The following is a 72,089-nucleotide window of genomic DNA, read 5'->3' on the forward strand; positions in this document are numbered from 1 at the left end:
ACACATGTCCCTTATATATTTTTATTGATAATTCTTCCTGATTTAAAGATATAGATTAATAAAAGACCTTCTTATTTTATGGCTATGGGACCTTTTATCTGTGAGTTGTAATTTTTCTCCCTTCTATTACTTTTTTTTCACTGCTCTGATAAAAAGAAGTTCATTTTAATGTAGTCTAAATTATCAGGTGTTTACATATACATGTTTTATTTACAGGTGTTTACATACGCATGTGTTTGTGTATTGTTCAAGAAATGTTTGCTTACCCCAAGAAATGACTGTATTTCCTCTAACACCTTCTATAAGCTTTATTGGTTTAGCTTTCAAATTTACATATATATTGGATTGGGAATTGATTTGTGTGTGGTGTGGAGTGTCAAATGCCATTTGTTTTCCATATAACATTTATTGAAATTTATTAGATGACTAACGTTTCTTCAATACTATGCCACTTTTGTCAAAAATCCATTGTCTTATATATGGCTGTCTGTTTTTAAGCTCTTTATTCTTTGCCACTGATCTACTCTTCAGTTCTGGTACCCATAACACAGTAACTTAATATGGTTCCATAGTAAATCTTTACAATTGAGAAAGTAAACTCCCCTTGCCCCATTATTTATTTTCAAGATTGTTTTAGCTATTCTTTAAATCCCCAAATAAATTAAAAGAGCTTGCTAATAGCCAAACAAACAAGCAAATAAAAAACCCATGCACAAACAAAGAGGTTTTGTTTGGGATTATGCTCTTTTAATTTTTTTTTTTTTTAATAATGGTGTCTTTATAATATTGAGCTGATCAACCCATAAATTTGGTGCATCTTTACATTTATTAAGGCCATTAATATTGCTTAGTTGTACTTTATGTTTTTCTGAATACAGTTTTTCCTATGTAAATGATGCTTTTAGATGTCATTTTAAATGGTTGTATTTTCCTAATTTATTTCTATTTATTTTTAGAGTGCATAATATGCACATTTTTATATGTTGACGTTATACCTGGCAATCCTACTAAATTTACTAACATAACGATGCCAATAATTTATTTGTATTTCTAGATGTTCTGCTTTCGATGTTATGCCATTGGAGAACATTGTTTTATTTATTCTTTTCGCTTCCTAAAATATCTTTTTCCTTTACATGAATGGAACTTCAAGTACATCACTGAATAGAAGAGGTGATAAATAAGCCTTCTTATCTAATTTCCCATCATAAAATGTAAGTTCTGTCTGGCACATCACCATTAAGCATGTCATTTTCTGTATTTTTTGTTGTTGTTGTTGTTGACATCCATTATCAAATCAGACAAAGCCGTTTCTATTCCTAGCTTGATAAGTCTTTTTATAATGTTAGGAACAGTGGTTAAGTTTTATTCTTGCTTCATAGTACTCGTTTTACTGTCTCTGTCTTTTTCATTTATAGAAAGTGGTTAGTCAGATATAGAGTGTTAAAATGTAGTTGTTTTAACAGTACGCTTTTTGAATCCTAATTCAATGCTGAAAAATAACCACATCCATAATCTGGAGCAGAATTTTCAGATTGCATGAATGTAATTGTCATTTTTTTAACTTCTTTCCTTCCATAAATTACCACATTTCATTTTATTTACCAGATTGGCAACAATATAATAAGTATATGTATGAACATTATTACAGTGTTGTTGGTTTTACAATTTAAGAAGGAAGCAATGAGTTTAGTCGTCATCGTTAGCATCTGTTATTGTTTTATTTGTATAACTATATAATTTCTTGCAAAATAATATTTTATATTAAAAATTTATGCTTAGTTCAATTTTAGTATTTAATATTTTTCTTAAAAATAGCACTATAATGTAATAAAGTGGTATTATGAACTCCATTGCATATGACAATTATAAAAACTTCTAATATTTTTCATGATCCTGTTGCCTAGATACAATATGAAGCCATTTTTTTCTTTTATCTGTGTTTCCGAAAAGCCAGTATTTCTTCTATACTTCTTGCTTTATTTTACCCCTTTGCAATGATCGCTTTCTAATATACAGTATTTTTCTCAAGTATTTTATTTTTCTTCTTTCCCTCCTAAAATGTAAGTTCCATATGAGCATGTATGTTTGTCATTTTGTCACTGATATACCCTGGCACTGAAAACAAATAATTAGAATAGTGAGAAAGAATTTAAAGACAGTTTCAAATTTTCTAGCATGGGTATCATAGGATTACTAGAATAACTAATACTTTCGTGGGAAGATACATGAAAAATGTAACATTTGTTTTTGTTTTCTTTTTTCTTTTTTTTTTTTTTTTGTCAGTGGCAACAGTGGGATAAATTGGAGGTATTCAAGTTGTAGAGCTAACTGCTCACATGTTGTTTCAGACTGACACTATTATAGCAGTATGGCTGATAATTGTTATTGGGTTTTTAATAGTCTTTAATTTAGTTAACTGTAACATTACTCTGGTAGGCAAAGCAAGTGTTACTTTGTAATCTACTCCATTACTACTGTAATATATAGTATTATTCTTTCTATTTTAGCATGAGAAAACTAAAATTTAGAGAGATTAGGAAACAATCTCAAGTTGCATATTAGACAAACTAGGATTCAAATCCATATTACTATCATGGAACATCAATCCATCAATCCATACCATCCTGGTTTGTAAACATGGCTGATTTTTTAGACTTACTGCTAAATTTTCAAAATATATACTATAATCTACATGAAATGATTCCAATTTTAAGTGTCTGGAATGGAGTCCAAGTACCTATACTTTTTAGGAAGTTCCCCAGATGTACTAATAAGTAGCCTGATTGGGAAATCTGAGACATGCTTGATGGTTTTACTTTTCCCAACTCGGTTTAGGCCAAATAGAGAAAGTTATTTTAGTAGTACAACTAAATTAAGACAATGAAGAAGGCAAAAAGTAATTCTGATAGTATAAGAAGCTGTAAACAATAGAACTTAACAGAATTTTATATTTAATTACTGGGTCAGTCAGAGTTCAATTAGCAAAGCATGGATCACCACAGATATTATGGAATACGGATTTATACATTACAAAATTATGGAAGCGCTAGAAAGGTAAAGGTCTGGAAAGGGGGTTAGAAAGATTAGACAGAGGTCAGTGACTAGCCCTGGTATAGGTGATAAAATTGGGGTTTTCAGGGACACTAGAAGCTGTATTCTCTACCTGCTGGAAAAGAATTCTGACAGTAGCATGGTATTAAACTATGTGGTAGAATGTTCGCTCTTTGTGACTACTGCTTTCCTGAATTTGCAAATAGACGGGTCTTTGAGCTAATGGTGAATGTTATATCAGCAGGACGAGCACTTAGAAAAGAGCAGGTAGAAATGCAGGAAAGAGCAGAGGCAAAGTAGTTTCAACTAGGCCATCTTTATCAGCCTTTCATTTTCTCTAACTGACAAAAGTTTTAGAGAAAAATGATTGCTTCTTTACTGCTGCCTCCAAAATCTTGCATACTTTCACTTTTGACCAACTCTCTTCTAGAATGGGATTCTGGGAACATAGATTTTAATAACCTAATTGATATTAAAATAGTCCAATAAACGTAGTATTAGAAAGGTCAGAGATATGCATAGTCCTAAAAAACAATGAGATCATGTCCTTTGCAGCAACATGGATGCAGCTGGAGGCCATAATCTTAAGCAAAGCAATACAGGAATAGAAACCAAATACTACATGTTCTCACTTACACATAGGAGATAAGTATTGGGTATTCACAGACATAAAAATATCAACAATGGATGCTGGGGAGTACTAGAAGGGAAGGGAGAGGGACAAGGGTTGAAAAACTGTTGGGTACTATGCTCACTACCTGGGTGATGGGATCAGTCATACCCCAAACCTCAGCATCACGTAATACACCCATGTAACAAACCGGTCTCGTGTACATGTTGAATGTAAAATAAAAGTTGAAATTATGAAAAAAGAAAAAAGTCAAAGTTGGATAATGATGCCTAAGGTAAATTGCAAAATTTTAAGAACTAAGAATACTGAATTAAATAAAACAGGTCAGAACTGAGGTATGGGTTGGTAGTAAATTTAATGCATTCTTCTTTCTAATTCTCTATTTCCAATTTTACATCCTGGTTAGTATTTACTGAAGATATCTAATAGAAATAGAAATAATTGCAAAGCTAGAAAATAATAAAACATATTGAAGTTTTCTGGTATCTGTATATTCTTTCATAATATTGAGATAACAAAATTTCCCTCTATGACCTTTTGGTGTTACATAAATGAAAAAATGATTGTTTAGATTTTTTTCTATCTCTTACATGCTACAGCTTCTCTCCTGATACACAATTGAGCAGTTATCTGACTATGAGACATAACCTAATTTTGACTTTTATTGATATTTCTATTTATATTTTTTATCTATTACTCAAAATATCAATTGTGTATACATACATATATAACTGTATATTTTAGATATAATATATAAACATATATAAATATATATAAACACATGTAAACATATTTTTATATATGTTTATATATTATATATAAATATATATATATTGCACCTAGGCTTTTCATACAATTTTAAAGGGGTATTTTAAAATATTAGATGACTTTTAATTTGAAGACTATAAATTGTCTTTCACACATTTTCTTTTACATTTCCTTCTCATTGAGCTAAGCTGCTGGATATTGGTTTTTCTCATATAAATTTTAATTACAGTAGTAATTACATTTCTCAAAATCTGGTTTGATAACTTAATATTCCCAAGTAGTTATACATTCATTCTTACATATTTAACTATTCTTTTCTCACTTGACTCAAGAATATTACTTTTTTCTCTTTTAAATTTTTTTTTTAAGATTATATAATCTAAAAAAGACCTGAAAGTTCCAATGCAACAGCAGATACAGGAATCAGTCAATGAAAATTGGGATTGACAACAGGTATAAGTCTAAAAGAGGTGTACTTCAATTCAGATCTTAAGCCAGGACCAGAAATTAAAGTTAAACTGTATTTGTTGAGCAATTCTAAGACACATAAACCATAGGAATTAGGATGAAACCATTCAGAAAGACCACTAGTTAATTCAGTTAACTTTCTGTTAAGAGAAAATGCTAATTAATGATAAGAATTTATTTTTAAGATCAGGCTTCATAGTGAATATGTACTTACCCAAAATTTCACATTCTGTCCTACATTATCATATGTATTTGCTTTTCTCTTTTCAACAAAGCTCCTGTTCACAGAGTGCTCGTGTCATTTCTTTTGTTGAATCCTGTCACCTCTGCCAATAGTTTATCACAGGGATGTGATTAAACAATTTTAAAATAACTCAGCTGGGTGCGGTGGCTCATGCCTATAATCTCAGCACTTTGGGAGGCCAAGGTGGTCAGATCGCTGGAGCCCAGGAGTTCAAGACCAGCCTGGGCAACATGGTGAAACCCCACTCTACTAAAAATACAAAAATCAGCACATGTGGTGGTGTGTGCCTGTTGTCCTGGCTACTTGAGAGGCTGAGGCAGGAAAATTGCTTGAACCCAGGAGGCAGAGGTTGCAGTGAGCTGAGATTGTGCCACTGCACTCTAGCCTGGGCAAAAGAGCGGTACTCTGTCTCTGAAAAACAAAAATAAAATAAAAATAAATAATAACTCATTGTTAAGTAAACAAATATATAAAATAATACCCACAGGGTAATACATAAAATACCATGAGAAAAGCAAAACGAAGTTTAGAAATGTACCCGTAGATAAAAGTCAAACAATAGAATTTAAATTGTATGTTTCACAGTGAAAGCATTTACTAATGTTTCAAAGTTTTTATTTTAATTTTTTGGATATGGAGTCTCACTCTGTGGCCCAGGCTGGAGTGCAGTGGCACAATCTCGGCTCACTGCAAGCACGGCCTCTGGGATTCACGCCATTCTCCTGCCTCAGCCTCCCGAGTAGCTGGGACTACAGGCGCCCGCCACCACGCCTGGCTAATTTTGTTTTTGTATTTTTAGTAGAGACGGGATTTCACCGTGTTAGCCAGGATGGCCTCAATCTCCTGACCTCCTGATCCGCCTGCCTTGGCATCCCAAAGTTCTGGGACTACAGGTGTGAGCCACTGCGCCCAGCCTTTATTTTAATTTTAATCAAGTTTTCAATATGTTTTCATACACTTTTTTGGTTTCGTGATAATGCATCTATTTTCTCTGATGCTTTATTTCAAATGAATATGAAAATCAATTACTTGTGAATTAAAAATATTGAGTGCAGTTGAAATAGAATGTTCACATAAAGTTTGCAAACCAAAATATAATTCTAAGGGATGACTAAATTTAAAGTATATGGACTTTATGAAAAATTAAACTGAGACCTGATATTACTAAGTTGTTGATATAATGTTTTGTCTTCAGTGTATTCAATTGAAAATTTCTGTCACTAGTCTGACAATGTGTATCTGTGCTAAAAAAACAAAAAACAACAACAACAACAACAAAACTGCTGCTATTCTTTATAAATGGAAATATCTCAATACTACTAACAAATAACATAGGACACAGTTGTCAAGTATTAGATGAGGTCACAGAAGAAAGAGAAAAAGTCATTTGGACAAGCCTTCAGAGAAGGGATAAAACTTCAGTGAAGCACAGGAATATCCAAAACAAAACTTATGCTGTGGTGTTTTGTCATGAATATAACTTTTTTTGCTCATTTGCATTTTTTCATAAATATCATAATTTTTAAAGCTATTTCCTTTGAAAACATATAAAAGTAATAGTATTTAAATATTCTTGAGGGATTTTCTACATGTAACATTTTGTCTAGATTTATTTGCAATACCACTCAAACTATCAGTCTGTGAGCAAAAGTGAAATTATCTAGGAATATTTATATGTGATTTTTATAGTTTCTCATTTTTTCATTTATCTACAAACTCAAAGATACTAGCTTATGACCCTCTGTTGTAGGCCAGGTACTGTTCTAGGAACTGAGGATACAAGAAAAACCTGTTTTCATACATCCCAGACACTTATGAAAAGATAGAATATATGCAAAATAAAAATTAAATTATAAAGCAGAGTCTCTCAGCGTCAGCATTATTGATATTCAGAGCCAAATAATTATTTGATGTGATGGGATCATGTCCTAAGTACTATAGCATGTTAACAGAAACTCTGGATCAACCCAGTAGATGCTAGAATTCCCTTCCCTATGAAAGGGAGAAAACAAAAAGTGAAAACCAAAAACATTATTAAAGTCTCCTGGAGGGAAAGTTTATCCCATCTGAAAAGCATAAAGGCAATAAATAAGTAATAAAGGTAATAAATGGTTTGGATAACAATAAAAAAATAGATGTTTTTTTCTTGGTATGGTGATTTAGGATCACAGTTTTTTCCATTTGTGGCTCAATTCAGAGCTCACTTTCCACCAGAGAACCTAAAAAGAAACAAGAGTGCTGGGAAACATAATACAAAATTGAACAACTTGATCCTAAGAACAAATCCATACCAGAGAAAAGGAGGATAAATCTTCCATAAACTGTTGGCTATCACTTCCTTAGCTAGCAAGGGCAGAAACCACTTTGGAAGCTAATGCAATATCCAGAAAGTATGTAAACATTTTAATGTTATGCTATTCCAACTTCTCTCTGTATTTGCATTTTTCATAGTCTGCAACACTTTATTTTAGACATCCTTGGATATTTTTTCCTCATTTACTTACTAATAACTTTCAGAAAATGGCATCATCTTTGAATAATTGGGCTATTTGTCTACATTAATTTATCTCTTCCCTCTATTGATGTCTCTCAGAAATAAGGAGTTCATTCATAAGGCATATGGCCATGGCAAATGGTGTAATGTGTAATGAAACTAAAGCATACGAGAATCAAACTCAAAACCTTTCCTGTTAAACATGTTGCTTCTTGAAACTAAAATAATCGGCTTCAGATTGCCGTCTATGTAATCTAGAGGACAGTCATTCAAATATTAATGTTCATATCCCGGCAAGAGTATAAACTAAAATAAACAATAATATATACACATCTAATTATTTAAATACATATACTCATAAAATTTTTAAATGTAGGACTGAATTTTATATCAATAATTATTTAAGCTCTTATATGTATTATTTCCATCTTATCTCTAAAATAGATAATATTTTTGGAAATATTTAGACAATTTTTCTTCCATATTAAGGATTAATTGCCTGAACACGAAATCTCTAACTCAACAATGAATGACAAAAATCATGAAGTAGGGAATTGAAATGGTCAAGTTATCAGTAACAGGGGGAGATGAGTAATAAATTAGTTATTTTGTAATAGATTCCTCTCACTCTATTATAGGCAGCATGCTAAATTTTTTATGTTTTATTCAGTAGCAAAAAAGTATTTTGGTTAATTTTTTAATGAGCAATGCAAAATAGTTATAATTTAAGAAACAATATATGGGGAAAGTTATTCCACTCCATTCTCTAAAATTAACAATTTAATCCTTTAAAGCAGGAAATTTATATCTAGATCTTTTAATAATCTTTCTTTTATTTTTTCTGTCACCACAACTCCTTCAATGCACATACAAGGACCTCCAGCTATTGAATTGAACTAATCTGCGGGCATATGTTCCTCTCAAGTGGTGCTATCAAAAACAGACTTGCAAATCCTTGTGATATTATATGGAATATTGTTGAGGATAATGCTAATTATATTATATAATTTGATTTATATGATTACTCTTAAGTAAAATAAAGCCTAATATTGTCTCTCTAGAATAGCAAACCTTTTGATATTATAGGTATTAGATACTTTGCGGTCATCATCAATTTCCTCTTTACTAATAGAACTCATGGGATTGTAAAGACAAAATTTGTATTCTAATCATCACACGTATACAGTTGACCCTTGGCCAGCACAGGTTTGAACTGTGTGAGTCGACTTATATGTAGATATTTTTCAATAAATATGTTAGAAAATCTTTTGGAGATTTTCAACAATTTCACAAAACTAAGACAAACTCTTAGGCCTAGAAATAGTTAAAAAATTAAGACCATGTTAGGTATATCATGAATGCATAAAATATACAGGATCCTAGTATATTTTATCATTTACTACCATAAAATATACACAAATTTATTATAAAAAATTACCATTTATCCCAGCACTTTGGGAGGCCGAGATGGCAGATCACGAGGTCAGGAGATTGAGACCATCCTGGCTAATACGGTGAAATCCCATCTCTACTAAAAATACAAAAAAATTAGCCAGACGTAGTGGCGGGTGCCTGTAGTCCCAGCTACTGGGGAGGCTGAGGCAGGAGAGGTGTGAACCCGGGAGGCGGAGCTTGCAATGAGCCAAGATGGCGCGACCGCACTCTAGCCTGGGTGACTGAGCAAGACTCCATCTCAAAAAAAAAAAAAAAAAAATATTACCATTTATCAAAACGTACACAAACACAGAGCATACATGGTGCCCTTTGCAATAGAGAGAATGTAAACAATAAAATGAACAGTAATACATACTGTCTACTGTACTAATTTCATAGCCATCTTCTGTTGCTATTACAGTGAGCTCAGGCATTGGGAGTATCCACTAATATGCTGTGTTATGCTAATCATATCCACATGAGCGGTCAGCCATTCTAGTAAATTGCTATTGCAGTAAGATGTCCTCTCTTGCAGTTCTCAAGTATTTTCCATTGTTAGTGCAATACCGTAAAGCTTAAATAACACATAAGAGCCCTATAACATGCAGGTAATGATGCTGGTAATGTTCCTAAAAATCAGAGAAAAGTGCTGACATTCAAAGAAAAAACTGAATTGCTTGATATGTACCATAGATTCAGGTCTGCAGCTGTGGTTGCCCCCATTTCAGGCAGATGGTTTATCTTGTAAAGAGATGACATAAAATTATGATGCTGGTAAGTATTCTCTCTTCCTTATGATATTCTTCTTTTAATTTTTATTTTAATTTCAAGGGTACATGTGCAGGGTGGGCAAGTTTGTTTTATAGGTAAACTTGTGTCATGGGGGTTTGTTATACAGATTATTTCATAATTCAAACATTAAGCCTAGTATCTATTAGTTATTTTTTCCTGGTCCTCTCTCTCTTCCCACCTTCTACTCTGTAAGAGGCCCTAGTACGCATTTCTCACCTCTATGAATCCATCTGTTTTTCATCATTTCGTTTCCACTTATAAGTGAGAACATGCCATATTTGGTTTTCTGTTCCTGCGTTAGTTTGCTATGGATAAAGGCCTCCAGCACCACTCATGTCCCTACAGAGAACATAATCTTATTCTTCTTTATGGCTGCATAGTATTCCAGAGTGATGTATGTATGTGCTACATTTTCTTTATGCAGTCTATCACTGATGGGCATTTAGGTGGATTTCATGTCTTTGCTATTGTGAATAGTGCAGCAATGAGCATACATGTGCATGTGTCTATATAACAGAGTGATTTATATTCCTTTGGGCATATACTCAGTAATGGAATTACTGGGTTGAATCGCATTTCTGTCTTTAGGTCTTTGAGGAATCGCCACACTGTCTCCCACAATGGTTGAACTAATTTACACTCTGACCAACAGTGTATAAACATTCCTTTTACTCCACATCCTCACCAGCATCTGTTATTTTTTGACTTTTAAGTAATCATCATTCTGACTGGTGTGATATATTATCTTATTTTGGTTTTGATTTGCATTTCTCTAATGATCAGTGATATTGAGCTTTTTTTCACATGATTGTGGGCTGTATGTATGTCTTTTCTTGCTTTCTTCATTATAAGAATACAGTATATAATATGTATGACATACAAAATAATTGTTAGTTGACTGTTTTTGTTATAGATAAGGCTTCCAGGGAGCAGTGAGGTTATTAGTAGTTAAGGTTTTGGGAAGTCAAAAGTTATACGAGAATTTTTGAGTGTGCAAGGAGCTTGGTGCCTCTCACAACCACGTTATTCAAGGGTAAACTGTATGGGTTTTTGTTTTCTTGCAGTACCCTCACTTTTAGTGGTATTATAAGACCCTACCTTACTTTACTTAGTCTTTTCTAATTTCAATTTATATTATTATGTTATATGTCATATGTCTCTACTCAGCCTTAAGTATTCCCAAACCACCAATATACACAAGTAAGATAAAAAAGAGAGTAGATTGTTTGGATTATGTTCTAAAAACTCAAGTAACCATGTGTAAATTTATACAGATAAGAAATATTGTTGCCCCATGTATAGTGCTTAAGTCAATATTTACCTGTTAGTTGAAATATATGCTTTTTCTTTAAACTGTATACATCAAGAAAATTTAACTAAAACAACACAATCAACAAGAACAACAATAAGAACAACAACAAAGCTATTCCCTGTATTCCATAATTTCATCATGTGCCTCAACTTAGTAACACAGTAGTGGATCACTAGGACTCACAACTTTCTATCATAGCCACAACTTTTAGTGTACTGTTCTTCACTTTATTCCAGCATGTAGCTCAATTTTCACCTTACTAGACTGCATTCCACATACTCCTGCCTGATATTTCCTTTAAAGATGACTGCTTTTTAAATTATTATTAAAATAAAGCATATTCCAACCAAAACTCTATAAAATATAGATAAACACAAATAACTACTTTTTCAACATGTGTGTATGAAACTTTCCAAACTCTCCTATGAACATCTGTGCTACGAACAGATTAGGATACATACATTTCATAGAAACTGTAAACCCTACAGTTTGTAATTCCCTCCTTTCATTCACAATTTTTTTCCAATATCGTTAAGCACCCTCCCTCAGCTATTTAATGGCTACAAATCAGACTACTTAGATGACTTACTATAATGCATTTAGTAAATCTGCCATTATTCAGTGATTTAAATAATTCAGCAATAGAAGCAATGCTTTGACTGTTATCTAATAGCTTAAAATTTGAGCTGATTGTTTCTGAAAAATAAGTTGTTTGAAGTGGAATTACTGAAGCAAAAGTCATGCCAAATACCAAAATTTTCACATATCAAATTGCTTGAAAGGTTGTACCAATTTTAAGTACTTCTGTTCCAGATTGTTCTTGTTATACTGACATCTTTATCACATTGCTACCTAGCTCAAGAATCATTACTGATTATGTGAAGCCAATGCCATACTCCTCAATTTGCCACTCGAAAACATTTTGTGCAAATTTACTTTATACAGTTTTTATTTTATCCTAGCTATTGCCTAAGGCAAGAAAACTAATTTTCTAATATTTTCATGCATAATTTGTTTTATGCTTGCATTCATTCATATTGTCACTCGACCTATACTTCACACACACTATCAATTAAAATTATGTATTTACATGAAGCCTCATCTCAAGTATAACCCACAATCCATTTAAAATTAAAAATACACAAAATCTTACAAGGGCAAGAGCCATGATCTCCAACTTTGTAATTCCAATGGTGATGGTGATAATCACATAAACTTAGAAAAGTTTAAGAATTATAAGCAAGATTATATTTGGTGAGTACCTACTCTAGGGTAAGTGCACAACCGAATTTTGGCATAGTCAATATGGGAAAAGTAATTTGCAAATTATTTTTGAGAAATAGTTGAAGAATGGCATGAACCCGGGAGGCGGTTGATTGAAGAGTTGATTTTAACATAGAAACTCTGATTTCAATTAAGTGTATCAATTATTTCAAATGACTACCTCATAACTAAAGTTGTGAATTCCACTTATACGACAGGAATAAGACTTTTTAAAAAATAATTTTTACAATATATTTCAAAACCTGCAGTGTCAGCTAGAAACAGGGTAGGACTCATACCTGCATGTTATCTTTGACTCCACAATATTTAGCATAGTATCTAATGTATTACTAAGTCCCAAATGAATTTCTGATGATAAGATAAAGCATTTTAACATTACTGTCAGGGAAATATAGTCTAATTTTTATTTTGCTTTGTGTTTCTTGTCTGTTTATCAAATATAACAACTGGAAACCAGTGGCTCAAAACTGTGTAACTGGTCAAGTGAATATCAAGGTTTCAGCTTTAACAGGCAAAAACACATATACATTTTGATGATTTTTTTTAAATATTTAGCTCCAAACAATGAAAGAAAATCACAAAAGAAACTTTTTAAACATTACTAAGAGAAAATAATATCACTATAATTTAGTCAATCCCTTTAAGCCCAGCATGAGATCTTGTTGAGCTAAAATTCTAGAGGAAAATACTATAATTATAGAGGGCAGCATTATAAAATATTTTTGTTTGATGCAACTCATTTCAGTGTGGAAAAATTTCTTTAGCACAAAATCTATTTAAATTAATTCAGAAATATCTCCAAAATAGATTTATTTTTAAATGCTATAAGATGTGAAAATAAATTCTATTTTAATAAAGAGAATTTCTTAAAACCTAGGGGAGGAGAGACATCAAATAATTTAGACAAGCACAGATTTTTTGTCATAATCCCCAGCAGAATAAATCACATTTTTTTTTTATTATTCCTACAAATGCAACTTTTATTTGGAAAGGATTTTTCTAATCAGGAAATAGCAAAAAAAAAAAAAAAAAAAAAAAAAAAAAAAAAAAAATCTAATTTGCTAAAGATCTACCAAGCATTATTAAAACTGATAGCAGTGTTATTATGAAATACGTATATATAATTAGAAGTCATAATGTATTTGGAGAGGGTAAATTAATGATGTAACTGCAGTGTGCTATTGTATTTGACCATCTTTGCTATCCATCATTGTTACAAAAAAACAGTCAATAAACAAATCTATTCATTTATAGGAAACAATCAAGAAAGACGTGCTCTACCAACTGATTTCCACAGCTTTCTACTTGTAAATTATATGTATAATTTCAGCTACAGACGTAATTTAAGGCTACATTAAAATGCATAGAAAATAAATGGTTAGTATTATTTACTGTAAAATCATATTAAATATCTATTAATGCCATTTGAGATCATTAACATTTTTGTGAAATGAGTTGTAACTTATTGCAAAAAAAGATACTATTTTTAACATATTACAAAATAGAGAAAAGCATACTAGAAAACTAATATGGACTCACAATACCTTTACTCAGAGACTTTTTTTAAACCCTAAAAAAATTTAAATATTTTTTCTGTTTCTATAACATTGGTTATATTAATATATGAATATAAACTTACTTATATTAATAACTATATCTATTAATATAAGATATAGTTCATAATGTTAAGTTAATTTTATTGCATGTAAAATATACATATATTATTAAAATATTAAAATTTCCATATTTTTATGTGTTTTTAGACAGATATATGAGGATCAACACACAATTGAAGACCTTTAATCTGGACCCATTTCTTCTCCTTGCAATCCAACAGTCAATAGTTCTTTTAATTTAACGTGTACACTTTACTAACATGACTATTATATATTTTTTACAAATTTATATTTTAAAAATTTACTGTCTTCTCAAAATTTACCCTAATGCTAACATCTAAATATGTCTTTTTATACTTCACTCTTTTTGTTAAATTTATATGTTTAGAATATTAATCTAGGTTTATAAATGTTTACTTATTCATTCTTACTGCTACATAAAACCCATACATGTGCAATGTATTTCCATTTTTATTTTTGTGTAAATGCAGGATGTTTCCAATTCTTCTCCATTGCAACCACAGTATAGTGAAAGTGTGTGAATTTTCTTATGCAAACACAATATTTTAAAAATTGTATGCCTCTAGTAGAATCCCCAGGTCCCAGGATATGTATATCTTTAATTTTGTTAACTATTGCTAAACATCTTTCTAAAGTGATTGTAACAAATTGTATTTCACCAGCAAAAATACAAGTTCCCTATTCCCCATATTCTCCTATTCTTGCTCACAGTATATACTACAAAAGTGTTAAAATATATAATTTTCCAAAATTTGAAAAAATATATTTTTTTCTTTTTCTTTTTTTTTTTTTTTTTTTTTGAGACTGAGTCTCACTCAGTCACCCAGGCTGGAGTGCAGTGGCATGGTCTGCCCTCATGCAAGCTCAGCCTCCCGGGTTCACGCCATTCTCCTGACACATTCTCCTGAGTAGCTGGGTCTACAGGCGCCCACCACCACACCCGGCTAGCATTTTATTTTTAGTAGAGAGACAGGATTTCACCGCATTAGCCAGGATGGTCTCTATCTCCTGACCTCGTGATCCGTCCGCCTCGGCCTCCCAAAGTGCTGGGATTACAGGCGTGAGCCACCACGCCTAGCCTGTTTTTCTTTGAAGTTATATGCCCTAGATTATGGGTAGAGTGAAATATCCTTTCACATTTTATCTGGCATTTGAATCAATTTTTTGTGAATTGACTGTTCATAATTTCTGTACATTTAATTCATTTTATATGAATAAATTTCAGATATTCTTTATATATTATTGATGTCAAAGTATTTCTATTATTTATTTTCTTTTATTTTAAAACTTCTTTTGTGTATTTTGTCATAAAAGGTTAATATTAGAATTTTATCAATCTTCTATTTTTTCACTTACTGAATAAATTCTTTTCTATATATAGTGTATACATGTCTATTTCTATATTTTTCATTTAATATATTGACATTGTATTTCACTTTTCTGTCTTTTATATTTTAGAAAATCTCAATGCATACTGTGAGATAAAAAACTAATTTCATACTTTCTGAATGTGATAAATTAATTATTCCCAAAGGAATTTATTATACAGTTGAGATTTTTCTGACTGACTTACAATGCTGACTCTGTCACAAATGTTTATGCATATGTGGTCTTTTTCTGCCAAACTGTCTATTCCTGTGCCAATAACACTGCGTGTAATTGTGCTCTCCAGAGTTTGATCAAGAAAGCAGAACCCACGCCAGAGTTCAATGTAGGGAATATAACATGAGAACTATTTATAAGAAGACAGAATAGAAAGAGCAAGCGGGATGGTGAGGCAACCCAGAACCGGCAACAGCAGAAAGGTTCTACCTCCTCTAGGACTAGACAGAGACACAGAAGTGTTGGTGTTTTCGGAGTCCTGTAGCTATTAAGGCAGGAGCTATTTGGCCTGGATGGAGCTGGAACGCTGGAGGAGATGCAGCCACTGCCAGAGATGCCACCTTAAAGCAGAAAGAATGGAGTAGAAGTAATACTTTTTTATTTCCCTGACTTCTACTCTTCATTCTTCCAGAGTACTAGCCACTTGCTTGAAGCCAGTAAATAAGGTAAAATTGTTAAAAATGTCAATATTTGTTTTTCCATTATGATTTGTGGATCATTATTTTCTATATCATGCATTTTAATGTTTATTTTATCATCTTTGGTTCTTTTTATTGGAGATTAGAAAGTTATAAAGTCACTTGGTCACAAATTTTCATGCAAATTAAAGACACTACTTATAACCCTCACACCAGCATTTCAAAGTAGGTATGAGATGGTGAAGAAGGTGGCTAACATAGGATTTGAATATAAGTTTGTTTGACTTCGAAAATCATGCTCCTTCTACTTCATCTCCAAAAGTGGTGGCAGGAAATTTATTTTCACCTCCTCTCCTGTGTATTTTGTGAAGCTGGTAAAGTGCAGCAAATGTGTCAAATAGAAGGAAAGCCATCATGAGAATCTGTGGTCAAAAGACAAAGGATCCAAGTTGAAACTGGAGAATCTAGGTGATAGCTTTTTGTTGGAGAATGGTTATCACTATCAGTGCTTTTTATTGGGGGAACTGGACATTGATGAATAGTGATCATGGATATGCAGTGTTACTATTACTTCTTACTACAGAAAAAAAGAATGCTAAAGAGTAAACTTTGAGGTATTGTCATTAACTGAAGAGCTTCTTTAATGCATAGTAGGAGGTACCTGCAGAGTTGTTTTGACCATTAGTTCAACCAGTAAGATGGTACATGTTTACTTATATGACAGTGTGTAGCATAGAAGCTTTATTTTTATAAATAACTGGCAAACAATGCAGAACTTGAACTTGGGGTTCTAAAAGCAATTCTAGACAATATATTCTATAAATAATAGCAACATGATTAAAATATGTAGTCTTTTGAAGTAATCATTTTAAAAATTGATACAATTTTAGTAATACAAATTCTCTCATATTTGTTTAAAAGTTATGTATTAATTTTGTCATAATTTGTTCAACATATGCTCACATTTCTAAAATTTTGAACTTTTTAATTTTTTTCAAAATGAGACTGGGACAGTGAGAGACAACAGCCACATGCAGCAATTGTGACTGATCTTCATCCATAATTTCTCATTATTCCAAGAGAAAAGCCACCATTGAAATGTACAATTTCTGTGTTTAAAATATTTCATTTTACCGCAAACTAAATGTCATTCTCAGTCTCTCTTTTAGTCTGCCAAGGCACATTGCATCAAGTACAAGATTATATTTTAAAGCCAGAAAGCGTATTTTTTTCACTCTAGAGACTGGATAATCAATTGCTTACAAAACATACAGTGAAGCCATGTGAGTTTCCCTTTTTGTCCTTCTATAATGCCAAATTACCCTAGAGAAGGTTGAAATATATCTAATATTAATCCAGAAATATGTATATGCTAGTGTGGCAGTACAGATCATCTTTCCTATTTAAATTTCCCTGCTCTCTTCCAGATTAATGGTGCACCAATTGGCATACTGCTCTTTCTATTATTACCATGACATTCAATTTTGCCAATGAGTTCCTAGATGAATGAGGTAGGTTATCTATGCTAATGAATGATAGTAAAATGCTCTTAAATGTTAAATCACATTCCTGATGTATTTAACACAAGTCCTTTCCAAGGTGTTCTTTGAGAGTTTTCTCTCCCCTAGCTATCATCTCTATTGCCCTAAATTAATGCATTTGGCATTTCTGTATTGGAATGCTAGTTTATCCAGTGAGCAAGTTGAAAGTGATAGCAAATATGTGTTCTTCTGATTATTCTTAAGAAAATATTGAGAAACCAGGAGACAAATCTTTCTTCTCATTCATCTTTTCCCCCTCCCTCACAGTCTTTCCTTAATCCCTATTATCATTTTTTCTTTATTTTCTATACATTTTTGTCTTCAGCCAGTCAATAAATGAATTTCTTTATTATTATTATACTTTAAGTTCTAGGGTACATGTGCACAACATGCAGGTTTGTTACATATATTTACATGTGTCATGTTGGTGTGCTGCACCCGTTAACTCATCATTTACATTGGGTATATATCCTAATGCTATCCCTCCTCTCCTGCCCCCACCCCATGACAGGCCCTAGTGTGTGATGTTCCCCACCCTGTGTCCAAGTGTTCTCATTGTTCAATTCCCACCTATGAGTGAGAACATGTGGTGTTTGATTTTCTGTCCTTGAGACAGTTTGCTCAGAGTGATGGTTTCCAGCTTCATCCATCTCCCTACAAAGGACATGAACAAACGTAACTTTTTAAAAAATGTTGGGAGATACATCAGTTATCTGTTCCTATGTAACAAGTCAACCAAATTTAGTGGCTCAAAGGAACAATAATCCATCTGCCTCATAATTTTGCAGGTCAGCACTGGTCTGGACTCATATTACTGATTCTTTTCATCTGGGTTAGGCTCAGCTGGGATTATTTATGTTTATGCAGTCAGTTGCCAGGTTGGCTGGAGGTTTGCTGGTCCCAGGTGACCTCACCTTATATGCCTGGTTGCTGGACACCCGTCATCCTGGAAGATGAAAATTACTGGTCCACTTCTTTGTTTTCATTCATCATGCTAGCCTAGGCTAGTTCCAAGGGCACTTTCAGAGTTCACAGAGCAACAAGAGAAGCCAAGTTCCAATGTGCAAGCACTTTAACAAGTCTATTCTTGTTCCATGTTTGCTGTTGCCCATTGGCCAAAGCAAATTACATGATAAATTTCTAATTAAAAATCATTGCTGCAAAATCTTCCACAACAGCTTATGTTGCTAGTTATCTCTGCTGTTACTAAAAATATAATTAATGTAATAGGCGGCAGCAAAAAGTCAAGCACATATGTACACCGTGTAAATGTAGAGAATAATTACCAGTTTTGAAATAACTTCTATGTCTATGGAATTTTCATACATCAGCTTATTTAATATTATAAAACTCCTGTGAGATAGAATATATTGTGTTGCTCGCTATACCAATGAAGAAACTAAAGTTGAGGTTACCTTTCACATTACTACCAAGAGGATGAGTTGCAGAGCCAGGATCTTGACAGACTATGCACTATACCCAAAGTTGTTTTGTTTATCTTTTGTAGCATGCTTACCATACTAATAAGACCCTTTCAATTACACAGAATATTCAATATTCATTGACACTATAGTGAGACCATCCCACAAACCACATGCCTACAACAAACAGTGCTTAGCTCCTGTATGGTTTTCAACGACTTAAGAACTGTCTTAAGCTTTCAAAGCTGCCTCAGGGACAAGCTGACTAAGTATCTGGGTCCATATTTTGTTGCTGTACCAGAATACCTGAGACTAGGTAATTGATAAAGAAAATAAGTTTATTGAGCTTACCATTCTGCAGGCTGGGAAGTTCAAGATTGTCCGAATCTGAGAACTGCTGGTGAAAGCCTCATGCTGCCTTAAAACAAGGTACAGAAACAGAAGGGAACCTGGGAATGTAGGAAAACAAAAAATAAATAAATAAATAAATAAATAAATAAATAAATAAATAAATGAGAGAGGCAGCCTTAATTTATTAAAAATAATGTCTCCCCTAGTAACTAAATCAATCCCTCGAGTGAGAATTTACTCCCACAAGAAAAGCAGGCATTAATCTCTCTTACCAACCTAATCACCTCAGAAACACAAACTCCCAACACCCCCAAAATGAGAACCAACTCTTCACTTAAATTTTGATTAGATAAACCATATTAAAACAATAGGGCAGATAAGGAACTAAATTAAAGCAACAATTATCAATTAAATAATTGCTGAAAAATTTATAAACTTAGGAGTTTTCTTACTGCTCTTAAATTATTGACTCCAGACTTTCTCTTCCTTCAGTCTTAGATGAATATTCAAACCTTGACTAAAGTTATCTGATGAGGTGAGTTTCCTTTCTCTTGAATCTGTACAAAAGCCTGTCTTGTCTGCTGATATTTCTCAAATTCCTGCTGCTTTTTAAAATAATGTCTTAGCTTTAGCCTTGCCAGAAATCTTACTGTTTAAAGCTCTCTTCTCATCGCCTAATTCTTTTCAGACACCACCATTCAATATCAATACCTTCAGATGCCTCAAATCTTTCCTGACCATCCACATTAATAATAAATGCACCAAACTAAGGCTAACCGAACTCTGATTTTTCCAGCTTGCTTTTTGATTTCTGGAGCAGAGCATTTCTAAATACTCATTCTTCTTCTATGGAAATCTAAATATTATCATTTAAAAATTACTTATTTACTTACTAGGTAAAAAAAGATGATATTAAAAAAAGCATGAAAACAGAAGAAAGTAAAAATGACAAAAAAAAGCAAGAAAAAACAAATTCCTCAAGATTATTACTGTTAATCTGCAGGAGAAATTTATGGTAAACATTAATTACTCTCAACTATTTACCTGGCAATGTGGAAGCAATAAATATAAGTTAGACAATTCGTACCCTCAAGCAATTCATACTTCAGTTGGTAAAAGCAAGAATGCAGAATTGTATGAAAAGACAAAGCATTAAACATGTATATAAGACTGAATTGTCATTAACAAGGAAGTGACTAACTTTTTTAGAGTTATTTGGGAGAATCAAATGAAAAGTGACTTCTAATTCAAATATGAATATACATTTTAATTGGAAAAATGGGAATGAGGAAATATATTACAGCATAAATAAAATCAGAGGAAAGAACATGATTTCAAAACTTACGAACAGTTCAGATATAAAGCTGAAGAATTAGCTTATTTTATGCCATTATATATTTTATTAAGACCAAAGTTAAATAAATTTTTAAAGTTATTTCCTTTTCCCTACTGCCTATGAATACAAGTGTAACAACTGATGAATTGGTGAGTATTTTATAAACTAAATTTCTCTTCTTTTGTTAAAAGCAATATATATATAAAACATACATATGTATATATACATAATGTAAATATATGTACATTATACATGCATGTATACATATATATTTTATAGTGATAGTAATTACAGTTTTAAATTTTGAATTAAAGTAATTTCAAAGTTTTTTGAACTATTAATGAAATCTTTAATATTTCTAACAATAGAAAAATAAATCCTGTTCAATTCAGTTTTATGTTTTTGCACATATTCCAACTCATTCTTTTGGAAGTAAGGGCAGGATTTATCTATTCATACTGTTACAAGCATAATATGTAAACTGTCATACCATTTATTTTAACGGTGATATGGAGGCCAAAAAAGAACAACCTAGAACTAAAAACAAGTTCTTAGTGACACAACATTTTAGACCAAAACGGATGAAGCTGGAAACTATCACTGTCAGAAAACTAACACAAGAACATAAAACCACACACCGCATGTTCTCACTCATAAGTGGGAGTTGAACAATGAGAACACATGGATGCATGGAGGGGAACATCACACACTGGGGCTTGTTGGGGACAGTGCGGGGCTAGGGGAGGGATACCATTAGGAGAAACATCTAATGTAGATGACGGGTTGATGGGTGCAGCAAACCACCATGGTATGTGTATACCTATGTAACAAATCTGCACGTTTGCCCATGTACCCCAGAACTTAAAGTATCATTTTAAAAAAAGAAAAAAAAAAAAACAGACCCAACCTTACAGTCAGAAACCCTCACAGAACCCCTCTTTGCTGTGAAGAGTTTTATTTTTTTGCTTATTAACTTTTGTTCCTACCTAAAACAAACAAAAAAAAATTTGTGTGGACTGAACTCTAACTAGGCTCATGTTTTGGATTTAAAAGTTAGGATGATTGCAAACCTAGGCTTTCCCCATGGTAAATAGATAGCTAATAGTGCCAATTAATTTTATTTTGGGTCATACTTGCTCCCACGAAAAGCAGTGTCTTTTTTTTACCTGATAATATTCCAGTGCATTAAAGTAAAATTTTAAAACAAGTTAAAACATTATTTTCAGACAATATAAAATGAACATATGCTGAAGACACTGTTTAGCTAATTAACTGATGATGCCAGTAAGATGTTAAAACCAGTTTAAAGATAATTCACTATGGCAGAAACCATTTGTATTACTTCAACAACAACAATAAAAAATGTCTCACCATTTTTTTTCCCCTGCAAGTTAAATTTTCTCTCTACAGAGTTCCAAAGTAGAGCAAACCAATATAAAACACACAAGCTCCTACAGCATCAGACATACCCTAAGGACCTACTTGATGATGTACAGCATTTCATAGAAATGGCTCCTAGTAATGTTTTTGACCATTTTATTATTTTACAATTGTTTCAAAAAAGTTTTTAAAGATATGCTTTTATATTTTTGAGACAATTGTATTTTAATATTTTTTAAATGGCATTGATTGTGGTCTCCCAGAAGGACAAAATAACTCGTATTTTTCAGGGGGATTTTTTTTTCTTTTTTTTTTTTCCTACAAGGCAAAGGAAAACCTTGGAATTCATTTGTCTTCTTGATTGCAATAAATATCAGAAAGACATCTAACAAAAAAATACTCTGTATGTATTAGAATTAGACATCAGAAAAGATGATGAAAAATATAAAAATAAGTTAGTAAGTACCAGTGGCATGAATATATTGCATTTGCTGACAACTTCAAGAGATCTGAAAAAATTGCAAAAAAAAATCTTTTTTTCCTCCATTATGATACATAAATAATTTAGCATCTAGAGAAAATACGGTTTTAACAAACTTGCATACATTTAACAATCCTCACTGCTGATATAACTAAACACATCATTGATGGCAGAAAAGTCAATGTCACTATTTAGACGCAATTCAATCACTTCAAGTTAAAACTCACTCTTTGTGGGTGGTATAGATAAGAAATTTCCTGTAGAATAATCTGTTTTCCTGGCAGGCTTGCCTTCTCCCTTGCTTTCCTACACACGCTGTTATCTATTTTTGCTGGCCTCTGTTGAGGTGCTGCTTCTCCTGCACAGAGCTGGACAATGGTCTCTGATGCTTTCTTATCTGTTATACTGGTGGCCCTGTTCCTCTCTCAGGCATCAGTCTGTACACCCTGTGGTCAGCCTGCTCCAAGCTCAAGCTAGTTCTCTTCCAGCTTTTCTTCTCTCAGCCACTTCTGAAACCCTCTCAAGTAGGCTTGAATAACCCTGGCTACTTTGGTTGTGGCAGATTAGGGAACAGACCTCTGTGAAGGTTTCTTTTGGTATAATACCATAGATACTTCCTTTAGCACTAGCTACATGGGTACTAGGAGGAATACAGAGATTCCCTACAAAGATCATAGCTGTCCAAGATTCGCTTCAGACAAAGCAATGAGGAAACCCACCCTCACCCAGATTGGGATCATATTGCTGTGTTGGGCCCCTTCTCAGAATTTTACCTGTATCAAAACTTTGACATACCTGTTTGAAATTTCATTTATCCAAGCTGGTCCAATTTTGTATTCTTCCCTTATAGAGTGAAACTACAGATCTTGATTTCTTAAATTCTTGCAAATTGATCTGCCATCTATGACATAGGATAAGGTGTGTATGCTATAAATGCTCTAGTTTTGATCTTTTAGATGCAAAGCCACATTTTAAAAATTCCAAATATAAGACTTTCATTCACTCAAGTGCCTGGGCCTGAGAAGCACTTTGCTTTGCAAACTACTGCGTTTGTTAAATATTTAGTAAGTCTACTTAAGGGCTCCAAAACTAGTTATTTCGCTATGATTTCTTTAGCATTCCTATTCTGAAGAGAGGTAATAGAAAATTTTAAACAGCTCATAGACTTGTGTTAAAATATGTCAAAATATTTATTTACTGTAGGGTGAAAAATCTATTGGTAGAGTTACTTGAAATCAGTATGTCAAAATAACTCATATATTACTGCATTTATTTGTTCTATTAAACTACATAGAACAAAGGAAGATAGTAGGATATTTTTATAAATATTTTTAGCATTCTGGTGTAATATCTGTAATAACCAGTTTCATTCTTTACCTTTCTGATGTTGTCGTCATCTAGAACTATGAGTGTATTTAGCTGTTTCATACAAAATGTTTCACTATTCATAATGCCACGTCAGGAAGTTGGGACTTCCTTGACTTCTCTTGGGTTGTCAAAGAAAAGATCAAAATATAGGAAAGTAACACCGTTCATTTGTATTTAACACATACCTTTGTATTTGCATAATCAAAAACAGCTCAATAGCGCTCTAAAGAATATATAACTTCTCAGAGTCCATAGAAGGTGGACTCTGTATTCAATTGATCCCTCCTATGCTCAATTACTTACTTTTTCTGAGTATACGCTTCTAACTGTAGTTGTTGTTGTAACTTAAAACTTATACCGTATATATCCACACAGCACATTCTTTTTACATGTGTTCAAATGTATTAAAAGCATATTTTGGGAGGCATTGAGATCTACCTGGGAAATCCGAAGACTGACCTTTCTGACTACATAGTAGAATAAAATGAGATCTATGGCTCCTTTTAAGGCTTCCCAGTGTCTGAGGACTCAAAGTAGGTGGAATCTAACATATCCAAATGGTGACATTCTGAAACTGACAATGCGCACTAATAACCATTATGCTGGGATACCACACATAAACCCAAATTTTCCCAGGCAAACTGGGCCACACTACCTCACTCAGTTAAAAGGTCAATTCTGGGAAATATTTGTCTCAACTTGGAAATAAAAAAAGAATAAGCCCGCTACACTGATATATGTATATATTTACATATAATTTCTGATTCTTATAGTTGATGCCTCTTTGGCTTTCTTATTACAGTTCAGCAAATATCTTTTCTTTCCACCCACCCTCCCCGACTCCACCCCTCCATTTTTCTCTCTCTTTCTTGTGAAATTTCTCCTAACTTTATGCTCTACCATATTCTTTTCAGTCTCATCCCTTTGCCTTTTCATAGACATCTCTATTGTTAGACATTTTCTCTTTTCATGGCTAATACCCATTTATTATTCAATATTCACATGAATATGTTTTGCCTAGGGAAATTTTTTTCAGGAACCTTCAGATAATAATGGAGCCTATTATATTATCCCATAACACTTAGGATTTATTCTCTTGGAATATTTATATTTTTGATGTTTTTTAAAATTTCATGTATTAGAAAACAAGTATATGTATACATTCAATAAAATCTTTAAAAAATAATGTCACTTGTTTTTACTATTCACTTTTACATCTCCATGCAAAATAAATATGCATGCTTCCTTTAACTCCATAACCTTCAATCATATATGTTGTTGTTTTGGTTGGAACACCAGTTAGTGCTCAAGTCCTCTACTTATGTGATCATTTTCCACAGAGAAACCAGAAGACATACTATTATTACCAAGCAAGAGGGGCTCATCTGCTGATGTACTAAAGGCAAATACTATAACGCCAGCAGAAGAAGAGATTTTTATTGCAAGACTTGGGGTGACCAGGGTACAGCTTAAATCTGTCTCCCCAGGCTGGTGTTAAGGCAGTAATCTTATTAGAATATATTTAGAGGATGACTTCTGGGATTGCTAGGTGATTGGTGGAAGAAGAGGGGTGGTCTGCAAAGTCGTCCAGCGTGTGCAGTTATCTCTTTGTGCTATCTCATAGATTGCAAGTGTCAGGATCTTTCAGGTGTCGCTTTGCCAGCCAGAAACCTCTGTGGCTGGCGGCACCTCTGCTTGAGTTTTGCTCATGCCCACTGGGCTTGTTCTGCCCACTTGGCCCACCAGGCTGCTCTCAGCTCACACTACCAGCTCAGACCCCATGCCGGCCAAGGATAAGCCAGGCACAGAACAGTGAGGGGTGTGTGAGTCAGCAAGTGCAGGGTCTGGCCACTGCATAGCCAGGAACACCAGCTGCTGTGGTGGGGTGGGCAGCTCCAGGTGTCGGCACAGGTGCTGGCTCCATGCAAAGTTACAGCTGGACCAAACATACCACAAGTGGCATCTGCTGCAGGCCTCAGCTTCTGGACGAGGGGAGTTCGGTGGAGCTTGAAAGTTTGGAGATGCCAGGAACCCAGAGCCCCAACGAGGGTGTCACAGCCCCAGCTTGGGGAGCCCCAATGTCTGGGCTTCCAGAAGGGCCACAGTTCTTTTCTCCTTCTTGTTACCCACTTGTTTCAGAGGGCGTGTTTCAGCCCGTTTGTGTTACAGTTCTTTCAGTCCCACTGCCCCGCTCCAGCCCACAACTCCTGGGTTGACCCAGCCCACTACTGCTTCCCATTGTGTGTGGTAGTTGCCTGGTGCCAGCAGAGGGCAGGAGGGCTATAGCATTATAGCAGCTCTGGCTCGGGAATCCCAAGGTCTGGATCCCCAAAAGGGTCACCATTCTTCACTCCCACAGTACAGGAGCTATCACGACCTGCAGCTCTGTGAGCCAGTCGGGAATGTTACAACTCCTTTTGCTTCTGCCATTTGGTGGGTCCCAAGTTCTTGTTCTATGTCCAGGAAGAATGAGGTTATGTGGACAACTGAAGGGTAAGCAAGGTGGAGAGGACCTTTATAGGGTGATGCAACAGTTCTCAGTGGAAAGGAGACTCAAAGTGGGTACCTCCTATCTGCAGGCAGGTCATCCCAAGGAGTCTCTGAGTCTGGCTGAGTCTGGGGTTTGTATGGGCTGAGAAGGGAGAAAGTACATGTTGATTGGTTCATGGGAGGCTATGGAAGGGCCTGGAAAAATCACCATCCAGTTGGCCAAAAGGCATTAAGAAAGTTCTGGCTCTGGGTTGCCAACTCTAGCTGCAAATGGGAGCCCAGCCCCCAGGCTTAGGTTCTCCCTGACTTGAAGGTGGCATTTCACTGGGGACCCACTCCTTCCCACTCAGGAACCGATCTGTCTCCTGCTACTATCAACATCACTTCTACGGCACCCAGGCTATCCACACCAAACGGCACCTGCAGTCTCGCATCAAGTCACCCTCAGCGCCCTGGCCTCCTTCTCATGCTTGTCACTGTCCAAAGTCTGGAGGGGACCAAGGCAGCAGGGGGCTGACATGTCAGCATTGCCCCAAGTGGAAGCACACCCAGCCAGTTTGCAACAGCTCCCGGATTCAGCCACAACTTTGCTCTGCATTGGAGCAGACACTGGGAGTGAGGAGAAGCCAGGGGGCAGGCATTTCCTAGCCTGCAGGGCTATGGGGGCTCCTGGGAGCACACTCCCCAATAGTACAGGGATGCCCAGTTCTGGAGCCGTGGCTGGATGACTGCAGCTGTGCCTAGGAGCACAGGCTCCAACCCCACCAACTCAGTAGGTAATCCCACTGGGATTACCTGTTCCTGGCTCCTTTGGTTCCACGAAGCATGCAGTACCAGCTGTGCCTCCCAGCTGCAGCTGGCATCCTTACAGTGACTGAATCAGACAGGCCACCATCACCATCACATGTGAAAATTCAGGGATAATTAGGATGAAACATGTGAGGGAAATTTGAGTTGTGGCGTCAGCAAGCTTTTTCTGTGCAAACTCTGCTTGGCCCTATTAGTTCCAACCCATTTCAGCCAGTTTTCTTAATCTCACCAAAGGAGAAAAAATCAGTGTTTCATCCAGTTGTTTATATACTTATCTGTTATCTTGCAAACTCAAGAATGTTCATTAGTCATAGATTTCAATTACGTGTATGTATCCGTGTGTTTGTATATATACACATACACATTTAGAGTTAGAGCCTCACACTGTCACCCAGGCTGGAGTGCAGTGGTTTGACCATAGATCACTGTAGCCTCTAACTTCTAGATTCAAGTGATCCTCTCACCTCAGCCTCCCAAGTCACTGGGACTATCGACACTATATTTTTCTATAGATACAGGGTCTTATTGTGTTGACCCAGCTGGTCTCAACTCCTGGCTTCCAGAGGTATTCCCGCGTCAGCTTTATTTTATTGTTTTTATTGGAACACCATTTATTAGTCAAATACTGTACTTACATAACCATTCTTCACAGATACCCTAGAAGACATACTATCTTTATATTTTCTTATATTTAATATTTTGTTTTTCTTTGAAAAATGCATTGTCTTTGTTGTTGTGAAATCCTAAATTTTCTATCTTACAAATCCATTCCTAAAGTCACTGTCACAAGGTTATGTCTCTCCTCAATAAATATTAAAATATCAGTTATTCATTATTTATCCTTATGTGTTTCCTTTAGAGGATAATTTATTCTAAAGCTTCTTTCTCCCATGCCATAGGCTCTCACATACTGCTCGCCCAGTCACACATCTCATGTTTTACCATTTTTGTTTTATTCTCTTGTTTAGGGAAGTAAATCCTCTATGCAAATTATAAGAAACATAGAATGAGAGTCAGAAGAACAGAGGTCATGCATGCATGGCATATGGGCATTTATATTTTGTATATGAACATTTTGTTGGAAATCATTCTTTTTTGCAAATACGATCAGAATGTTTCCTAGTTTCTGGATGCTGAATCAGTAGATGCTATAGTGATTTTCAATTATTTCAGGGTGAATTTCTTTACACACGTGTCTCTCTCAGTACTGTCTCTACTCCTCCAACTCCCATTCTCAGAAAACTTTTAGAATCTTCTGTTATTTCCATATTCTGAAATTTCATGATTATCATCTTTGCTGTGGTCATATATTATGCATTCACTTGGCATTTAGTAGTGTATTGCAATCTAACCATTTCTCTTTTATTTCTGTGAATTTTAAAAAATTAACCTTTGATAATATTCCCTTTGTGTTTCTTTAATTTTGTGTAATTATTTAATCAAATATTATTTTTTTCTGATCTTAGTTCTATTTTTTTATTGTATTTTTCAACTGTTATTTTTTTCACTTTTCTATTCATGAAGTTTCTCAAACTTTATCTTCTATTTATTCTATATATTGGTTAAAGATAGATGTTGCTGTATGTAATCTAATATTCCAGAATACATGTGGCTTAAGCAAAACAGAATTTATGTAATTCTAACAAAATTTAGCTAAGAAGTTAGGGAGTCCAGGACGGATATGGAAGTTTCATTATGACATCAAGGACCTGCAGTGCCATATTCATATTTCTATTTAATTGTCTTAGTGAATGGCTTCTCTTTATTCACATGGGCACACTTTTCTACATAACACTGGAAAACGTTCTTTTTAATTCTAATTGCAGTGTAAATTGAGTTCTGTTGTCCAGGAGAAAGTGTAAACAACAGTTTCTACTAAAGAGTATAATGTTCTCAAGATGTCTTTTTTCATAGCATTATGCATTATCATAAATATAATAGCTTCATTTAACTGGGAAGACTCTGAGTATGTGAATAATATGTTTTTAAAACCTTTTTTTTCATGGACTATCATTGTATCCTCCAACTTCCATTTAATCTTACTGTTTCAGTCTGTTTTTCATGTTCTCAGCTATAAAGGTAAACTAAACTATGTTGCTCACTTATATTTAAGTGTAGGACAGACGAAGAAAAGCCAATTAGAATCTATAACTCTAATGCAGAAAAAGAATTTTTGAAATGGTGAACTCCAATATATGATTATTTCCTGTGTGAGCTTTGGAGGGAAACTACAGCTACCGGAAATATTAGATTTTTGCTCTTCTTTTTGTGCTCCTCAACTTCTCGAAAAGGAATAATGTGATCTATAGACTAGCAGATATAAACATCACCCTCAGATTTTTATTTTATTTTATTTTAGATAGGGTCTTGCTGTGTTGTCCAGGCTAGTCTTTAACTCCTGAGCTCAAGCGATCCGCCTGCCCTGGTCTCTCAAAAAGTGCTGGAATTACAGGCTGAACCACTGTGCCTGGTCTCAGATTTTATTTATTTATTTGTTTAGTATTTGTATTTTTTAAAACGAGACAGAGCCTGATCTGCCATCCAGGCTGAAGTGCAGTGGAATAATCATGGCTCACTGTAGCGTTGACCTCCCTGGCTCAAGGAATCCTCCTGCCTCAGCCTCCCCAGCAGCTGGATCTACAGATGGACACCACCACAATTTTTTTTTTTTTTTTGGTAGAAATGGGGTTTCACCCAGTTGCCCAGGCTGGTCTCAAACTCCCGGGCTCAAGCAATCCTCTCACCTTGGCCTCCCAAAGAGCTGGTGAGAGGTGACAACGTGCTGGTGGCCCTCCATTGCTCTCCCGCCTGGGGTTCCTCTCTGGCCACGCTTAAGGAGCCCTTCAGCCTGCCGCTGCACTGTGGGAACTCCTCTCTGGGTTGGCCCAGGTCTGAGCCGGCTTGCTCTGCTTGTGGGGACGAGTAGAGGCAGAAGCGCGGGCGGGAACTGGGGCTGCGCGGCCCTCGCGGGACAGCGCGAGTTCCGGGTGGGCGTGCACTGGGCGGGCCCTGCACTCCAAGCCGCCTACCGGCGCGGGCCAGGGCGGGAAAGGGCTTAGCACCGGGGCCTGCAGCTGCAGAGGATTCGCTGAGTCCCCCAACAGTGTAGGCCCGCCAACGCTGCGTTCCAATTCTCGCAGGGCCTCAGCTGCCTCCGCGGGTGAGAGCTCAAGACCCCTGCTCCCGTCCCCCGGCCCCCCACCGTGGGCTTCTGCAGGGCCCAAGCCTCCCTGACAGGCGCTGCTCCCTGCTCCGCGGCGCCTGGTCCCATCGACCGCCCAAGGACTGAGGAGTGCGGGCCCGCGGCGGGACTGGCGGGCAGCTCCCCCTGCCGCCCTGGTGCAGGATCCACTGGGTGAAGACAGCTGGGCTTGTGGGTCTAGTGGGGACTTCGACAACCTTTATGTCTGGCTAAAGGATTGTGGATGCACCAATCAGTACTCTGTGTCTAGTTCAAAGTTTGTAAATACACCAATCAGTACTCTGTATCTAGCTAACCTAGTGAGGACTTGGAGAACTTTTCTGTCTAGCACTCTGTGTCTAGCTAAAGGATTATAATCGCACCAATCAGCACTCTATAAAAATGGACCAATCAGCTCTCTGTAAAATGAACCGATCAGCAGGATATGGGTGGGGTCAGATAAGTGAATAAAAGCAGGCTGCCAGAGCCAGCAGTGGTAACTTGACGGCGTCACATTCCAGGTAGTAGGAGTTCTGTGCTTTTGCCCTCTGCAATAAATCTTGTTGCTGCTCATTCTTTGGGTGCCAGTGCCTTTATGAGCTGTAACACTCACCTGGAAGGTATGCAGCTTCACTCCTGAAGCCAGCCAGACCATGAACCCACCAGAAGAAAGAAACTGCCGACACATCTGAAAATCTGGAAGGAACAGACTCCGGACACACCTTCTTTAAGAACTGTAACGCTCACCGCGAGGGTCCGCGGCTTCATTCTTCAAGTCAGTGAGACCAAGATCCCACCAATTCCAGACACACTGAGATTAAAGGTATGAGCCACCACCATCAGCCCAACCCCAGACTTAAATGAGGAAAGAAGGGTGAATGTTCACCATATAAGTATGACTTAAATTCTTTATTCTGATTACAGCAGCCCAGCCCTCTACTCAGGTATTTGATTCCAGTCAGCAATCTTCACTTGCTTGTGGAAGGTGCCTGCTTTCTAATTATATGGCATGGTAAAGAGAACTTCAGGAACCCATTTCTAATGATGCATTTTAATCAATAATGTCACATGATCAAGGATATAAACAGAGAATGGATAAATTGGAGATAACATAGAGAAAAAGGATGTTTAGCAAATGATTACCATGACCCAGTTGTCAAGTGTTAAAGGCTTGTAGTCGAGGTGAGACTAAAGATAATTTTTTCCACTCTTTTTCACATAGATGGTGAAGCAAGGATCCACATAGAAGCAGTTTGTTATTAGAATTCTAATACGTACAGTAAAATATTTAATTATGAAGAATATAAAGACAATTGACAATCACTAAATTGCTCTTTGTTTCCTAAAACTTTCCAATGTATTTGCTGTCCACAACAGCCATTCACCCTCTGGATTTACTCGTTAAAATATACAGTTTGCCACTATGCACACTGAATTTGACAACGTAGACCACTGTAAAAGAGTATTCAATTTCAAAAAAGCCCAGGCTCACGCCTGTATTCCCAGCACTTTGGGAGGTTGAGGTGGGCGGATCACGAGGTGAGGAGATCGAGACCATCCTGATTAACACGGTGAAATCCTGTCTCTACTAAAAATATAAAAAATTAGCCAGGCGTGTGGCAATCGGCTGGAGAATAGCGTGAACCTGGGAGGCAGAGCTTACAGGGAGCCGAGATCGGGCAACTGCACTCCAACCTGGGTGAGCGAGGCTTTGTCTCAAAAAAAAAAAAAAAAAAAAAAAGAAAAAGTACTATCCCAAAATAATCCTGTAATTTATTTTGTACATATTCATTAGGACAGATAACATTTTAGCAGAGCTTCAGCTAGCGATTTTAAACTGGATTTTAATTATTAGAAGTTAAACACAGCATCTAACAGGTAATTTTTTTTTTAGTAAAAAAGTAAAACTAAAAAGCAATAAAATGAGATTTTAAAATTGTTTTCTATCATTTGATCTGAATGACAAACCTTAACTCTTTTCCGTTCTGCAAAAAGGAAAGCTAATATTAAACACTGTAGATACTTTTGGAAGAAAATTGCTAATTTTATTGGTAATTATCACACATGAAGGTAATGCTGTCTAATCTCATGTAATTATATTTCATGCTTCATAGAAAAATTTAATCACTACAAAAGTAAAAGAAAAACTATCTCCTCAGAAAGCACTTCGGGAAACCTAGGTATCACAGTAGATGCATTTATCTTTGTTAAGATATTCGCGGTTCAGAAATTTCAATGCCGTGGTCACATAATCACTTATTTAATATGTTATTTCAAGGAGAATGTATTACCAGATTAAATGACTACTAAATATGATGTTGCATTAGAATAACATTTAATACTGTCTCTGCCCATGAATAGCACTTCTTCTTCATTAAAATTTTTATTATTTCTTTTTCTTCTGATTGTGGTGAGATACATTTTTGGATGCCCTACTCCTTAAAACCCTTGACCAACAGAAAGAGAAATATTTCCTCATTTTGTTTTAACTTTTTTTTTAGTGTTGTTAGAAAATAAAAAAGAATATTAAATATATCCTTGAAAACATCTGGAGTAGGCAAAATTATAGATACAGTTGATTAAATGTGACAATGGTCTGGAGTAAAGGGTAAATGGGGAATTATTGCCTAATGGGTACAGAGTTTCTGCTTGGGTTCTGGGAAAGTTTTGAGATAGAGATGATGGTTTTACAACACTTTGAATGTAATTAATGCCACTGAATTGTACATGTAAAAATAGCTAAAATGACATATTTTATGTTATATATATTTCACTAAAATTAAAAATAAAATAATTTAAGTAAGTACATAAGAAGTGCCATTAGTGGTTAAACAAATCACATATTTTTTAAATGCTCTACAAAACAGAAGGGAAAAACTGCCATTGAAAAAAGGAATAGTGTATATTGCCAGGAACAAAAATTAAGTGCTTTTTTGTTGAGATACCCATGATATAGGGGTTAAAATCACTGTGTAACTGTCTCAAACGTGACAATTTTTGTAGTGATAAATACTTTAAAGTTTTATACTCCTAATTATTTAGTAGTATATCTATGTTTTAAATGGTGTTTGGTAGCCTTCAACTGATTAATGAATTTTTAGGCATAGTATAAGTCACTGGAAAATTAGCAAAAGAAAAAATAATATATTCTATATAATATAATCATTTATAAAATCCCAGTGTCATTAACTGATCCATCATAGTGTCTCCAGATTCTAATGCCATGGAATGTTGCTCTACCAACCTATGAAAATATTTATTTTAGTTCATGCACATAGTCAACAGTCAGTACATATTTGTTGAAAACAAATACCTCATGTTCTCACTTATAAATAAGATCTAAACATTGAGTACACGTGGACATAAAAATGGGAACCATAGATACTTGTGGCTACTAGAGGGGAAAGAAAGGGAGGGGGCAAGGGTTGAAAAACTACCCATGAGTGCAATCCTCACTACCTGGGTGAGTGGATCAATCACACTCGAAACCTCAACATCGCAAAGTATAACCATGTAACAAACCTGCCCTTGTACTTTCTCAACCTAAAATAAATGTTGAAGTAAAAAAAATAGCACCTAAAAGAGAAATACTCATCCAAACATCATGTCTTAGAGCAACGTGTATGTTGTGTTCTAGAACTAAAAATAAAAAGCCTTCAGTTCTTCACTAACTCAGGCATTTCATAAGAGACAATTGAGAGATAGTAAACTTAACACTTTTAGCTGAATATGGACAGGTTTCCCATGGTAAATGATTAGTGATAAAATTTGAGCCAATCATTTTGTGAGCCTGACTTTTATATATAAACGAAAATAGAAAAAAAATAGCTATAGTCTTCTTAGTCAATCATGATAAACAGATCCACTTTAATATTTTCTAGGTAGTAAAGAAAATTATGCTCAGTAATATTTAATAGGAAATTATTGTCATTTCCAGTATTCCCTACTTTATGTTGGAAGTTATGACAATGAAGACAGAGCGAGAGAGACAAAGAGGGGGAGAGAGAGAGAGAAGAGAAGGAAAAAGAAAGGAAATAAAAATGATCTGTAGGTAGATTGACAGAACTCTCTTTTATCTCTTCTGCTGTGCTGACAAAGAAGTCCTCACGCTGAGATGAATAAGACATTAGAGGAAAGCAGCCTGGGTTATTGAGCCATATAAGAAAGAACAATTACTCTAAAGATATCTAGAACTGCTGCAGTAGTGACCATTAATTGAGTGTATACATGCAGACACTCACATAAATGTATATGGTAGTGCATGTGAATGAAGCCACTGATTCACTGAGAGTTGGCACTATTTATTCCTGTCCCAAAATCTACCTTAACCCAACTGGCCCATAAAAAATGCTTAGATTTTTTTTTCCTAATTTAAGTTCTTTTAAAAAACAATTCATGTATCTATCAAGTTATCACAAAAGTCTTGCTTTTTAGTCAAGTCTTCTTGACTGTTTTGTGCTCACATAGTGCCAAAAGAGTGAATTTTGAAAATGGAAGCAGATATAAATGGTCTTTATCAAATTTATATATGAATTTAGTGGATCATTTTCAAACAACTTCCTAATACATTGGGTCATATAGACATTTTTATCCAGTGAACATAGATATCTAAAGGATTTCTGAGACCTCTTTCTCATGCAGAGGCTGATATGTAGACACAAGTCCTGGGTTTATTTTTTTCTCACGTTTCTTTTTGGGCAGTGCTGCATTGCTGAACATTGTCATTCACATTCCTGGGTGACAATTCTACTGGTCCTCTAAGCATATAATTCCAATTTATGAGATTTTAACCTTGTCCTAAATTTCATCCTAATTATTTATATTCTTAATTTATTGCTAATTTCTACATGCATATGCATGTGTACAAGCATTATTTATGTGCATTCGTGTTTATTAAAAGATTTAGATTTTATAAACAATCTAAGACGTTAAGGAAAAAAGCAAAATATAAACATCGTGTGTCAAAAACTTGGATACATGCTTGGAACGTTGTCTTAATTTAATGCCTTTTTGTAGTAATATTTACAAAACTGATTGAGAAATTACTTTGAAAATTTTTAGATAATTGTAAAAGATGAGGAGAGTGGTTAAGAGCAGAAAGAAACTATTAGCCATTGGAAAATTCAGCCATTTAGTATTATATCTGCAAGCCAGATGGAAACTTCTAAATCAAAATAATACATAAAAATAATTTAAACAATAAACTATTGTTTTGTGTACACTTGATTATCAGATAAAAATCTATAGAATTATGGCAATTTTCTATAATGATTAGTATTATCAATATTTTAGAATACAATGAAAAACATCTTTGTATAAAGGTTATATTTAAAATTGTTAGTTTGAAAGTCTCTAAGATTGCTTTTAATAAAATAAGTGATTTTCACTTCTGTATTGCTAAATATATGAATTATTATTTACTAAAAGATCTTGTGAATAAACCACAGAAATAAACAAAACAAAACAGAAAATCCATATTTTCTTTAATAGACTATGTTATAGAACAGTTTTAGATGAACAGCAAATATTGAGTAGAAGGTACAGAGATTTCCATATAAATTACTGCTCCACTCATGCATAACCTCTCCATTTTTAACATCCCCACGAGAGTGCTACATTTATTACAAATAGTCCTTACAAATGACTATAACTTTTTGCATTTCCAGCAACAACAAGTGTGAGTTCCTGTTGCTCCACATCGAACCCAACTTGGCACACTGTAAATACCCAAAGTCCACAGTCTGCAGTAGGGTTCACTGTTGTAACTGCATATTCTATATCGTTAGACAAATGTATAATGTCATGTATAAACCATTATATCATTATACAGAGTAGATTCAACACCCTAACAATCTTCTGCACTCCATCCACCTGTCACTCTTTCCCCATTAACTGCTGGCTAACCTGTTTTATTTTCTTTATAGGTTTGCCTTTTCCAGTATACTATATAATTGGAATTATATAGTATATAGCCTTTCCAGATTAGCTTCCTTCTTTTAGTAATACGCACTGAAGTTTCTTTTGTGTCTTCTCATGCCTTTTTAGCACTGAATTATTTTTTTTTTCTTTTTTTTTTTTTTTTTAAATTTATTTATTATTATTAAACTTCAAGTTGTAGGGTACATGTGCACAACGTACAGGTTTGCTACATATGTATACTTGTGCCATGTTGGTGTGCTGCACCCATCAACTCGTCATTTACATCAGGTATAACTCCCAATGCAATCCCTCCCCCCTCCCCCCTCCCCATGATAGGCCCCGGTGTGTGATGTTCCCCTTCCCGAGTCCAAGTGATCTCATTGTTCAGTTCCCGCCTATGAGTGAGAACATGCGGTGTTTGGTTTTCTGTTCTTGTGATAGTTTGCTGAGAATGATGGTTTCCAGCTGCATCCATGTCCCTACAAAGGACACAAACTCATCCTTTTTTATGGCTGCATAGTATTCCATGGTGTATATGTGCCACATTTTCTTCATCCAATCTGTCACTGATGGACATTTGGGTTGATTCCAAGTCTTTGCTATTGTGAATAGTGCTGCAATAAACATACGTGTGCATGTGTCTTTATAGCAGCATAATTTATAATCCTTTGGGTATATACCTAGTAATGGGATGGCTGGGTCATATGGTACATCTAGTTCTAGATCCTTGAGGAATCTCCATAAGCCAAAATTGACAAATGGGATCTCATTAAACTAAAGAGCTTCTGCACAGCAAAAGAAACTACCATCAGAGTGAACAGGCAACCTACAGAATGGGAGAAAATTTTTGCAATCTACTCATCTGACAAAGGGCTAATATCCAGAACCTACAAAGAACTCAAACAAATTTACAAGAAAAAAACAAACAACCCCATCAAAAAGTGGGCAAAGGATATGAACAGACATTTCTCAAAAGAAGACATTCATACAGCCAACAGACACATGAAAAAATGCTCATCATCACTGGCCATCAGAGAAATGCAAATCAAAACCACAATGAGATACCATCTCACACCAGTTAGAATGGCGATCATTCAAAAGTCAGGAAACAACAGGTGCTGGAGAGGATGTGGAGAAATAGGAACACTTTTACACTGTTGGTGGGATTGTAAACTAGTTCAACCATTATGGAAAACAGTTTAGCACTGAATTATATTCCATTGCATATAGGTTCCACTGTACCACAGTTTGTTTATCCACTCACCTACTGAAGGACATCTTGGTTGCTTCTAAATTTTGGTGATTATGAATAAATTCACATGAATTATCAACATCTGTATGTAGGTTTTCGTGCAGACATACATTTTCAACTCCTTTGGGTAAACACCAAGAACCATGATTGCTGGATCTTATGATAAGAATATGTTTAGTTTTGTAAGAAATCCCCAAACTGTCTCCAAAGTGACTGTAACTTTTTGCATTTCCACCAGCGAGTGAGAGTTTCTGTTGCTCCACATCCTCAGCAGCACTTGGTGTTACACTGTTCTAGACTTTGCCTATTCTAATAGGTGCATAGTAATATTTCAGTTTCATCTGAATCATATCATTTTTTCAGATTTCTCTAAGTGCAAAATCGAAGTTGGATTACAGGTATTTTCAAAGACTGAATCATGAGTAACACAAGTCTTGCCAGACAACTGAACGGAAAACTATGACAAGCATCTACTAGTTAAAATTAGACACTGTACCTTGACTTTTCTACCCTCCCCCACTCCCTGCCAACACAGGCTCGCAAAAAGATTGCAAGATGGATGAGTTGAGTAACTGTCAACTCAGTAGGTTTACCTCGTGTTGCTGGCCACGACTTCCACCTTTGTTAGATTCCCTAGTGATGTGCACTCATCAAGTCTTCTGACTTAATATTATAGAGTAATTTTAGAGGAGAGAGTAGAGTAACGAGTATCTCTTTATTAGGTGTCCTCACTGCACCGAGTTTCACACTTACTAAAATTTCCAAAGTTGGCCCTAACAGTAGTTTCTGTTCTATTTCTGGATCTTGATGAGTGTAGACCATTAGCCCCACATTCTCTGAAGGATCTGCCCAAAGCATATGTGCTAATCAACATCTAGTATGTCGCCAAAGAAATAACTACCCACACACCCCTATTTGTTTACTGAGTATTTTTGTCATCTTCATCTTTCTTTTTTCTTGCAGAGTGTTGCTCTTTATTTTTATCATATAATGGTCATTGGTCTTGATACTTGAGTTTAAAATGTGAAAAGAACAAGCCCAAATTATCAATATGTTAATTTCCTCATTTCTTTCATAGATATGATAAATCATGAATTTATATGCCAGTGTCAACCATAGGTTTCTAAATGTAGGTTGCATTTTTCAATCTTCTTGTGTTTTCAGATTTTATCATACCAGCAGACAAAGCTAATAAGGCCAGCTAATCATGAAGTTAACTTGGCAAATATTCAATTATAGACAAAGGAAAAAATTCAAAAATATAAGGCTGAAAAGGTGACCTAAAATATATGGATCACAGTACATTTATTGGAATAACAGGATATAAAATATGAAAATTATTTAAATTCAAATTTTTCTTTAGTTCATTTGCATTCCTAAGAATACATAACCAATAATTAGATTAAATTTTAAAATGTGCTATTTTTAATTTAAATTTCTGGAAGTACAAACACCGCTGAGCTGTTGGTTATAGGTATGGTGTTTTGTATGTGTGTTACAAGCAATTGGAAGAAATTGACTGCTTCCATTGACCTGATTAACTAAATAATAATTAAACTTTCAACCTATTAAACATAGTTAGACGAACAAATGATACTTCTTCAGGTATCGGGTGAGTCTCTGGCCTGATGAGCTTATTTGGAGATTTGAATGTGGAATAGAATCATGTCTTAAAACAAAAAGTCAAATCTCAGCCTTCAAAAATAAAAGAAAGAAAGAAAAAGGAAAACAATGTAAGAAAAGAATAAAGCAAGAGAAAAGTAAATGAACGAACTATTTCTTGCTCTTATAAAGGATGAGTAAAACATAATGCCTGTTACGTATGCTGACAACAACAGAAAAACCTAAAGGCTAGACTTACAAAAGAATTGAGTGCATTTAGAAAGGTACTTGTAACAGAAACCTGTGATTATAGTGAAATGCTTTAGTTTTCAAAGGGCACTCTGCAAACAGAGAAATCTATAATTGCTTTGTAGAGTGGTTAAAACTGCTGAGACAGCTTTGCAAATTCCGTATAAAACTGAACAACACTTTATGGAATGAAATAGTACCGAATTGATTGTTAACTCAAACTGGCTTGGAAACAATACTAAACTTCGGAGAACTGTGATGACCATGGCAAGCCATAAGGGAAATAACTCTCACAATGTATTTATTTTTCTCACATATAAATCTGTTTGAAATTCGAGAGTATTCTAAATATATATTTTTTGAATTGCAATTAATTTAATTCACTGATTCTCACTTGCTAATGTACATAGAAACCAACTGGGGAGACTGCTACAATTTGGATTTCAAGCCTGTCCCTCCTAAAAATGTTGACTATCGGGCCTCAATGGAACCAAATTTCTGCATTTGTTTCTGAGCACACCATGTAAAGGTTAGATTAGACTTTCAGAATCTCTACTAATCATTGTAATATGTCAGGAAAAAAGAAAGCAAAATTTAAAATAATAAGTTAGTTGTTTTTCCCTTACATACATGAGCATAAATTGTTATTAGGTTTACATTAGAGGGTGAAATAAATTCATCATGGAAATGGAATGAAGAAGATTAATGAAGATCTTAATTTTGATCCTTCAGTCCTATGTCCATTGCCTTCATAAATCATTATAAAAACATTCAAGAGATAACTATAAATCTGAATCTCACTATATAATGATACATATCACAAGATAATGTAATAGCAATAGCAAAGGAAATGACATACCATCTTACCTATATACTGAAACATCAGATGTATGTTATATTGTTAGAGGAATTATTTTGGACCAGTTTTATTTTTTGCTGACAAATTTCCAGAACCAAGCATAAATAACAAGTAATGTATTTTTTTCTAAGTTGCCTTGGTTGTTTGGGGGCAAACACATTTGCATTTGATATTTTAGGCACTCATATTGTGTATTGCCAAATCTCAGACAACTTCTCAATTACCCTACTCTCTGAGATTTTAGTGAGAAAACCATAAAGCACTATTTTTTTTCTATAAACTTGACATGGAAATGCAGAATTGTTATGTTGTCTACCCTCATTTCACTCTCACCCCAAATAATAATTCAGCTAAAAATAATAATGATAATAGTTTATAAGTATGACTGAGCATTTACTACAGTAACAATCGCTGTGCTATGTGAATCAACTTAGTTAAGTCTCATGACAGCCTTTTAAAATAGATACATTCCATATGAGCATAGTACAGATGAAGAAACTGAGTCTTAGATGAGCTCTATTTTCCCAAAGTCACATAGCTCACTACCCATGTACAAAGAGCAATGGGTAATTGGAAGTGAAAAATACATCAGAATATAAGACATGGAGTCCTAACTTGTCTTTCTCTCTCAATTTAAGGAAAGAAAACTTATTCTTAGAGGACCTTACGTTTTACGGCAGTATTCCTGATGGCAATAGGCTGTAGGGAATACGAAGATTAATAAGCACAGTCTCTTTCTTTAATGAATTCACTGTCTAGTAAAAGAAAGACAAATCTGAATTCTAAATATAAGTAAAATTAATATGGTGTAGGGGTTTTGAAACAGGAATATCTTATGCTGCTTTTAGGGGGACAGGAAATATTTGACATATTTGCACTTGATATGGTTCTTCCATAATGGAAAATTTCTTATGGAAAATAGGTCTTTCAGTCTAAAGGCACAACTGAGGCAACCTAAAAAGAGACAAGTGCATTTTACCAATCACACAGAGTCAAAAGGAATGCTAAAAGCCACATATTCTCACTGTTAGTTCTGTCAGGCTGGTATTATTTTCCTAGGAAATTAAAACTTAGCAAATTAAAATATAAAGAGATTAGATGATTTGCTGAAGGTCACCAACAAATAATTATTACATGAATGGAATCTGAGGAAACTTGACTTCAGCTCTCAGGCTCCTAACAACAATGTGGCAATGATTCCCACTTGAAAACTTGGTTGATGCGTTTGGGGACCAGCAGAAGAGTATAATTAAGTTGCAATGAGTTTGAAGGGCATAATGTGAAATGAGGCTGAAGAGTGAGATTAGAAACAGATTGTGGATGGCCTGGGATGTCTTACTGCAGAGTTTAGAATACATTCTATAAGCAATACTCAGTGAGTGTTAAATATGAGGAGAGGAAGTGTAGTGATCAGATGCATGTCTTAAGATAGCTCTGAGGCAGTATGAAATCAGAATAGGAAAATACTTTATGCAGGCTGACAATTGTGGAATGTATTAAAATAGTTTACATGTGAGTTTAAAAATTGCATCAGCAGTAGAGATAAATTTCAAGAAACAGGAACTAATTTAAGAGACATTATAATGACAGGATGAATACAATTTGGTAATATAGTTTATGTATAGAAAATAGTCAAAGGGTAGTTTATTTCACTAACATAAGTTTGTGTAAAAGTTTATTAAATGGCAGGCATTGTTCTTTCATCTTACAAATATTCGGCCAGTTAATTGTTATAAAACCGTAATAGGAATGTACCATTATTATTTATTATACTTGTAAAGAAATTGAGGCAAAGAACAGTCAAATACTTTGCTTTAAGTCTTCCAGATAGTAAGAGGTAGAGCAAGATTTGAAGTCAACCCGTATGTTTTTTTAGATGAGTTTATTAGAGAGATCGCAATCTATTCAACTGATATTTGCAAAACAGGACAAGGGATATGTTACCATGCCTTAGAGAATACAATTCAAAATGGAACATTCTGCAACATAATTATGAGAGGCACATTACCTCAGGGAAACCAGCAGGTTGCCCAAAGAGGTCCTCGTTAGGGGACTTTATTCTCTGTGAATTGGCCAGTTGCAATTTTAACCCTCATCTTTAAGGCACAGAAATTTGAAATTATCTCTCTCCCCATGGTGATCACATTTAAGAATTATAATTCATAATAAAAAAACTTATAAGAAAAGCATATATAGGCTGCAATTTCAATTTATTTTCTGATAATGAGAAATGTATTTCTTAGAGTCTGATCAGCTTCAGCATCACTCTCTCACACAAACAGGTTTCACAGGAAACCAAATTACAATTGGAAGTTTTCTTAATGAGCATGAAAGTGGTGTAAATTGATTTAATTATGTGACACATGAGCTAAAAATCCACCAGGCTCTGCTAGCCTAACAAGTCCCTCTCCACAATAAAGATTTGCCTACCAGGAAGCTAATGTTTGCATTTAATCTGACAGGAAGCCTCTCTCATTGAGAGTCTTTAAATAAGTGATGCCAGTGTGTGTACAGATAACTCATCCATGCTTCATTTGCTGAGTAATACCAATAACAGTGACTCAACATTTGTGCCATTGTATGATTGCATACATATTCTATAAAGTACATATATTACGTATATGTACTACAATGTATAGAGACACAGTTACTCATATTCAAAATGGATCTTTATTCATTTTTTTTCATTATGCGTTAAACTGTAGAGTCAAGCCCTCATCTTGCTTTCCTCATTTCTAATGCTTACTTGGTGAAGGCATCTTTTGTTGATAGAAGAAATCTCTTACCAGCTTCATAATACCCACTTCAGAGATGTTGATACTGAAGTACTGAGAGATTATGCCTCTGAGGGAGTCAAGCAGGAATTTGGGAATTTAAAAATGGAGCCCAAGCAAAAAGGAAAATAGTATCAATGGTAATAAACATAATTCAATAAAAATGATCATAGCTCTCAGAGCTTCCACTTCAGATACACTTATATAATACATAGCTTCTTAATACTTAAAATAATCTTACATGATAGTAACAGAGGAGGAAACAGCCTTGTCTTTTTGCATACTAGGAAAATGAAGTTGCTGAGTTATATACTATTTAGCTAAAACTAAACCCAAATCTGCTAGTTCAGAACTGTGCAAGCCATTCAATACATCAGACACAGGGAAGATAACCCTTTACTGTTTACTTGAGTCACCCTGAGATTGGAGTAATTAATTCTTCCAGAATATCATAGTGACACAAGTGAATATGAACAATTGATCTTGTTAGCTCACTCCTTACACTTGTGCTTAAATTTATGTAGCAATATATTTACCCCATTTTATGAATCAGGAAAACCTGAATTAGAGATGAAATCAACATCCACACAACTAAAATGGACCTGTGCATCAATAATCATGGATTAGCTATTTCTCTCCTTTGCCTACAGGTTTTCATTTTGGCATTTTCAAAAACTGAAAGAGAGAAAACCTTACAAAGATTTTTTTTTTTCATCATAATGAAAAGAGGGTTGAAAGGAGAGCCTTTTAATGTGTTACAATAACCTCCACAGGGAGATATGGACAGACATAATGTTGACCATTGTTCTTTTTATGAAGGTAATATTCTATAGAAAGGGCATGGCCATGCCTCAGACTCAAGAGACTCACATGTCATCTATGTTATTAAATAAAAGCATATCTACATGACAAAATTGAAACTACTATATATTTGGCATGGTGCATGGCTGCATCTAATGCATTCTCATTTTAGTGGTTTATTTAGTTGCCGCTATTTTACTGTGGCGAATGTATTATATGCTTCATAATGGAAATCAATTACCCAATTATGTGTGGTCTAAGATTAAAATCATCATTCCACTACACACATGGGTAGGCAGATTATTTAAGCTGTTAGAAGCTAAAGCCAATACAAAATAATCACAGATAAATGTTTCTCTTTCACCAAATGTCAGTTTTGTAATTTTACATCATCAGCTTCTCTCCCAATTATGAATCATAATTTAGTGTTGATAAAAGAATAGACCACAACACTTATGTTTTTAAAAAGTGTGGTGCATACATTTAATGCCAAACTTTCTGAAGGGAAAGCTTCCTAAAAAGATGAAAAATGGTTATCACTGGTCATTGAAGATTGGAGTCATTTGATTTTCTGAGCACACTTTTATAAGAATAATTACCATTTTACCATTTTACTTTGTAAATTCTAATCAATTATTAAGGTGCTATGTGATAAGATCGGCTCACACCCCAGATTTAGTCACTTATCAATCTCAGGTGTTTCTTTAAGTTGATTTATTGGTGTACTATTCTATATGTGACCATTTGTATCATGTAATCTAGATGAGGTAAACAAATGGTAACTCAAATTCAGTGCATACCTGGAAATTTATATACTGATTTGTGCATGATAGTAAATGGTTTGAGAAAAACCTGCATTCAAAATGCATTTGCCATTATCTCGTTAATAGGCTCTACTGCTTTAAATCTACAAGGAATGCAAATAACTGATAATTCTGCACTCATTAAGAAAATCTCCAGTGACTTACTTCAGTTAAATGTTCCAACAGGCATGTTTAGCACTTCTTTTGGGATTGGTAAAGTTCCAAAAGTCTGTAAATTAAAGTTCTGCAGAGTGCTATCAAATATGCATAATGAAGCCCTAGATGTAAATTAAGAAGATTTATATGGCTGCATTCTGCTTACGTTATTCAATAGCAATGCCTCACAGGTTTTTATGAAGCAAATAAAGTGTTCTTTTTCTTGAATTCCAATTTAAATGGTCACTATGGATTCATTCTTACATTACTTGTTTCACCCATTATAGAATGGATAGTCATTTTAAATCTATAATTCATCCTAAAGGTTTATCATACAACACGGTCAAATTACATGATACTCCATACATACTACTGCATAAATGAACAGCTCAAGCTAATGCAGAGATAAATGAGTGCTATTTATATTAATGGTCTTTCAAATCATTATCCAGGAATTATGATGTGGCACTCCAACATTTTCTCTTTCTTCTTAGATTTAGTGATGCTGGTCTTGCCATAATAACTCTGAAATTTGAAGAATGTTATGAATTTGGTTAGAAACATTAAGATCTACCAAGAGGAATACATAAATTTTACCTGCATAGAGATAATTCACTATCACGTATAATTCTACTAATGAAGTAAGACTTGTGTTTGATATAGGAAGTATGAGCCTGTCTATCTACTTGGCAACATACATTGTTATATAGAATAGTTAAGCAACAAAATAGTATATGAGCCTTCAGATCATGCTTTGCAGTAGACTAAAGGCATTAGAAAAGAAGAACAAGGACAAATAAAAGAGCTTGGCATTTAATTTTTAAAAGCTATTTTGAAACCTTGTGACTAAAAGATGTAGGGGAGAGGGTGCCAAGCGGAATTAATAACTAATGTTAAAGACCAAAAAGAATGTCTAAGAAGTTTAGGAGCTACACATATCTTTGAATGTTTATGTCTACATGCATCAGGAAATAAATGCTATGTTCAATGTAAGGAGACTGGATCATTTTCTAAAAACATTTAATCTTAACAGGAAAACTTAGAAATCAGTTTTCTCTTTTTCCAAATCCATGTATGGTTTTTTCCAATTAATTTCTGGGCATGCATACCATGTCAAAAATAGTATCATATTGAGTATTTTAAACAAAAAAATAAAAGCTTAAAACAGACTAGACAATCATCAAAATCCATTAATATCAAACTGCTCACAAGCTTTATGTGAACGATCCTTTAAAAGTTAATGTACATGCTCTCCATTTACATTTTGTCCTTATGCAGACAATATTGCCTCCTCTATTCATTGTAAAACTTTTATACTTCTGCTCCTATTTTGAAAGAAGGTATCTATCATTGTGGCAAAAAGGGATAGCTGGGGAAGCTTAGCCTCCAACCTATTATTTTAACTCGCTTTTCAATCTACTCCATATGAATGTGATTATCTCGGTAAGACCATTAATCTTTTCATGATTTAAAGCTTATAGCTTTGGTTTAACTTAAAAGATGGGTACCTTTTAAAAATTTTCAACTTTTGCTTTTGTTTCAGGGAGTACAGTGTGCAGGCTGACTGCATGGGTATATTGCATGATGCTTAGGTTTAGGATATGGATCCCATCACCCAAATAGTGAGCATAGTACCCAATAAGTAGTTTTTTAAACTATTGCCGCCTCCCTCTCTCCCCTTTCTAACAGTTTCCAGTGTCTATTATTCCCAGGTTTACGTCCATGTGTGCTCAATATTTAGCTTCCACTTATAAGTGAGAACATGTTGTATTTGGTTTTCTGTTCCTGCATTAGTTCACTTAGGATTAATGGCCCCCAGCTGCATTCGTATTGCTGCAAAGAACATGATTTTATTACTTTACTTTTCATGGTTGCATAGTATTCTATGATCTGTATGTATTGCATTTTCTTTAACCCACCATTGATGGACTTCTACCTTTATTCCAAGTCTTTGCTATTGTGAATAGTGTTATGATGAACATACAAGTGCATACGTGTTTTTGGTAGAATAATTTATTTTCCTTTGGGTATATGCCCAGTAACAGGATTGCTAGGTTGAATGGTAGCTCTGCGATAAGTGGGACCTAATTAAACGAAACAGCTTCCACACAGCAAGATAAACTATCAACAGAATAAACAACCTACAGAGTGGGAGAAAATATTTGCAAACTACGTATCTGACAAAGGTCTAATACCCGAAATCTATAAGAAACTGAAATAAAGCAACAAGCAAAAAACAAATAACTTCATTAAAAGTGACCAAAGGACATGAACAGATACTTCTCAAAAGTAGACATGCAAGAGGCCAACAAATATATAAAAAAGTTTCACATAACTAATCATCAGAACAATGTAAATAAAAACCACAATTAGATAACATCTCAGAGTAGTAAGAATAGTTATTATTAAGAAGTCAAAGAGCACCAAATGCTGACAAGTCTGCACAGAAAAGGGAACATTTATACTTGGTGGGAATATAAATTAGTTTAACTACTATAGAAAGCAGTTTGGAAATTTCTTAAAGAACTTAAAACAGAGAGATACCTATTCCTAACACATTACACAAAAGGGCTTATTTTAAATTAAAAGTTATATGATTGATAAAATAGATGAAACATACCTTAGGCCTTTTGCTGTGTTTCTTCCCTTGTTCCAGCCTAAGTTTCCAACGTTTATATTTAGAGATCTGCTCCAGACCCAGGGTCATCCAGCTTTGGATTTTTATAGCCACATGTATTAATTATAGAGGTTGAAATAATTCAATCTGAAGACTCTGAAAACATTTGCTAGAGCAACCAGAAAAATGTTCATTTTCTTGTAATTCTTGTAAATTATGAAGAGTGACTATAATTCCTGTGTCCATGGAGAGGCAGAAGGGGAGAGGAAAAGAACATATGCATGAGCAAGTAAAGTAGGAAGGTCAATAAAAGATTACTTGATTTGTTTAACTTTGTATCAACTTGAGTGAGCCATAGTGCCCTGATATTTGGTCAAACATTTCTCTGGATGTCACTGTGAAGTGTTTTTGTTTTTGTTTTTGTTTTTTTTGGATGAGATACACATTATATTGATAAAGTTTGAGTAAAGCAGATATCCTGTATAGTGGGTGGACCTCATTTCATCCCATCAGTTGAAGGATTAAAACAGCAAAGACTGATCTTCAAGAAAAAAAGTAATTCTACCAGCAGAATGCACTTAGATTCAAACTGAAACTATTCTTTAGGTCTTCTTCAGTCTGCTGGCCTACCCTGTAGATTATGTGTTTGCACCCCCAAAATCATATGATTACATGAGATAATTCCTTAAAAGAATGAGCTCATGTGATCTTGTAATTATGGAAGTTTTACATATCTACATTCAGACACATCATTATATATATATTTTTATCTATGTCTATATTTCTGTATCTTTATATATCATCTATATATCTAGATATAGATATAGATCATATAAATGATCTATATATTTCTATTCTAGAAATAGAATTCACATATATAAATAGAATCCATATATAGAATCCATATATATAAATAGAATCCATATATATAGAATGCATATATATAACCCATATATATGAATCATATATAGGAATTACATATATATATTTTACATATATATATATTTATGAATTCTATTTCTCTGGAGAACCTAATTTATCATCCTATTATTTTCATTGTTTTTGAACTCATCCATGCCTGGAGCTATATCTACTTCTGATCTTTTCAGTTACTTGAGACCATTCATCTCCTTTTTGTTAAAAATAATGTAGCTCGATATTCTCTGACATACAGGTGAGGGAATCTCAACACACTTTCTATATTTTGAAAGAAATAGGGTGAATAAAAAAAGAAAAATACTTAAGTGATGGATGCTAACCGATGGCTGTGTGATTTTGAAGTAAATGATTTTATTTTCTAAGCCTTAGCTTTTTCATCTCCAAAATAAATATAATGATACAGAGGTCATTTGAGGTGTAAATAAAATATCTTTACCAGTGTTGGTAAACTATAAAATGTCATAAAATACAAAATGTACACACATTTCAAAAATGTTTATAATTTTGATTGCATTTTATTTAAAATGGGATTTCAAATTTTATTTATCTTATACTTTTTTGCAATTTCTATAGTTTAAATAGTAATGAGATAGAAAAAAACACTTAGAAATATTACAGGGAATCTCTAAAATATAAAAGATAAATAGTTGAATAGGATTTGTAAATCTTTGTGTTATGCTATTGAATTCTTGTCTGAGTTTTATGTAGTGGTGAGAAAACTAAGTCAAGTAGCCTATAGACATTTTGTATGTAACGTAACTGTGTTCTTTGTAAGTTGTATTCCCACATTAAATACCAGCCTACAGAGATTTTCTTCAGATAAATAAAACCTGCACCAATGTACAAAGCTTAGCAGTATGCTTTATTGTGTGGCTTTTCTGAGAAGTTTTCCAATTTGAAAAATCTGTTTAGCTATGTTAAATTCAATGTTCCAAATTGATATTATATAACAAGGGATATTTTATATACAGCATATATTGTCTCATCCTCTTAAAATATTACAGAGAATACAATTTAAAAACCTGATAGTACATCTTTGTTCACAATAGACACTTTTGAATTTAGTGGCAGATCTATAACAACGTATTTCTCTACCACTACAGATTTCTGTAGCACCTTATAGATTACATTCCACTCTTATATACTTGGTAAATCCTATGATGAAGCTAAACCCAAGGAATGAGGACATTGTTAAAACAGAAACAATAATTGTCAGTCCTAAAATTCCTATTTGCGTGTGTTTGTAGGAGATGTACAGAGACATAAGAACAGAAAGAAACAATAGGTGTGTGCAATCAATATGCATGGCCTTCTTCCTAGAAACATAAGACATCCTAGAAAATTGTCAGCAAGACTGAGATTTCTTGACGAAAACAATTTGATGTAATTTTTCCCCTTGTCTTATACTTTTAAGTTCAAGGTTACATGTGCAGGTTTGTTACATAGGTAAACATGTGTCATAGGAGTTTGTTGTACAGATTACTTCATCACCAAGACATTAGATCTAGTGCCCATTAGTTATTTTTCCCGATCCGCTCCCTCCTCCCACTCTCCACCCTGCAATAGGGCCTAGTATGTGTTGCTCCCCTCTATGTGTCCATGTGTTCTCATCATTTAACTTCCACTTATAAGTGAGGATATGCAGTATTTTGTTTTTTGATACTGTGTTACTTTGCTAAGGATAAAGGCCTCCAGGTCCATGCTGGAATAGAAATTGTTCTATTATAAAGACACATGTATACGTATGTTCATTGCAGTACTATTCACAATAGCAAAGATATGGAATCAGCCTAAATCCCCATCAATGATAGACTGGATAAAGTAAATGTGGTACATATATATCATCAAATACTATGCAGTCATAAAAAAAGATCTAATTTTTACAAATACAGCTTATAAAATCAAAAAAAAAGTGATGAGTGAATCATGTCTTCCCAGTCTATCTAAAAAATATGTATATATATGAATTAAAAACATGAGGACTCCAATTTCCAAAACCCATTAAGTTTATGCTTGTATTAGGGTTCTCTAGTGGTAAAGAACTAAGATAGACGTACATATGAAAGGGAGTTTATTAAGGAATATTGACTCATGATCACAAGGTGAAGTCCCACAAAAAGCCGTCTGCAAGCTGAAAAGCAAGGAAGCCAGTCCGAGTCCCCAGACCTCAAAAGTAGGGAAGCCGACAGTGTCACGTTCAGTCTGTGGCCGAAGGCCTGAGAGGCCTTGGCAAATCACTGGTGTAGGTCAAAGAGCTCAAAAGCTGAAAACCTTAGTGTTCAACATTAGAGGGCAGGAAGCATGCAGCATGGAAGAAAGATGAAAGCGAGAAGACGTAGCCAGTCTCCTCCTTCCACGTTCCTCTGCCTGCTTTATTCTAGCCGTGCTGGCAGCTGATTAGCTGGTGCCCACCCAGACTGAGGATGGGTCTGCTTCTCCTAGTCCACTGACTCAAATGTTAATCTCCTTTGGCAACATCCTTATAGACACACAGGAGCAATACTTTGCATCCTTTAATCCGATCAAGTGGACAGTCATCATTAATCATCACAATGTTACACATAGAAAACTCTTCTCAAATTATTTATTTTACCACTCAGTTTTTTTTAATGTTTTTAAAGAGATACTTAATATCATTACAGAGAAATATATTTTCCATATCATGGGCTTCATAAGACTTTCATGTGGTGGTTTGTATAATTGTATTGGACTTACATATTTTTTTGTTACATCATGCTTACATATTTTATTTTATTTTATGTTTTGTACTTTAGTAATCAAGGAATTAAAGTAAGTTGAACTTTTTTTTTTTTTTGGTAATGATAACCTCCCAGATTAGTCATCATGGTTGTGTTGATGCTCAGAATGTGATATCCCCAAGTGACAACCTCAGAAGCAGTCTCAAAAGCAGTTTCTCTCCGACTTCCTACTGTCCCCCTGTCTTTCCTCCATTGTTGTCCCCTGAGGCTAGCTATAGAAACTAGAATTCCTCTTCCCCAGGCAGGTCGTAGTAACCAGAACCCCTTTACCTCAAATCCAGCCATACAAAACTAAAAAAATTACAACAATTCACCCCCCAACTCCACCTTTCTGTGTAAGAGCTGGCCATAAAGAAATTCTCGGAACTACCTTGTTTGATTGTAGGCTATAAGACCTCCGTTCCAGAATGGGTCCCGCCCCATACCGGGGAGGAAGGAATGCTGCATACAGAGGCAGTAAAAGTTAGACATGTCATGAAAGCATACAATAGATGTGGATGATAATAATATGGTGTATCATTTGCTACCATAAAATATACATGAATCTGTTATAAAAGTCAAAATTTATTAAAACTTATGCCCACAAACATTTACAGACCATATATGCTACCATTCAAAATGAAGAGAAATGTTAACAAATGTGAAGATGCAATATTAAATCATAATACTGCAAATGCAGTTGGGTTTATGATCAGGACTACCTTTTTCTATAAAGCTGACAATCCCCAAGCCTTAAAGGAAAAAGATTAGCACCAGCTATCAATCTTATGGTTGTATAACAAGAAGGTCTAGACAATGAGGACTCCTAAGGATGACAAGGATGAAGACTTACAAGTATCCACCTCCACTTAATGAATAGTAAACATATTTTCGCTTCCTCATAATTTTCTTAAAAACTTTTTTTTTGTTTGTTTAGCTTACATTATTGTAAAAATCTGTTCATGTTACTAGTCAAACTTTTGGTCAACAGTATGCTATTCAGTTATGTTTTGGAGTCAAAAGTTATAGACAAATTTTTTGATTGTATTGGGGGTTGGCATTCCTAACCCCTGCATTGTTCAAGGGTTGACTGCATAAGGAAAATTTTGAAACACAGGCAGGCAGAACCACTAAAGGGGGAAGTGATTTGGAATCAATTAGTCCATGATATGATGCATCTACAACTGCTAAGGTGGCTGAAATTGGAACTGGGGAGTGCTCTGGCTCCTACTTCGGCGGCAAAAACCTGCAAGCATTTGGTCACAAAAAACTTAAATATTGTAACTTTCTTCTCTGCTGATGTATCAGATTTGTCCTTAGGATGGTGTTGGAAAGAGAATTTTATGCTCTAAGAAAGCAGTGTTTTTTCAAAGCATACCACAAAATGTCAAGATCTGGGAAAGAAAAAAATAAAAGGAGCCCCTTCTGGAAAACATCTCTGAAATAAGGACACGGTCCCAGTGGCAAAATCTTTTCTTCAGATAATTATGTCCTGGTCCAGATTCTATCCATTAGTGTGGATTGTTATAGTGTGAAAAGAATCTGAATTTGAGAGATATGGTGTATAGTTAGAAAATGTTTTTCATTTGTTTAAGAAGTAAATTTTGAAGATGTATTGTCATCATTAATCCAAAACAATTCTTAAAGATTTGTGACTGCTTTACCAGTATGAGATGTTCAGACTTTGCTAGAATCTCAGGTGAAGTACAGGACTGATGTTAGCACAGAATAAATACATTTAATTTGTAACGTTTTGGGTGATCTCCCAGTTCCTCTTCTTAACAAATCATCTGACAAATATAGTTTTTTTTTTTTCCTAAGAACAATGAAAACAAACTCATATTAATTACAACTAGTATATGCTCAAAGTGGAAAATCCCTTGTAATAAGCTGCTACTTATTTTTAAAGAAATAATACTACATTATTGTGTTAAGTAATTAAAAATATATTTGGGTCAAAATTCATACCTACTGTGTCATTTATGAAAATCCAAATATGTTATTATGCTTTGAAATACTGTATTGGATTCAAAACAATCTAAAAATGAATTCTACCAGCAAAGAGAGAAATAATAAAAGTGAAAAAGAATTACATACTTGTAACATTCATTGTTTACTTTTCTTAACTGCAAATGAAGGGTTAAAAGTAAAAGACTGAATTTGACTTCAAACTTCCTCTTACTCTAATAGTCTGTAATCCTACATTTGAATGAACATAACTTCTTAAATTTTTATTTTGTTGTTTCCAATATTTATTTAGTTGAAATATTAATATTGGTTGTTTCCATTTGATATGGTTTGGCTCTGTTCCCACCCAAATCTCATCTCACATTGTAATCCTTACATGTCAAGGGAGAGTCCTAGTAGGAGATGACTGGATCATGACTGCGGTTTCCCCCCATGCTGTTCTCATTGATAATGAGTGAGTTCTCCTGAGATCTGATGGCTTTAAAAGTGGCAGATTCCCCTGCACACTCTTTCTCTCTTGCCACGATGTGAAGAAGGTCCTTGCTTTCCCCTTCACCTTCTGTCATGACTGTAAGTTTCCCAAGGCCTTCCCAGCCATGTGAAACTGTGAGTCAATTAAACCTCTTTGCTTTATATAATAAATTCCCAGCATCAGGTGTTCTTTATAGCAGCGTGAAAACAAGCGAATACACCATGTTTTACATAATTCTATTTGGGAGGTTGAGGCAGAAGAATCGTTTGAACTCGGGAGGCAGACATTGCAATGAGCCAAGATCACACCACTACACTACAGCCTGGGTGACAGAGCAAGACTCCGTCAAAAAAAAAAAAAAAAAAAGAAAGAAAAAAAAGAAAGAAAAGAATAAAGCAAATGAAAATTTTGATCTCAGAAAAAGAATTAACAATCTTGATAGCTAAGTCTTAATGAAAGCTACATGTACTGCGGAAAATGGAACTTTTGGCCTAAGGGGTGGATAGTAAACCTAGTTGTGAATTGAAATCTACAAGGATACATGCTATCAGTCCCCAAACCATTTAATACAACTGAACTGAATATCAGGATCCCTCCAGAAGTAGCTGAATAACAAATGGAACTTTCCTCATTTAGTCCTATATTTAACATATACATTAGCCTTGCATTTTAACAGGTGCTCCCAATAATGGTCTGTCAAACATCATCCTTGTAACTTCATTTTGCATGTAGGAGAACAAATAATGCAAAGGCATTTAAAATTCCTTTTTATTAGAATTATTTTAGCTGTTGACTACAGATACAGACTTTATTTAAAGTTTATCTGTCATAATTATTTTAGTAGCATGTGCAAACACACACACTTTTAAAATTCTTTTTTTTTTTTTTAATTTATTTATTATTATTAAACTTCAAGTTGTAGGGTACATGTGCACAACGTGCAGGTTTGCTACATATGTATACTTGTGCCATGTTGGTGTGCTGCACCCATCAACTCGTTATTTACATCAGGTATAACTCCCAATGCAATCCCTCCCCCCTCCCCCCTCCCCCCTCCCCATGATAGGCCCCGGTGTGTGATGTTCCCCTTCCTGAGTCCAAGTGATCTCATTGTTCAGTTCCCGCCTATGAGTGAGAACATGCGGTGTTTGGTTTTCTGTTCTTGTGATAGTTTGCTGAGAATGATGGTTTCCAGCTGCATCCATGTCCCTACAAAGGACACAAACTCATCCTTTTTTATGGCTGCATAGTATTCCATGGTGTATATGTGCCACATTTTCTTCATCCAATCTGTCACTGATGGACATTTGGGTTGATTCCAAGTCTTTGCTATTGTGAATAGTGCTGCAATAAACATACGTGTGCATGTGTCTTTATAGCAGCATAATTTATAATCCTTTGGGTATATACCTAGTAATGGGATGGCTGGGTCATATGGTACATCTAGTTCTAGATCCTTGAGGAATTGCCATACTGTTTTCCATAATGGTTGAACTAGTTTACAATCCCACCAACAGTGTAAAAGTGTTCCTATTTCTCCACATCCTCTCCAGCACCTGTTGTTTCCTGACTTTTGAATGATCGCCATTCTAACTGGTGTGAGATGGTATCTCATTGTGGTTTTGATTTGCATTTCTCTGATGGCCAGTGATGATGAGCATTTTTTCATGCGTCTGTTGGCTGTATGAATGTCTTCTTTTGAGAAATGTCTGTTCATATCCTTTGCCCACTTTTTGATGAGGTTGTTTGTTTTTTTCTTGTAAATTTCTGTGAGTTCTTTGTAGGTTCTGGATATTAGCCCTTTGTCAGATGAGTAGATTGCAAAAATTTTCTCCCATTCTGTAGGTTGCCTGTTCACTCTGATGGTAGTTTCTTTTGCTGTGCAGAAGCTCTTTAGTTTAATGAGATCCCATTTGTCAATTTTGGCTTTTGCTGCCGTTGCTTTTGGTGTTTTAGACATGAAGTCTTTGCCCATGCCTATGTCCTGAATGGTACTACCTAGGTTTTCCTCTAGGATTTTTATGGTATTAGGTCTAACATTTAAGTCTCTAATCCATCTTGAATTAATTTTCGTATAAGGAGTAAGGAAAGGATCCAGTTTCAGCTTTCTACTTATGGCTAGCCAATTTTCCCAGCACCATTTATTAAATAGGGAATCCTTTCCCCATTTCTTGTTTCTCTCAGGTTTGTCAAAGATCAGATGGCTGTAGATGTGTGGTATTATTTCTGAGGACTCTGTTCTGTTCCATTGGTCTATATCTCTGTTTTGGTACCAGTACCATGCTGTTTTGGTTACTGTAGCCTTGTAGTATAGTTTGAAGTCAGGTAGTGTGATGCCTCCAGCTTTGTTCTTTTGACTTAGGATTGTCTTGGAGATGCGGGCTCTTTTTTGGTTCCATATGAACTTTAAAGCAGTTTTTTCCAATTCTGTGAAGAAGCTCATTGGTAGCTTGATGGGGATGGCATTGAATCTATAAATAAAATTCTTTAATTATTTTGAATAAAGGCACGTGTTTTAACTCTTTGACTATAAGTTCTTACATGCAGAGAAATTTGTTTATAAAGTCTATACAATAAAATTAATATATTACTAAGAGTACATTTCTTCTTTAGCACTGTATTATATCAAGAATATGTTTTAGCATACAAATTCTAGAGAATTCTACCAATCATGTTGGTTCATATGAAAAAATAATTATAGTATGCTTCTTGCTAAAAAGCGATAATAATCTAACATTTTTAGGAAGACAGATACCCCTGTACCCATATAAGTTTTTAAATGGGATCTTTGACTGGGTCTGGGAACCAAAGTGATACCAAACAGTGTAACGAGAAAACCAACTAAGTTTTCTTAATTTTACCTATACATCTTCACAAGACAGAGAAGACCCAAAGAAACGACCAAAGCAAAAATTTTATACTTTATAGACACAGAATAATACATTCTGTGAGAAAAAAAATGACAAGACATAGCGGTCCTGGCTATGTGCTGTAAATCCAGGGGAGTCATTAGCAGATATACAAAAGCATGTGAAGTTGACAGAATATAAAAGTTATTTTAGGAAATTTATTGTACAGGTAGGTTCATTGCAGTGTCAATTGTCAGATACTGGTCGTAAGAATTATCTTCTCAAGTGCTTTGAGGTCCAAATAATTGATGTGCCAGGTTGAGGCAATTTGGAGTGTTATAACCCTAAATTCTTCAATAGCATAATCGCCATACACACATGTAATTTGTAGTTTAAGACATTATGATAACGAAAACTCCAAGTACATATGATTTTACTGGTGATTCTATTAATATCAAGGCATAAATAGTGAATTTAATATACGATCTTTGTCGGAAAAAATGAGAGAACCCTTTCCAAATGAAAAAGACATTCTACTAAAAAAATTAAAAGGAGAGAGTAAGAAGAATGACAGAAAATTACGCACCGATGTCCATCATAAGTATCTATATAAAATACTTAAAAACGTAGCAGAATAATAACTAAAGTAGGCAATATAAAAATATTTTTAAAAAACACATTTACTAATTCAGGTTTATCCCTGGAATGTAAGGTTACTTTAACACTTGTAAATCAGTCTATGTAATTTAACATTTTGATACAATAAAATATAAATATCATAAAATTAAAAATATATTCAGAAAACAAATCTGACAAAATTAAAATGCATAAATGATAGAAACTGTGAGCAAACTAAAAGTAGAAGAAAGTATTCATAATCTGACAGAAAACAAAAATCATCTACAAAATATCAATATGTGTTCCACATGTAAGAAGTGGGGACGTGCTTCATCTTCCTAAGGATGGCGTCAGCTACATAATTTATTTGGAAATCTTCTGTGCTTGAGATTTATCTATTCTCTCCCATTATTTATTTATTCAATCTTGTGTTATATCAGTATGAGAACTTGGATATTCTACATTTTGGGGTATAATCCAATACTATTATTTTATTTAGTATGGTTCACATTATTCCAACTTTAACCATTAGGAATTCTTTCAATTTGGCTTCTTTCCTGTGTCCCTTTTACATATCCTCATCATTCTTTTATTTTTGAAAAATATTTATTTACTTTTTCACACTACAAGATGATCCAAGTTCATCTACTGTGTTTCCTGACTCAGTCACAGAATAAGCTATTTCTCCAAAGAGCTCTGGTTCATTTTATGGGAGAATAGTATTAATGCCAAGATTAACTGTGCTTGTTACTACTGCAGTCAGTCCTTAGACTCCCTCAGGTGGCAAAGCTATATTCTTAGGTATTTTCTGAGTCTATAAGTATTTTCATAAATTTCATATTCTCTTAAAATTAACTTTTAATGGTACTTTAGCATTTTTATTGGTGCTAAATTTTCTCAATACAAAAATTAGAGAATAGTTGAATACACTTTCAGGGTAAAACGTTTGCTGTTTCTGTCTCTACCTTTTAGTTTAGTTTTTATTTTCCTAACTTATTTGTGCCTGTTCTAGGATGCACTGTATTTTTTATGAGGTCTGAACTTAGCATTAATTGTCCTTCACCTAATTTTAGTACTTAATCGTATATTTCTTAATTGTTTGCATTTGTAACTACACTGTACCAAATATACTGTAAATGCCATGAAGATGCAACCTACCTTACAATTAGTTCCAGTCTCCAACACAACCAACATTGAATTTCAGGAAGGGTAAGTTGCTGTTGAGCTCCTTTCTCTCACCAAATACGAATTCATCTACAGCATCATTTCTATATCTGGATTAAATACACACACACATTATAATTTTAAAAAATTTAAGTTGATTGGGTATGTGAAATCTAGCAACATTGTGGGTATTCTTTTTAGAAAAAGTGGTTTGTTTTGAATCCCTAAAAGCTTCCCTTGCGGGGTATTAATGAATATCTGTTGAACTAATAAATGAATGTTGAAAAAATAAGTGAATGTGAAGGAAATACTTATATTTCTCTCTTAAATATATATTTGCTCTCTTAACTGATTGATACACTGATTCATGAATTAGTTATAGGTTTTCTTGATTAATTTTTTTTCCCTTGTAACCACCCATTCTGGATGTCTTTTTATTGTGTTTGTTTTTAATTTCACTGATGTTTGGAATTTCTCTATGTAAATTGGTATTCTTCTTTATCTTTTATAGTTTCTTCACTTTTAGGGATATTGGGGTTCCTAAACTGTGGTACACCCATGAATTGTGAGAGGGAAAGGAATTTCTGCATTTGTGCTTTTACTTTTTGCATGACAGAAACATGAGTCTAGTCTCTGTCACTTGTTTGAGTACAAAAATGATCTTTCATGTCTGACAAGTGGCTGCCAGCTGTAATCCACTGTATCCAGGCCCTTAGCATGTCATCACTCTGACTGATGCCTACATGTGAAATTCAGTTCACAGGCTTGTATTGAGTTTCAGGAATTGTACTTTCTGGTAAGAAAGCTCATGGCCCTTGGAAAAGAGCTGACACTGATTAACTATCCTAGTCAAACTTACATCTGCCAAAGAAAGCCTCCCGTGTGCTGTTGACAAGATAGAGAATTCTGAAAAACATAAAAAGCCTGAGGGGTACCTATAAAAATATTGTCCCAACACTATTGATTACCATGACTCACTTCATGAACCCAATTTGCCACAGACCAATTTGCCATTTCTAAAGTTAATGGCAAATTGTCTTTTTATAAGAGCATTATGCACCTCCATATGCAATGATGTAAATAACCTATATTCTCTGTTAAAAAGTCTATGGAGTTTTCAAAATTTTTAACCCTAACTAGGATGATTTTTAACATATCTTTCTGGCCTATCTGCTAGAACAACTGGCTGGGTCATTTTAATTGCTCAGAATATTATTGAATATTTTCATGCCTGAGTTTGTATTGCCAATCATGCTACATAGAAATCAACTCATTGGACAGATTCAATTTCCTTTCTTCAAAAGTCATTTTCTTAGCTGGAGGAATGGTTCAAGACTTCCATACATAATCCTTCTCAGTCAAGAAAATTTTACTCTTAGTAAAACAAACTTGATTCTTTTTCTTTAGAATTCAAAGTTTCTTACATAAAATGCCATAGACATAGTTTAAAGGTGATCTGGTTTAGATGGTGTCAGAATAACTGTTACTTAATGATGGACTCCTTCCAATTCTCAGACTAATTTTATTTCATAAGGAAACACTAGTGAGCTAGTTATAATTTTTAGAATTCTAAGCCAACTCACAACTCATAGTATTTATCTTTCATTACTTTTCAGCAACCTCAGAAAATATTGAGTATTTCCTATTTCTTCAAATATTTTGTTAATTTGATTATGAAATGCTTTCTCACACTGTTAATTTCCCATTAAAATTAAATTCTGAGGCCTTGACACCTATAGAGTTCTCCATTGTTTAGTATATGTAGCACTTCAAACTCATTTTCTAGTATCATCAACCTCCCTCACTACCTCTTGTCTACACTGCTTTCCTTGTTCTTTATGGAATATGAAACAAGCACATGCCATTATTCAAGTTTTTATATTTGTGGTTCCCCGTACCTAAAATTAATTTCCCTCAGATAGTAATATAGTATCTCATATCAGTTCAAGTTTTACTCACATACTACTCCCATTATGAGGGTTTCTCTGAAAACCCTACAGAAATTACCATATTTTAACATCCTGAGTATTTCTGTAAGACGGTCTCACTCTGTCACCAAGGCTGAAGTAGAATGGCTCCATCTTGGCTCACTGCAGCCTTAATGACCTGGGTTCAACTGATCTACCTGCCTCAGCCACCTGAGTAACTAGAAGTACAGGCATGTGCCAACATGCCAGGCTAATATTTGTATTTTTGGAGGGAGATTTTGCAGTGTTTCCCAGGCTGGTCTTAATCTCCTTGCCTCAAGCAATCTTCCTGTCTCAGCCTCCCAAAATTCAGGGATTACAGGTGTGAGGCACCGTGCCCAACCGTGATTTCTATGCTTAATTTTTATTCCTAAAACTTATTAAAATCAAATATTTATACTTTATATGCATTTGTAATTTAAACTATTGCCTATTCTCTAGATTTTAAATGTTATAAAAGCAATAAGATTGTCTACTTGATTCACTATTGTATGTAGGTCATCAAGTCCTGATAACTGTAAGGGCACAATTGTCATCATAATCTATGAGAACTGTGCTGTGTCCCACATCATCTCAATGAGACTTCGTGTGAGTTGTATAGTAGTGCACAACCTATGTTCTGTATGTGTCTATTCTAACTGCATCCCTAGTACTTACATAAGTGACTTATATAAGAGATACTTCATAAATATTTTTAGTTTTAAGGCCTGATTGTACTTTACATTAATTAGGATATACTAAACTGCTGTCCAAAACAAGCCAAAAATGAATAAAGCTAAAAGACAATAGATATTTTCTTCTTGTTCACTCAACAGTCTAAGGCTGATATGCTCTTTGTTGATGGGTGGCTCTCTTCCATACAGTGATTCAAGAACATAGGCTTTTTCTGTCTTATATGCCTGCACCCTGAGAACCTTATTATCTTCTATTTTCAAGTGCTCAAAGAGAGACTATTGAAAAAACTACACTCGGTATGGAAAATTCATCTAACGCAGTGATTTGAGAAAAATTTTTAAGTGTTAGTGCTTATATGGAAAGGAAGACAGGGCTAAAGTCAGTGATTAAAGATGAAATATAAAATGTAAGAAACTAGAAAAACAGATAAAAGCAGAAAATTAAAAAAAAAAAGATAGTCAAACAATAGAGAAAATCAATGTAGTCGAAAGGAGGTTCTTCATAAAAGAATTTAAGCATATAGATAGATTCCATTTTAAAAAACATAATCGAGAGAGTAAATTAATCACAAATAATAGGAGTAAAAAACAAGGGTTACACCAGAGATGCTACAGTTATTCAAAGGGAAGCCAAAAATATTATGAAAAGCTTCATGCAACTAAATTGGACATATTGGACACATTTATTTTAAAATACAATTGTCAAAACTAACACAAGATGAAGCAAAAAATCTAAGATAGTTTATAAATTAAAATCTTTGTTTAATTATAGATTATTTACAAATTAAACTCTTTACAACACAATACCAACAAAATAACAACAAAAATAATAGACCTAAGTGTTTTTATTCGTGAATTTTATAAAATAGTCAAGGAAGAAAAAAAAACAACAATAAAACAGTAATTTTCCCAGAAAACAGAGAAAAATATCTCCCCATCTCATTTTGAGAGACTAATTCTAAAATTTGACAATGATAAAGAAGGAAAATTATACATTAATATTTTTCCCAAACACAAACAAAATATCCTTAAAATATTAAGAGATCAATATATATAACAATCCAATGTAACAGAGTATCATAATCAAGATAGCTTTCTCTGAGGAATTCAGGTCTTTACACATATGATATTTGAATATCCTTTCACTGTTTTCTTTTCATTTTCTTTTAATATTTTGCCTTTTCATGTTCACTTTTCACTTTTTCCGTGACTATATTATGCTACATTGGAAACCTCAGTGAAATTGTCAACATTTTATTCTCAGTAAGCCACTTGTAATAAAATAGTATATGCTAACTATAATCACTAATTCAACTATATTAAATATAAAGAGATAAAATTTCATGAGAAACATCACTTGTATGAAGACTGAATAACTGTATATCACTACTTATAAAGTTCTGCTAAATTGTTATTGTTTAGTTTCCAGAAAATAATGATTAAATTATCTGCCTTTCTTTAACTTATTAAACATATTTTCCATGAAATAATGTTTAACAAATTTAGACATTGTTAAAATAGGCTAAGATTCAGTAAAAATTGTGATATCTTTTTTTTTTTTTTTTTGAATCAGAGTCTCACTTTGTTGCCCAGGCTGGAGTGCAGTGGCACAATATCGGCTCACTGCAACCTCCACCTCCTGAGTTCAAGCAATTCTTCTACCTCAGCCTCCCAAGTAGCTGGAACTACAGGTGAATGCCACCATCCGTGGCTAATTTTTTGTATTTTTAGTAAAGTCGTGTTTTCACTGTGTTAGCCAGGATGGTCTCTATCTCCTGACCTTGTGATCTGCCCACTTCAGCCTCCCAAAAATTGCGAAATTTTAAAACAGCTCTACTAATGTAATTAACCATATTGACAGAATAAAGGGAGGAAAAACAATGTGTTATGTTCAAGTGATACAGAAAAAGCACTAGAAATAGTTAACAATCATTCATAATAAAAGCTACTACCAAATTAGAAGTACAGGAAAAATCCCACAATATATTAAAAGGCATCTATAGCTAATATTATGCTTAGTATCAGGACTTTATTGAGAAAGCTTGATTTTACCACTTCAATTCAACATTGTACTGGAGATTACAGCTTTTGCATTAAGAAGAGGAGAAAGGTAATAAAAGTATTAAAAATATAACTAAAAAATGAAAACTCTCATATCACCATAGACGTGACTATGTGGAAGATCCTATAAAACCTACAAAGTAATGACAACTTAAACTTGGCAGTATGAGCAGAAAAGATAACTATTGGGTACCGGGAATAATACCCAGGGTGTGAAATAATATGTACAACAAACTCCCGTGAGATTTACTTATGTAACAAACTTTCACGTGTACCCCCAAACCTAAAATAAATGCCAAAATAATAAATAATAGCAATACGACATAAAAAATGCCATTTAAAAATCATAATGTTTTTCCATATGAGTAACAATTAGAAAATAGCATTTTTAAAATAGCATTTATAATTTTATAAAATTACTTAGAAATAAATTTAGCAAATATATGTACAATCTTTATAATGAAGACTACACAACATCACTGAGAACAATTAAAGATCTAAGTAAAAAATATCATTTATGTGACAGAAAGTTCAATATTAAGATGTTTTCCACAATATGACTTATAGTTTCAGTGCTCTCACTTTGAAATTGACAATTTGATTCTAAAATTTACATGGGAATGCAAACATCCTAGAATAGGAAACCCTTTTAATAATGAAGACAGAAAGTTGAAGAACTTGCATTACATTTTAACAAATAGTACTATAAAGCTTCAATAATTAAGATAGGGTAGATTGGTCAAAACACAAGTATACAGATTAATGATATAGATTGCAGTACAAAAATAGACCAACATGCAAGTGGTCAGTTTTCTAAGAAAATAGGAAAAATCACAATAGGGAAAGACATGTTTTTCTTCCAATGGTTCTAGAACAACTATATGTTTATATAGAAAAAAAAGTCTGCATTCATATTTATCTCACATCAGACAAAAAAACTAACACATGGTATATTACAGACTAACAAGAGAGATGTCAATATAAATTTCTAGAGAAAAAAAAATAGGGAAAAAAACTTCATGGCCTTGGGGAAAAAAATAAAGATTTATTTAGTTAGGACACAAGAAAAAACGATAAAGAGCAATATTGATGAATTACCCTTAGTCAATTTTTTTTAAAGAACATATTTTTGCTTTCAAAAAACTTCATAAAGGTAATTAAAAGGCAAAACATAGAATGCTGTGAAATACAGTTTATATATTTGACAAAGGGTTTAAATCTAACCTGTACAAAATAATTACAACTCAAAAAAATTAGCAAGACATTTGCCAAAATTTTATAAAACATTTCAAAAAAGGCAACACTTTGCATATAAATACACAAAAAAGTTCAATGTAATTAGTCATTCTGTAAATGGGAAGTAAAATCACAGTAATATAAAATTACAGAAAAACTTAGTTCTAAAATTTACGAAGGTGTAGAGGAAAATAAATTTACATATGCTACTACTGTGCATGTAGAATCATAAAACTACTTTGGAAAACTGTTTAGTAGTTTCAAACATATGCAAACAACATTGCTCCTATAAAGGAGACATTTGACTTACTTGTATTTACTGAAGGGATATAAAAAACATATTTAATATTATGATTTATACACAAATCTCAACAGAAGCTTTATTCACACCCATCAAAAACTGGCTGTAATATGAGTGTCCATCACAAGGTGAATAGACAAAATGTATTCACTGAGCATACTCATTCATGGAAATAAATCATTATTGACATATGGGTACATTTTGAAACCATACTTTAAGTAAAGGAAGCCAGAAACAAATGCCATATGTTTCCATTTATATACAAGTCTAGAAACTACAAACAAACTTATAATGACCCTTAGCAAATCAGAGGTTGCCTGAAGCTGGGAACACAGAAAGAGATGGATGGATTGCAAAGTGGCCAGAAAAACCTTTTTGGAATGATGGAAATGTTTTGTCTTGATTGTAGTAGTGGTTTTGTGGCTGAGTACATATGTCAAAACTGTTGGAATTTTATACTATAAATTGATTCAGTAAATTATGCCTCCATGAATTTGATAAAAGGAAGCATAGAAAGTGAAGTAATAAAATATATCAGACCCATGCAGAAAATAAGCATGAGAAAACTAGAATAGCTATAATCTTAATAGACAGACTTAAAGATTTATAGTTTTACAAGAGGTACATATGTTACTGGATTTTGGGGCTGTTCCTTTTTCTGGTGGGAAACCTTTGTGGCTGGTGGCTCTTTTGCCCAAGTTCTTGTCCTGCGTCCAGGAAGAATGACCTATACAGAGACAGGGAGGGTGAGCAAGACTAAGGGGAGCTTTATTAAGCGTTACAATAGCTCAGAGGAGACCTGCAATTGGTAGCTCCTCCTCTGTAGCCAGGTTGCGTCCTGGAGGGTTCAGCTCTCAACAGAGAGGCCCTGGGATGGGTGGCTCCTTTCTGCAGCTGGTGGTCCGGTTGTCTTCCCAAGTCTCAGCAGAGACTCTCTTTTATGCAGCTGGTCATTCCATCGTCCCTCTGTTCTCTGCCCTGCTCTGGCTGACCCTGGGGATTTTTATGGACATCAGAGGGAAGGAAGTGCGTGCCAGTTGGTCTATGGGCAGCCATGGACAGGCCTGAAAACGGCACCACAAGTCCCTGCTCTGGTCCACGGGCGTGGCAGCCTGGCCCCGAGCCTACAGGTCCTCCTTGGCCTGAGCATGGGGCCTTACTGGGGACCTGCTCTCTTCCACCCAGGAAACTCTGCCTCCTGCTGCCATTCATGGCACCTAGGCTTGCTCCCAACTTTGCTCTTACATCAGAGCAGGAGCCAACAGCAGGGAGAAGCCAGTCAGTGGGATCAGGCAATTCCTAGTCTGCAAGGGCAGGGAGGGTCTTCCCTGGCCCCCAGGAGTGCAGGAATGCCTGAGGCTGCAGCTGCTGGTTTGGGCAGCTGCAGCTATATGGTGGGGTGGGGGAGTTCCTGACTGCCCTGTAGAGAAGGAGGCACAGTTTTGCAGTCATGGTTTGGGTGGCTGCAGTGGCACCCAGAAGGGCAGCACTCCTGCCTCTTTGCTCCCTGGAGAAAGCAGCCTCAGCTGCTACCCCTCGCAGCCTGGGGCCGGGGCTCCTGATCCTTGCTGGGCCCTGGCCAGCATCCAGGGCAGTGGCAATATAGCCATGAGCGCCCCCCCATTTCCCTGGCACTCAGCGGTGACCTGGGGCAGAGTGGATCACTCCCCTGGCCCAGCCATCGGGAGTGGAAGGCTTAGCAGTCACCCTGACTCCAGGCAGACCCTGGGGACACGGCCCCAGGCGACCCTGCACAGACACTCCTCCTGACGCCCAGGAATCTGGCACCCTTGGTCAGGGCAGCGGGACAGCGGCCGGGTCCCTGAAGCAGGCACCACTCCCACTTCTCACCCCAGACCCCCAAAGTGCGGCCCAAGCTCTGTACTGAAGACATTCCCTGCTCGACCTGGCTGCTGCCCCTCTGTGTCACTCCCCGACTGGTGGGCGATTCTGCCAGGGACCATAGCCCAGGCGTCAGGGTAGCAGGATGTGGGGGATGGGCTGTCCGCCCCCTCCTGGCGCCCTTCCTACAGCAGCTGGCGTCATGACAGCAGCTGCACCAGGTAGCCCTCTGCTGCCACCAATATCACATGACAATAATAGTACTAACTAATCAAGAAGACATAAGAGTCACAAATATGTATGCACTTAAAATCAGAGCATCAAAATCTGACAGATTAATGGTAGAAATAAAAAAAATTCTCTCCCTCAGCAAATTATAGTAGACAAAAATACTTTCAGAATATAGAAGAATTAGATATTAATCAACTTGACCTAGTTGACATTTAGAGAAAAATAAATAATACACATCCTTTTCATGAATTCCTGAGAATGTTTCAATCAACTTTAGAAATTGTCAACTTACAGTTTATTGTCTGCTCAAAATTGATTAACCATAAACAGCAAGTTTTCTACAAAATTCCTTAGACCTTTGGAAAGTATACCTTATTTTATTTTATTTGTTGTACTAAGACTTAATATGAAATCTACCCTATTAGCATATTTTTCTTTTCTTTTTTGAGATGGAGTCTCCTTCTGTTGCCCAGGCTGGAGTCCAGTGGCACCATCTCGGCTCATTACAACCTCTGCCTCCCAGGTTCAAACAATTCTCCTGCCTCCGCCTCTTAACTAGCTGGGACTACAGGTGTGTGCCACCAAGCCCAGCTAATTTTTGTATTTTTAGTAGAGACAAGGTTTCACCAGGCTGGTCTCAAACTCCTGACGTCAGGTGATCTGCCCACTTCAGCCTCCCAAAGTGTCTGGATTACAGGCTTGAGCCCCTGCGCCCAGCCTTATAAGGAAATTTTTAAGTGTACAGTAAAATACTATTCACCTTAGAAAAGTATTGCACGGCAGATCTCTAGAACTTACTAATCTTTCCTAATTAAAACTTTATGCCCCCCCGTCTCTACTAAAAATACAAAAAAATAACCGGGCGTGGTGGCGGGCGCCTGTAGTCCCAGCTACTTAGAAGGCTGAGGCAGGAGAATGGCGTGAACCCGGGAGGCGGAGCTTGCAGTGAGGGGAGATCAGGCCACTGCACTCCAGCCTGGGCAACAGAGTGAGACTCCGTCTCAAAAAAAAAAAAAAAAAAAAAAAAACACTTTATGCCTTTGATTAGTAATTTTCCATTGCTGTGCTCTTTTCTCACAGCTCCTAATAACAGTTTTACTGATTCTCTGACTTTATTATAGATACTTCATCTAAGTGGAATCATGCAGTATTTGTTCTTCTGAGTGACTGGTTTGTTTGGCTTAGAATAATCTTTAAGGTTCATCAATGTCGTAGTAAATGACAAAATTTCCTTTTTTAAAAGGTGGAATAATATCCCGTTGTATGAATACACGTGTCTGTCCATCAGTTAATGGACACATGGTTTGTTCTCCGTTTTGGCAATTGTGAGCTTGCTGGATCATATGGTCATTCTATTTTTAATTTTTTGAAGAACCTCCATGTTGCGGGAAGTCAGGGACCCCGAAAGGAGGGACCTGTTGAAGACGTGACAGAAGAACATAAATTGTGAAGATTTCATGGACATTTATTTGTTCCCCAATTCATACTTTTATAATATCTTACGCCTGTCCTTACTACAATCTCTGAACATAAACTGTGAAAATTTTATGGACATTTATCACTTCCCCAATCAATACTCTTGTTATTTCCAACAGGATGAGGAAATTCCTGCCTAGTAAATTTTAGTCAGACGTGTTGTCTGCTCTCAAAACCTGTCTCCAGATAAGATGTTATCAATGACAATGCGCACCCAGTGGGATGTGAAACTTCATTAGCAATTTTAATTTCGCCCTGGTCCGGTGATCTCACTCTGCCCGCATTTGCCTTGTGATATTTTATTGCCTTGTGAAACATGTGATCTCTGTGACCCGCACCCTATTGGTACACTCCCTCCCTTTTGAAATCTATAATAAAAATGTGCTGGATTTGCGACTTGGGGGGCATCACAGAACCTGCAGACATGTGATGTCTCCCACGGACACTCAGCTTTAAAATTTTTCTCTTTTGTACTCTTTCCCTTTATTTCTCAGACCGGCTGACACTTAGGGAAAATAGAAAAGAACCTATGTTGAAATATCAGGGACTGGTTCCCCCCATACCTCCATACTGTTTTTTATAGTGACTGAACAATTTTGCATTCCTATCAGCCGCGTACAAGAGATCCTTCTTTTTTTTTTTTTTTTTTAGTCCTTACTAAGTTATGTTTTGTTTTTTCTTGTTTTTGTTGTTGTTGTTGTTTTTTTTTTTGTATTCTTCTTTTTTTGTTTTTATAATACCCATACTAACCGCTGTGAGGTGATGTCTCATTGTAGTTTTGGTTTGCATTTGGATATGATTAACTATGTTGCATGTGTTTTCATATACTTGTTGACCATTTGTCCATCTTTGGAGAAATGTTTATTCAAATGTTTAACCCATTTTTAACCGTGGGTTTTAGGTGTTTTTGTGTGTGTGTGTGTGTGTGTTTTATTTGTTTGGGATTTTCTTGCTGTTGAGTTATAGGGGTTTCTTAAATACTTTGTCAATTAAGCTCTTATCTAACATACTGTTCGCAAATATTTTCTCCCATTCTGTAGGTTGCCTTTTTGGTTTGTTGATTGTTTCCTTTGCTGTGCAGAAGCTTTTTAGTTGAATTTATTCCCACTTGGCTATTTTTATTTTTGTTGCCTATGCTTTTATTTCATATTCGTGAATTCAATACCAAGAAAAAGTCATAAATATATATTTTCCATATTTTCTTCTGTAAGTTTGACAGTTTGAAGTTTTAACGTTTAAGTTTTTCATCTATTTTGAGGTTTTTTTAATATGGTATAGGATATGAGTCCAAATTCATTATTGTGCATGTAAATATCTAGTGTTCTCAACACCATTTGTTGAAAAGACAACCATTTCCTGATTGTGTGTTTGCAGAACCTTATTGAAGATCAATGAGCCATGTGTGTGTGAATTTACTTCTAGGCTCTCTATTCTGTTCCACTGGTTCATATGTCTGTGTCTATGCCAATGGCCAACTGTTTTGATTACTATAGCTTTGTAAAATAATTTAAAATGAGGAAATGTAATACTTCCATTACTGGTTTGTTTATTATAATTGTATTAACTTTGGGGACTCTTTTGTGTTATACATGAATTTTAGAATTGTCTTTTTTTATACTTATGGAAAAAATGCCACTGGGAATTTGGATTTTGATAGAGATAACATTGAATCTGTAGATTACTTTGCATAGTATGAACATTTCAACAATACTAAGTCTTCTAATAAATGAATACCAGTTATATATTTTTTGTATCTTTTTAAATTTCTTTCTTCAATATTTGGTAGTTTTCATGTACAAGTCTTTTTCTTCCTTACTTAAGATATTCCTAAGTACTTTATCCTTTTTCATAGCATTGTAAATGGAAGTATTTTCTTACATTCTTTTTTTGATAGTGTGTTGTTTGTGTATAGAAATGCAACTAATTATTGTATGTTGATTTTGTATCCTGCCACTTCACTTTTTCTGGGTTATCCCGTTTGTTGGTACAGAATTATTTACAGTAATCTCTTATGAACCATTTTGATTTTTCTTACAACCTGTGTAATGTCTCATGTTTCACTTATGATTATATTTATTTTAGTCTTTTTTCTTAGTCTAGCTAAAGGTTAGACGATTTTGTTGATCTCAAATTACTGACTCTTAGTTTTGTTTTCTATTGTTTTTCTACTCTCTGTTTCATTTATTTCTCTTCTAATCTTTGTTATTTCCTTTCTTCTGCAAATATTGGTCTTGGTTTGTTATTTTTCTAGTTCCTTGAGGTGTAATGTTAGGTTGTTTATTTGAGAGATCTTTCTTTCTTTCTTTTTATTATAGGCATCTGTTATTACAAGCTTCTCTTGTAGAACTACTTTTGATGTATCCCATAAGTTATGCTATATTGTATTTTTATTTTCATTTGTTTAAACACATTTTCTAATTTTCTTTTTGATTACTTCTTTGACTCACAATTTTTTCAAAACTATTTTGTTTAATTTTCACATGTTTGTCTATCCTTCAAAAGTTTTCCTTCTCTGGTTTCTGGTTTCATTATACTGTGGTTGAATAAGGTACTCGGCATGATTTCAATCTTTATAAAATTTTAAAAACTTGTGTTTTGATCTAACATCTGGTCTATCCCAGAGAATGTTCTGAGCCTACTTGAGAAGAATATATATTCTACTGCTGTTCTTTAAACATCTCTGGTTCATTTAGTCTTAGCATTGCTCACATCCACTGTTTATTGATTTTCTGTATGACTGACCTGTCCATTTTTTAAAGTGGAGAGTTGAATACCCTACTATTGTTTTGCTTACTCTCCCTTCAATTTTGTCAATGTTTGCTTTATATACTTAAATTTTCCGATGTTGGATGCATATATTATAATTTTTGTATGTTCCCATGGATTATTTATTTATTATTTTAATGTCCTTCCTTGTCTTTTGTAACAGGTTTTTGCTAAAAGTTTATTTTGTCTAATATAAATATAGCTACTCTTGCTCACTTTTGCATAGAATACCTTTTTCCTCCCTTCACTTACAGGTTATATGTGTCTTTAAATCTAAAGTGAATATCTTAATACAGCAAACAGCTGAATCTTGCTTTTGTTTAACCACTCCACATCCTTTGATTAGGAATTTTAATGTGTTTACATTTGAAGTAAATATTGATAGGGAATGATTCGCTATTGCCATTGTGTTGTTTTCTCTTTGTCTTAGAGGCTTTTGTCATTTTTTTATCTTGTTTTCCTTTGTATATCATAGATACTTTATATTGTTATGCTTTGATACTTTTCTGTTTGTGTTTGTGTGTAACATCTGTAGTATTTTATTCATGTTCAACATGGGCCTTATGTAAAATATAGCAATGTATTTTAAGCTGATAACTTACGTTCAGTAGCATACTAAAAAAGTATGCTTTTACTTCTTCCCAGCTACATACACATATTATGTTACTGATGTCACAATTTATGTCTATTTGTATTGTGTGGTCATTAACATTGTTGTTATAGGTTTTTAATACATTTGTTTTTTAAATTTTATATAAGAATTCAAATGATTTACTCACCACTTTGACAGTGATGCAGATTTCTGTATTTGTCTATATGTTATTTTAGTCTTTCCTAAGCTATTGTATTGCTGCTTAGCTTCCTTTTTTTTTACCTTTAACAACTCTCTTTAGCATTTTAACAGTGTGAGCCAGTGGTGATGTACTCTGTCAGCTTTTATTTGTCTGAGAAAATTTGTATCTCTCCATTATAGGAAACATTTTTGAGGAACTTTGGGCTTCTTGAATTGGGATATCTATTTTCTTTCCCACATTTGGGAAATTCTCAGCGATTATTATTTCTTTAAATAAGTCTTTTAGTCTTTTGTTTCTCTGTTTTTATTCTGGGACTTCCGTAATGTTTATATTTAAAAGCTTGATGGCGTTCCATTAGTTCCTTAGGTTTTCTTTACTCTTTTACATTCCTTTTTTTCTTTTTGTTCCTCTGGCTAAATAATTTGCAATGATTTGTCTTTGAGTTTCTTGATCCTTTCCACTG

The sequence above is a fragment of the Chlorocebus sabaeus genome, chromosome 27 (genome assembly GCF_047675955.1).
Source record: "Chlorocebus sabaeus isolate Y175 chromosome 27, mChlSab1.0.hap1, whole genome shotgun sequence".
Taxonomy (NCBI): Eukaryota; Metazoa; Chordata; class Mammalia; order Primates; family Cercopithecidae; genus Chlorocebus; species Chlorocebus sabaeus.